The sequence below is a fragment of the Aegilops tauschii genome, chromosome 1, assembly GCF_002575655.3.
Source record: "Aegilops tauschii subsp. strangulata cultivar AL8/78 chromosome 1, Aet v6.0, whole genome shotgun sequence".
NCBI lineage: Eukaryota > Viridiplantae > Streptophyta > Magnoliopsida > Poales > Poaceae > Aegilops > Aegilops tauschii.
Window position 1 is genome coordinate 404,204,688 of NC_053035.3, and position 61,483 is coordinate 404,266,170.

A 61,483-nucleotide genomic window follows, 5' to 3' on the forward strand; every position below is an offset into this window, starting at 1 on the left:
ACCGTGCATTTTTGTGTGTGTAGAAATTCGGCTAATCTACTTCGCGAATTTGGTCTACTTGTTGTAAATCTGTCAGTTCAAGACAAGTGCCTTCTGATGCTAGAAATTAGGTCCTTTGTGAATATTGCTTGTTTCAGAAAGAAATAGACTTTGTAATTGCATCACATGGTGTACTGATCAACATAAACATGGTGTACTGAACAAAACATACACATTCTATCTATTTAGCCGTGAGTAACACTTAAAAACCGTTTGATATGCACAACAACAAATTGAGTCTTTGATACAAGAATACACACACCCAATGCTACTGTGGATAGATAGATGGCCACCTCCTATCTGAATTAATTCAAAGTTCCCAACCCAATGTAAACTGCTCCTCATGCTTAACAAAAAAATCACTTATCTGGACTTAGGAATATACTACTTATTATCATGATCTATTGAAGCCAAGATCCGCTGCAGCATTCAAATCCCTTCAATTCACTTCTATCTCCCTTGATAAGTTTAGGGTGTATAATGGAAAAAACAAAAATATAATAGTTCAGTTCACTTCAACCAGTTGATATTGGATTATATTGGTTGATTGCAAAATACTTTGTTGTTTGCCCATCGCCGTGGCCCTGCTCCCTAACCAACACCGCCGGCCAACAACATGGCCCTACGCCCTGACCATCGCCACGGCCCCTCCTTCTCGCGCTGCCGCATCATGCACTCACCACGCCGTGTGTGGCATCCTCCCGGCAATGCAACCGCGCTGTGTCGCGGGCCAACTTTCCGACGTCACCCTCCACCGCCTCAGCGCATAGGCCGTTCGCCTCCGCCACCCCAGGTCGTACACCACTACGAAGAGAGCCCGTTCAACTACGTGATAGAGAATTTTTGTACTAGACTTAGTATTAGTTCGGTATGTAATCTATCGTCAGTCCATGAAAAATCATAGAATAGTTGGTGTGTGCGTAGAAATATCATCAGTGCAAGTTTCAAAATTCTGTAAGTTTAGATATATCACCTAAATAAGTAATGATTTGCAGCGAGTTTCTGCAAAATTTTGTAAAGTTTAGGTATATCACCTAAAGTATCGTCAGTGCAAGTTTGAAAATTCTATAAGTTTAGATATATCATAAAGAAAAATTGATGAGTCACCATCTCCTTTATATTCATGTTCTCTGTAGCACAGGTAGCAGTGGGACTGACTGGGAGTGGTCCCTGAACCATTTGATTAAACGCCATGGTTTCCAACAATGGTAATGCTACTAGAAAGTGTTAGAGGCCATGAAGCCTCTTGGCTTCTCCAATAAGTAGGTTTCGCTAGTCCTGAAGTGCCTCCTCAAGTTTCTGAGTACGCGATGCATCCTAGGCGGCCAAGTACGATGTGTTTTGTTCTGCACCCAGAAGCTTTGGAGGCGATATGTTGCCCTTAGCACTTTCTTAATAAATCCAGCAGTGCTGGTTCATATTGAACTTGAATTACCCATCTGCCATGGGGATGTACTGCCCTCAGTCCTCTCTCAACAAATCTAGCAGTGCAAGTTCTCTGGTGCACCAAGTATTGTCGACGGCGATGCCTGCTTATATATTCCTGCTTTCATGTATTAAACCTTACAGTCTGGTACTATTTCATGATAATATGTGAACTGAAAGAAAGGTTCAACTATTTGTTATTTTAGCTAAGTTTAATTTCTTATCCTAGTTTAGTTGAAATTCATAGAAAGTTTAGTTGAAATTCGTATTCTACTTCAATTCAATTTCTAAAATTTTGTTTAGTTCAATTCAGTTCGACAAATAGGAGCTCGAGTATTTCATCTGTGTATATCCACTAGCAAATATACATGTTACTACTCACAGAATTTCTGCAAAAATCCTGGAGATGAACTCCCTCACCAGAGTTTTGATGTTTTATATTGCTACATAAAAATCTAGAATTTTCACTGTCTACTAGTAGTTTGTCAGTTTGAATGCAGTAGCTCACTGTCTACTAACCTCTACGATTCTCTACTTAGTAGGTCACCTTTGCTAAGTTCTGCATGTCGAGCCCGTTGTTCCCCCAAGTTCATGAACTTGAATGTTTATCTTTTATTGCACTGTCTAAACTCAGATGAGGTGCATGTCCGCAAGTTTTCGTTTTTGTTATGTGACAGTTGATGCATGGGGATGTTGTAGCAGTTCAACAAAAAAAGGTTTACAAAATAGTTTGGACTCTGAGAGCTAAAATGTTCAAAGGAAAAAAATTAGTGTTATACATACCCAGGACTAGAACTCTTGGATGATTACATTAGATGACTTAATTAATTAACTATGTTTTCCAACCTCAGGTGCAACCTTGCCAGCAGCATGTTGGCGGTTCCTCTATTTCTCTTGTTGCTGCTCCAAGCCGCAACACCTCATGCCGTCATCATCTCTGCAGGGCCACCATTCCAACCTGTCCCCTGTCGCAGCCCCACCACTCATTGCCGATGCACTCCAACCCGAGGGCCTGATGCACTCCAACCCGAGGACCTCCATGATGGAGGCCACCTCACAGCCTAGCGACGAGGTAACTCATCTTCCTTGTGCGTCCTTCGCCCACTGTGCGCCCTGCTGCCCTCGACCTCCTTCCTCACAGGCATGCTATCCCAACTTTTATTTTGATTTTCAATTTAACTTGTGAGTTCTTTTCAGTGCATTATGCCTTAAATGTGCAGAGTCCTGAGGCAAAATGATACATTTTAGTTTGCTTTGCCGCAAGGGCATTGTTGAAACTTAACTTCTGTCTAAACCTATAACCATCCATTTCGAAAACAGATGCTACTTTACTTTGCATGGATCCTGAATCACATTTCACTAAAAATGTACTCCCTCCGTCCCAAAATTCTTGTCTTAGATTTGTCTAAATACGAATGTATCAATTCATGTTTTAGTATTATATACATCTATATCTAGACAAATCTAAGACAAGAATTTTGGGACGGTGTCAGTGTACAAAAGTAGGGGTCCTTTTTGTACCCCTTTACTTGTGCGCGGGCAGTCGCAGCCACACGCTTGCGGCCACGCTTGGCGGAGCAGAGGAAGCGAAGACACAAGACTACCAGAGCAGCGCCAAGCCGAAGGCGCGAGAAGCAGAGGGATAGGGTGGGCTTTCCCCGGTAAGAGCCTTGCCGGGGGAGCTTACATAGCCCCGGCAAGAGTCTTGCCGGGGCAACTTGACCAACACCAGCAGAGCAGCCACCCTTGAGCCTAAGAGTTCCGACACCGTCGACAACATTGGAACCAAGGCTCGGGAGGCGCCTGCATGGTGGCATGCAGATCTTTGTAAAGACCAAGAACATACAAGACTAGATGTGGACCAAAAGACGGAAATCCCTCATCAAGCTCCTTGCCGGGGACGCTCACGAGACCCCCCGGCAAGGCCCTTGCCGGGGACATCTGCGGGGCCGCAGCTAGGCCCCCACCTGCCAAGGCTCCACCGCCGTTTCAACACAGCAGTCAACCCACCAGCGAGGCAGGCACCTGCGTGGCGACGTGCAGCTTCCAGGCCAACTCAGCGAGCACCTGCGTGGTGGCATGCAGATCTTCGTGAAGACTCCGCCACCGCACCAACTCAGTAGTCAGTCAGCTAGCGCGGCGCTGCATGCCTAGTCAGCTTGGACGCGAGTCAGTGCGAAGCGAGGCAGCGATGGGCGAGACGAGCTTCCTTGCCGTCCCCGATAAAGTGAGGGGGGACATCGGCAGTGCATTAAATGCGTTTGTCCTACGGTACCAGGCGATAGACCTGTATACAGTACAAACTTTCCACCTCCTGTGTGCCACTGTGGTGACCCCTTTGGCTATAAAAGGAGGCCCGAGGCATACTAGAGAAGGATTCAGACTTTTTGGACCCTGCACGCTTTGTAGCTAGTCCAAGAACACCAGATAAACACAAACCAGCAGGAGTAGGGTATTACGCATCACTTCCGGCCCGAACCTGGATAAACTCCCCCGTGTTGATCTTCTAAACCCGCTCTTTGCACATCCCCGCGCCCGCCAACCGTAGAAGGGATTCCCTGTGATCCCATAGGCGTTGTTTCCACCGACATCTTTGGCGCGCTAGGTAGGGGGCGCAAGCTGTGAAAATCCGGTTTGTGAAGGAAATATGCCCTATAGGCTATAATAAAGTTATTATTTATTTCCTCATATCATGATAAATGTTTATTATTCATGCTAGAATTGTATTAACCGGAAACATGATACATGTGTGAATACATAGACAAACAGATTGTCACTAGTATGCCTCTACTTGACTAGCTCGTTGATCAAAGATGGTTATGTTTCCTAACCATAGACATGAGTTGTCATTTGATAAACGGGATCACATCATTAGGAGAATGATGTGATTGACTTGACCCATTTCGTCAGCTTAGCACTTGATCGTTTTAGTTTACTGCTATTGCTTTCTTCATGACTTATACATGTTCCTATGACTATGAGATTATGTAACTCCCGATTACCGGAGGAACACTTTGTGTGCTACCAAACATCACAACGTAACTGGGTGATTATAAAGGTCCTCTACAGGTGTCTCCGATGGTAATTGTTGAGTTGACATAGATCAAGATTAGGATTTGTCACTCCTATTGTCGGAGAGGTATCTCTGGCCCCACTCGGTAATGCACATCACTATAAGCCTTGCAAGCACTGTAACTAATGAGTTAGTTGGGACATGATGAATTATAGAACGAGTAAAGAGACTTGCCGGTAACGAGATTGAACTAGGTATTGATATACCGACGATCAAATCTCGGGCAAGTAACATACCTATGACAAAGGGAACAATGTATGCTGTTATGCGGTTTGACCGATAAAGATCTTTGGAGAATATGTGGGAGCCAATATGAACATCCAGGTTCCGCTATTGGTTATTGACCGGAGACGTGTCTCGGTCATGTCTACATAGTTCTGATACGTCCATTTTGCATCATGCTTTTATATTGATATTTATTGCATTATGGGCTGTTATTACACATTATGTCACAATACTTATGCCTATTCTCTCTTATTTTACAAGGTTTACATGAAGAGGGAGATTGCCGGCAGCTGGAATTCTGGGCTGGAAAAGGAGCAAATATTAGAGACCTATTCTGCACAACTCCAAAAGTCCTGAAACTCCACGGAAGTTATTTTGGAAATAATAAAAAATATTGAGCGGAAGAAATACCAGAGGGGGCCCACACCCTGGCCACGAGGGTGGGGGTGCGCCCTACCCCCCTGGGCACGCCCCTCTTCCTCGTGGGCCCCCTGGTGGCCCTCCGGTGCCCATCTTCTGCTATATGAAGTCTTTCGTCCGAAGAAAAATCATAAGCAAGCTTTCGGGACGAGACTCCGCCGCCACGAGGCGGAACCTTGGCGGAACCAATCTAGGGCTCCGACAGAGCTATTCTGCCGGGGACACTTCCCTTCGGGAGGGGGAAATCATCGCCATCACCAACACTCCTCTCATCGGGAGGGGGCCAATCTCCATCAACATCTTCACCAGCACATCTCCTCTCAAACCCTAGTTCATCTCTTGTATCCAATTCTTGTCTCTAAGTCTGGGAACACTAGTAGAAAACACATGAACCGGGACTAATGTGATCATTCGTCCCGGTTCGTGCGGCTAAGGCATTAGTCCCGGTTCACCTGGGCCCTTTAGTCCCGGTTGGTGCCACGAACCGGGACTAAAGGGTGCGATGCCCATTAGTCCCGGTTGGTGGCACCAACCAGGACTAAAGGTTTTAGACCTTTAGTCCCGGTTGGTGCCACCAACCGGTACTAATGGGATTTGAGGCATTAGTACCGGTTCATGGCACGAACCGGTACTAAAGGTCCCATTTTCAAAGTCTACCCCCCCCCCCTTGTGGACCGCCTTTTCAGTTTTAGAAAAAACAAAAGAAAATGATGGAAATGTCACAAAAATAAAATAAAATATGTTTCCCATGTGATATGTGGTCTAGTTGTTGGGAAAATTAACAAATATGAATTTCGACTTTATTTGCAAAATCTTTCTGGAATTTCTTAAAATGGGCATAACTTTTGCATACGAACTCGGATGAAAAAGTTTTTTATATGAAAAATCATCTACTCAAAAAGTTACATCCGAATTTAACCGGGGGACCCCGTTAAACATTTTCAAAATCCTCAAAAACCTAACAGAAAAAAGTTACGGGGCTTTTAAGATTTGGAGAGGCAAAAAATGCAAAAAATTCAAACTGTGGTCAAACAATGGTCAAACTAATTATTCTAGAATATTAGTGTTACTAGATAATTATTTCAGTTTTTTTGAATTTTGGTCAAATCTGGTCAAACTGTGGTCAAACAATGGTCAAACTAATTATTCCAGAAATATTAGTGTTACTAAAGAATTATTGTTTTTTAAAATAATAGTTTCAAACTCAAACAGTGAAATGTGTCACTTCATGCTCAAGCTAAATTCCTGAGGGTTAATAGGATTGACATCTTACTATTGTCAGGAAAACAACATGTGCAGACTTGGAAACGAGGGAGAATAGAACCCGGAAGTTAAGTGTGCTCAGGCTGGAGTAGTGAGAGGATGGGTGACCGTCCGGAGAGTTAGATGATTTGGAATGATGAGGGGTGATTAGAGATTAGAGGATAAATTGAGCAGTGATGAGGGGTGGTGATTAGAGATTAGAGGTTAAAATAATTCAGAAATTTGAAAATCAAAAAAAAATTCAAAAACAATTTCGCAAATCATAAAATTTCCTTTAGTCCCGGTTGGTGTTACCAACCGGGACTAAAGGTGGAGCTCCACATGGCCGCGCCCTTTAGTCGCGGTTCGTGTAAGAACCGGGACTAAAGGGGGGAGGCATTAGTAACGACCCTTTAGTCCCGGTTCAAAAACCGGGACTAAAGGCCCTTACCAACCGGGACAAAAGCCCCCTTTTCTACTAGTGGATTGGTACCTGTAGGTTGCTAGTAGTGTTGATTACTCCTTGTAGTTGATGCTAGTTGGTTTATTTTTTGGAAGATCATATGTTCAGATCCTATATGCATATTAATACTCCTCTGATTATGAACATGAATATGCTTTGTGAGTAGTTACATTTGTTCCTGAGGACATGGGAGAAGTCTTACTATTAGTAGTCATGTGAATTTGGTATTCGTTCGATATTTTGATGAGATGTATGTTGTCTCTCCTCTAGTGGTGTTATGTGAACGTCGACTACATGACACTTCACCATTATTTGGGCCTAGAGGAAGGCATTGGGAAGTAATAAGTAGATGATGGGTTGCTAGAGTGACAGAAGCTTAAACCCTAGTTTATGTGTTGCTTCGTAAGGGGCTGATTTGGATCCATATGTTTCATGCTATGGTTAGGTTTACCTTAATACTTCTTTTGTAGTTGCGGATGCTTGCAATAGGGGTTAATCATAAGTGGGATGCTTGTCCAAGTAAGGACAGCACCCAAGCACCGGTCCACCCACATATCAAATTATCAAAGTACCGAACACGAATCATATGACCGTGATGAAAAATAGCTTGACGATAATTCCCATGTGTCCTCGGGAGCGCTTTGCTCTATATAAGAGTTTGTCCAGGCTTGTCCTTTGCTACAAAAAGGATTGGGCCTAGAGGAAGGCATTGGGAAGTAATAAGTAGATGATGGGTTGCTAGAGTGACAGAAGCTTAAACCCTAGTTTATGTGTTGCTTCGTAAGGGGCTGATTTGGATCCATATGTTTCATGCTATGGTTAGGTTTACCTTAATACTTCTTTTGTAGTTGCGGATGCTTGCAATAGGGGTTAATCATAAGTGGGATGCTTGTCCAAGTAAGGACAGCACCCAAGCACCGGTCCACCCACATATCAAATTATCAAAGTACCGAACACGAATCATATGACCGTGATGAAAAATAGCTTGACGATAATTCCCATGTGTCCTCGGGAGCGCTTTGCTCTATATAAGAGTTTGTCCAGGCTTGTCCTTTGCTACAAAAAGGATTGGGCCACCTTGCTGCACTTTATTTACTTTTGTTACTTGTTGCTCGTTACAAATTATCTTATCACAAAACTATCTGTTACCTATAATTTCAGTGCTTGCAGAGAATACCTTGTTGGAAACCGCTTATCATTTCCTTCTGCTCCTCATTGGGTTCGACACTCTTACTTATTGAAAGGACTACGATAGATCCCCTATACTTGTGGGTCATCAAGACTCTTTTCTCGCGCCGTTGCCGGGGAGTGAAGCGCCTTTGGTAGGTGGAATTTGGTAAGGAAAAATGAATATAGTGTGCTAAAATTTACTGTCACTTGTTACTATGGAAAGTAATCCTCTGAGGGGTTTGTTCGGGGTATCTTCACCCCGACCAGTAGAGCAAAGATTTGCTCCTCAACCTACTGAACCTACTGAAAATGAAAATGTCTACTTTTAAATTCCTTCGGGTATGGTAGAAAAATTGTTATTTAATCCTTTTGCAGGAGATGGAACATTACATCCTGATGAGCAGCTAATCTATGTGGATGAGGTTTGTGGATTATTTAAGCTTGCAGGTATGCCCGATGATGTTATTAAGAAGAAGGTCTTCCCTTTATCTTTGAAGGGAGATGCATTGACGTGGTATAGGCTATGTGATGATATGGGATCATGGAACTACAAACGATTGAAATTGGAATTTCATCAGAAGTTTTATCCGATGCATCTTGTTCATCGTGATCGTAATTATATATATAATTTTTGGCCTCGCGAAGGAGAAAGCATCGCTCAAGCTTGGGGGAGGCTTAAATCAATGTTATATTCATGCCCCAATCATGAGCTCTCAAGAGAAATGATTATTCAAAATTTGTATGCTCGGCTTTCTGATAACAATCGCACCATGCTCGATACTTCTTGTGTTGGCTCTTTTATGATGAAGACTATTGAATTCAAATGGGATTTATTGGAAAGAATTAAACGCAACACTGAAGATTGGGACCTCGACAAAGGTAAAGAGTCAGGTATGACACCTAAGTTTGATTGTGTTAAATCTTTTATGAGTACCGATGTTTTCCGTAAATTTAGCACTAAATATGGACTTGACTCTGAGATAGTAGCTTCTTTCTATGAATCTTTTGCTACTCATGTTGATCTCCCTAAGGAGAAGTGGTTTCAATATCATCCTCCCATAGAAGTAAAAGTAGCTGCACCTATTAAAGTTGAAGAAAATACTATCACTTATAATGATCCTATTGTTCCTACTGCTTATGTTGAGAAACCACCTTTCCCAGTTAGAATAAAGGATCATGCTAAAGCTTCAACTGTGGTTCGTAAAAGCAATATTAGAACTTATACGCCTCCTGAGCAAGTTAAAGTTGAACCTAATATTGCTATTGTTAAAGATCTCTTGGCTGATAATATTGATGGGCATGTTATTTATTTCTATGATGAAACTGCTAGAATTGCTAAACCTTGTGCTAAAGATAAACATAGACCTGTGGTAGGCATGCCTGTTATTTCTGTTAAAATAGGAGATCATTGTTATCATGGCTTATGTGATATGGGTGCTAGTGCTAGTGCAATACCTATTGACTTATACAAAGAAATTATGCATGATATTGCACCTGCTGAGTTAGAAGAAATTGATGTTACAATTAAAATTGCTAATAGAGATACTATTTCACCAATGGGAATTGTTAGAGATGTTGAAGTCTTGTGTGGGAAAACTAAATATCCTGCTGATTTTCTTATTCTTGGTTCCCCACAAGATAGCTTTTGTCCCATTATATTTGGTAGACCCTTCTTGAACACTGTTAATGCTAAGATAGATTGCGAAAAGGATGTTGTTACTATTGGTCTAGGTGATATGTCTCATGAGTTTAATTTCTCTAAATTTCGTAGACAACACCGTGAAGAGGAATTGCCTAGTAAAGATGAAATTATTGGACTTGCTTCTATTGTTGTGCCTCCTAGTGATCCTTTAGAACAATATTTGCTAGACCATGAAAATGAGATGTTTATGAATGAAAGAAGGGAAGTAGATGAAGTGTTCTTTAAACAGGGTCCTATTCTGAAAAATAACTTACCTGTTGAAATCCTAGGGGATCCTCCTCCACCCAAGGGTGATCCCGTGTTTGAGCTTAAACCATTACCTGATACTCTTAAATATGCCTGTCTTGATGAAAAGAAGATATATCCTGTTATTATTAGTGCTAACCTTTCAGAGAAGGAGGAAGAAAAATTATTGAAAACTCTGAAGAAGCAACGTGCTGCTATTGGATATACTCTTGATGATCTTAAGGGCATTAGTCCCACTCTATGCCAACACAAAATAAATTTGGAGAAAGATGCCAAACCAGTTATTGATCACCAACGACGACTGAATCCTAAGATGAAAGAAATGGTGATAAAAGAAATACTAAAGCTCCTTGAGGCAGGTATAATCTATCTCGTTGCCGATAGTCAGTGGGTAAGTCCTGTCCATTGTGTTCCTAAGAAGGGAGGTATTGCTGTCGTTCCTAATGATAAAGATGAATTGAATCCGCAAAGAATTATTACAGGTTATAGGATGGTAATTGATTTCCGCAAATTAAATAAAGCTACTAAAAAATATCATTACCCCTTACCTTTTATTGATCAAATGCTAGAAAGATTATCCAAACATACACATTTTTGCTTTCTAGATGGTTATTCTCGTTTCTCTCAAATACCTGTGTCAGTTGATGATCAAGCTAAGACCACTTTTACTTGCCCATTCGGTACTTTTGCTTATAGACATATGCCTTTTGGTTTATGTAATGCACCTGCTACCTTTCAAAGATGCATGATGGCTATATTCTCTGACTTTTGTGAAAAGATTTGTGAGGTTTTCATGGACGATTTCTCCGTTTATGTATCCTCTTTTGATGATTTCTTGAGCAACCTTGATCGAGTTTTGCAGAGATGTGAAGAAACTAATCTTGTCTTGAATTGGGAAAAGTGCCACTTTATGGTTAATGAAGGTATTGTCTTGGGGCATAAAATTTCTTAAAGAGGTATTGAAGTTGATAAAGCTAAAGTTGATGCTATTGAAAAGATGCCTTGTCCCAAGGACATCAAAGGTATAAGAAGTTTCCTTGGTCATGACGGGTTTTATAGGAGGTTCATTAAGGACTTCTCAAAAATCTCTCAGCCTCTGACTAATCTATTACAAAAAGATATACCATTTGTCTTTGATGATGATTGTGTAGAAGCATTTGAAATACTTAAGAAAGCATTGATCTCTGCACCTATTGTTCATCCACCTAATTGGAATTTACCTTTTGAGATTATGTGTGATGCTAGTGATTATGTTGTAGGTGCTGTTCTAGGGCAAAGAGTTGATAAGAAATTAAATGTTATTCAATATGCTAGTAAAACTCTAGACAATGCCCTGAGAAATTATGCTACTACTGAAAAAGAATTCTTAGCAGTTGTATTTGCTTGTGATAAGTTCAGACCTTATATTGTAGATTCTAAAGTAACTGTTCACACTGATCTTGCTGCTATTAAATACCTTATGGAAAAGAAAGATGCTAAACCTAGACTTATTAGATGGGTTATCTTGCTACAAGAATTTGATTTGCATATTATTGATAGAAAGGGAGCTGAGAACCCCGTTGCAGATAACTTGTCTAGGTTAGAAAATGTTCTTGATGACCCACTACCTATTGATGATAGCTTTCCTGATGAGCAATTAAATGTCATAAATGCTTCTTGTAGTGCTCCATGGTATGCTGATTATGCTAATTACATTGTTGCTAAATTTATACCACCTAGTTTCACATACCAGCAAAAGAAAAAGTTTTTCTATGATTTGAGACATTACTTTTGGAATGACCCACATCTTTATAAAGGAGTAGATGGTGTTATTAGACGTTGTGTACCTGAGCATGAACAGGAACAGATCCTACGCAAGTGTCACTATGAGGCTTATGGAGGACACCACGCTGGAGATAGAACTGCACATAAGGTATTACAATCCGGTTTTTATTGGCCTACTCTCTTCAAGGATGCTTGTAAGTTTGTCTTATCTTGTGATGAATGTCAAAGAATTGGTAATATTAGTAGACGTCAAGAAATGCCTATGAATTATTCACTTGTTATTGAAGATTATATGGGACCGTTTCCTGCCTCTAATGGATATACACATATTTTAGTTGTTGTTGATTATGTTACTAAGTGGGTAGAAGCTATTCCAACTAGTAGAGCTGATCATAACACTTCTATCAAAATGCTTAAAGAAGTTATTTTTCCGAGGTTTGGAGTCCCTAGATATTTAATGACTGATGGTGGTTCACATTTTATTCATGGTGCTTTCCATAAAATAACATCATAGAATTGCATCTCCTTATCACCCTCAGTCTAGTGGTCAAGTAGAATTGAGTAATAGAGAACTCAAATTAATTTTGCAAAAGACTGTTAATAGATCTAGAAAGAATTGCTCCAAGAAACTTGATGATGCATTATGGGCCTATAGAACTGCATATAAAAATCATATGGGTATGTCTCCGTATAAAATGGTTTATGTAAAAGCATGTCACTTACCTCTCGAACTAGAACATAAGGCATATTGGGCTATTAAAGAGCTCAACTATGATTTCAAACTTGCCGGTGAGAAGAGGTTGTTTGACATTAGCTCACTTGATGAATGGAGAACCCAAGCCTATGAAAATGCCAAGTTGTTTAAGAAAAAGTTAAAAGATGGCATGACAAAAGAATACAAAAGCGTGAGTTTAATGTGGGTGATTATGTATGGCTATACAACTCTAGTTTAAGATTTTTTGCAGGAAAACTTCTCTCTAAATGGGAAGGTCCTTACGTTATCGAGGAGGTCTATCATTCTGGTGCCATAAAAATCAACAACTTCGAAGGCACAAATTCGAAGGTGGTGAACGGTTAAAGAATCAAACATTATATCTCAGGTAATCCTATAAATGTTGAAACTAATGTTATTGAAACCGTGACCCCGGAGGAGTACATAAGAGACACTTTCCAGAACGTTTCACACTCCGAAAAAGAATAGGTATGTGGTACAGTAAGTAAACCGACTCCAAAACAGTTCTAATGGCAATTTTTCTCCGTTTTGGAATATTTAGAAAAATAGAAAAATAAGAAGCAGTCCGGGAAGGACACGAGGCCTCCATGAGGGTGGAGGGCGCGCCCTACCCCCTTGGGCGCGCCCCCTGCCTCGTGGGCACCTCGTGCGCTCTCCAGACTCCGTTTTCTTGCACGATACTTCTTTCGGTCGGTAAAAAATCATTATATAATCTCCCGAAGGTTTTGACTCCTGTATCACGCAAATATCCTCTGTTCTCGTTTCGAGCTGTTGCTGTTGCAGATTAGAGCAAGATGTCTTCTCAAGAGTTCGTCGGGGAGAGCCAGGTGTCTCATCCGGCATCGAGACCAAGGACAAACAGCGATGCTGACCACTTTGGGCCGGCAACGGAGGAAGAGATGGAGGCTGATTTGAAGAGGATAGATGCCATGGAGGAGGATCAAGAAGTCACTTCTCGCTTCCGAGCCGGATTCACGATGGGAGAACCATAGAGCTCGGCTATTCCAAACTCGGTTATCCCTTCCAATGTTAGATTTCTTTCTTATGAAAATATGAAGAAAAGTGTCACTTGTTCTCCCGCAGCTATGCAACACCCTTGGGTGCAAGGAGCTTTAGCCGTTACAGGGAAGCTTCGTAAGGAGATAATGGATCTCAAGCAGCAACTCAATAAGCTCGAGGAAGAGTATCATATCCTGAGGGGCATCATCGCCAAGAATATCACATCACCATCCCCGAAGAAGGAGACATAATCACATGGGTATGGGCACCCCCCTTGGCAACTGCCAACCTTGGGGGAGGTGCCCCGGTATCGTATCACCATCACACTCCTATCTTTACCATTTTTCTTAGTTCGATCCTTTTAGTAGTATTTTGATCTAGTAGAATAAAGTTTTTGGTATGATCTAGTTTTGAGTTTTGCTTTATGATCCCTTTATGTAATCGAGTCCGTGAGCTATATAATAAAGATTAGTGTTGAGTCAAGGGCTTGATTATCTTGCTATGATCTTGAGTGAATAAAAGAGAAGAGAAAAGAATAAAAAGAAACAAAGAGATCATATTGACCTTATGGAGAGTAATGACTTCACATAGAAAGAGTATGATGATTAAAAGTTGTTGAGAGTTGACAAACATAGCTTTGGTCATCATTGCAATTAATAGTAAGTAATAAAGAAAGAGAGGTTTCACATATAAATATACTATCTTGGACATCTTTTATGATTGGGAGCACTCATTAAAATATGACAGGCCAAAGAGTTGACGTTGGACAAGGAAGGCAACGTAATGGGTTATGTTTTCTTATATCTGAGATAAAGTATACTGTCACAGATCATCCAACATGTTCAGCTTGCCTTTCCCCCTCATGCTAGCCAAATTCTTTGCACCAAGTAGAGATACTACTTATGCTTCCAAATACCCTTAAACCCAGTTTTGCCATAAGAGTCCACCATATCTACCTATGGATTGAGTAAGATCCTTCAAGTAAGTTGTCATCGGTGCAAGCAATAAAAATTGCTCTCTAAATATGTATGATTGATTAGTGTGGAGGAAATAAGCTTTATACGATCTTGTGATGTAGAAGAAATAAAAGCGACGGACTGCATAATAAAGGTCTATATCACAAGTGGCAATATAAAGTGACGTTCTTTCGCATTAAGATTTTGTGCATCCAACCCTGAAAGCGCATGGCAACCTCTGCTTCCCTCTGCGAAGGGCCCATCTTTTATTATTATCTTCTACCTTATGCAAGAGTCATGGTGATCTTCACCTTTCCTTTTTACATTTTATCCTTTGGCAAGCTTAGTGTGTTGGAAAGATCCTGATATATATATATATATATATATATATATATATATATATATATATATATATATATATATATATATATATATATATATATATATATATATATATATATATCTAATTGGATGTAAGTTAGCATGAGCTATTATTGTTGACATTACCCTTGAGGTAAAAGGTTGGGAGACAAAACTATAAGCCCCTATCTTTCTCTGTGTCCGATTAAAACTCTGTAACCACAAGTATTGCATGAGTGTTAGCAATTGTGAAAGACTAAATGATAGTTGAGTATGTGGACTTGCTGAAAGCTCTGACATAGACTCTTTCTGAAGTTATAATGAATTGCAATTGCCTCAATGACTGAGATTATAGTTTGTTAGTTCTCAATAAAGTTTTTGATTCATACTTTGCATTGTGAATAGATTATTACTTGAGCATAAGAAATCATATGATAATATCCATGTATGTTGTTGTTATAAGAATAATCATGATGCCCTCATGTCCGTATTTTACTTTATCGACACCTCTACCTCTAAACATGTGGACATATTTATCGTTATCGGCATTCGCTTGAGGACAAGTGAGGTCTAAGCTTGGGGGAGTTGATGCGTCCATTTTGCATCATGCTTTTATATTGATATTTATTGCATTATGGGCTGTTATTACACATTATGCCACAATACTTATGCCTATTCTCTCTTATTTTACAAGGTTTACATGAAGAGGGAGAATGCCGGCAGCTGGAATTCTGGGCTGGAAAAGGAGCAAATATTAGAGACCTATTCTGCACAACTCCAAAAGTCCTGAAACTCCACGGAAGTTATTTTTGGAAATAATAAAAAATATTGAGAGAAAGAAATACCAGAGGGGGCCCACACCCTGGCCACGAGGGTGGGGGCGCGCCCTACCCCCCTGGGCGCGCCCCCTGCCTCGTGGGCCCCCTGGTGGCCCTCCGGTGTCCATCTTCTGCTATATGAAGTATTTCGTCCGAAGAAAAATCATAAGCAAGCTTTCGGGACGAGACTCCGCCGCCACGAGGCGGAACCTTGGCGGAACCAATCTAGGGCTCCAGCAGAGCTGTTCTGCCGGGGACACTTCCCTCCGGGAGGGGGAAATCATCGCCATCGTCATCACCAACGCTCCTCTCATCGGGAGAGGGCCAATATCCATCAACATCTTCACCAGCACCATCTCCTCTCAAACCCTAGTTCATCTCTTATATCCAATTCTTGTCTCTAAGTCTGAGATTGGTACATGTAGGTTGCTAGTAGTGTTGATTACTCCTTGTAGTTCATGCTAGTTGGTTAATTTGTTGGAAGATCATATGTTCAGATCCTATATGCATATTAATACTCCTCTGATTATGAAAATGAATATGCTTTGTGAGTAGTTACGTTTGTTCCTGAGGACATGGGAGAAGTCTTGCTATTAGTAGTCATGTGAATTTGGTATTCGTTCGATATTTTGATGAGATGTATGTTGTCTCTCCTCTAGTGGTGTTATGTGAACGTCGACTACATGACACTTCACCATTATTTGGGCCTAGAGGAAGGCATTGGGAAGTAATAAGTAGATGATGGGTTGCTAGAGTGACAGAAGCTTAAACCCTAGTTTATGCGCTGCTTCGTAAGGGGCTGATTTGGATCCATATGTTGCATGCTATGGTTAGGTTTACATTAATACTTCTTTTGTAGTCGTGGATGCTTGCAATAGGGGTTAATCATAAGTGGGATGCTTGTCCAAGTAAGGACAGCACCCAAGCACCGGTCCACCCACATATCAAATTATCAAAGTACCGAACGCGAATCATATGACCGTGATGAAAACTAGTTTGACGATAATTCCTATGTGTCCTCGGGAGCACTTTTCTCTATATAAGAGTTTGTCCAGGCTTGTCCTTTCCTACAAAAAGGATTGGGCCACCTTGCTGCACTTTATTTACTTTTGTTACTTGTTGCTCGTTACAAATCATCTTATCACAAAACTATCTGTTACCTATAATTTCAGTGCTTGCAGAGAATACCTTGCCGAAAACCGCTTATCATTTCCTTCTGCTCCTCATTGGGTTCGACACTCTTACTTATCGAAAGGACTATGATAGATCCCCTATACTTGTGGGTCATCAAGTTCTTGAACCCGTAGGGTCCGCACGCTTAAAGTTCGGTGACGATCGGTATTATGAGTTTTTGTGTTTTGATGTACCGAAGGTAGTTCGGAGTCCCGGATATGATCACGGACATGATAAGGAGTCTCGAAATGCTCGAGACGTAAAGATCGATATATTGGACGACTATATTCGGACACCGGAAGTGTTCCGGGTGATTTCGGAGAAAACCGGAGTGCCGGAGGGTTACCGGAACCCCCCCCCCCCCCGGAGAAATAATGGGCCTTATGGGCCTTAGTGGAGAGAGAGAGGGCTGGCCTAGGGCAGTCTGCGCACCCCTCCCACTCTGGTCCGAATTGGACTAGGAGAGGGGGCGGCGCCCCCCTTTCCTTCTCCCTCTCCCCCTACCTTTCCCCTTCCCCCTTCCTTTCCCACTCCTCCTGGCGCGCAATAGAGGGCCGGCCGGACTCCCCCCTTGCTCCTTTATATACGGGGGAAGGGGCACCTCTAGACACACAAGTTGATCATTGGTCCCTTAGCCGTGTGCGGTGCCCCCCCTCCACCATAATGCACCTCGATCATAGCGTAGCGGTGCTTAGGCGAAGCCCTGCGTCGGTAGCAACATCATCACCGTCAACACGCCGTCGTGCTGACGGAACTCTCCCGTGAAGCTCTGCTGGATCGGAGTTCGTGGGACGTCATCGAGCTGAACGTGTGCTGAACTCGGAGCTGCCGTGCGTTCGGTACTTGGATCCAGCCGGATCGTGAAGACGTTCGACTACATCAACCGCGTTCTCATAATGCTTCCGCTTACGGTCTACGAGGGTACATGGACGATACTCTTCCCTCTTGTTGCTATGCATCACCATGATCTTGCGTGTGCGTAGGAATTTTTTTGAAATTACTACGTTCCCCTACAGTGGCATCCGAGCCAGGTTTATGCGTAGATGTTATATGCACGAGTAGAACACAAGTGAGTTGTGGGCGCAAGTCATACTGCTTATCAGGATGTCATACTTTGGTTTGGCGGTATTGTTGGATGAAGCGGCCCGGACCGACATTACGCGTATGCTTACGCAAGACTGGTTCTACCGACGTGCTTTGCACACAGGTGGCTGGCGGGTGTCAGTTTCTCCAACTTTAGTTGAACCGAGTGTGGCTACGCCCGGTCCTTGAGAAGGTTAAAACAGCACTAACTTGACAAACTATCGTTGTGTTTTGATGCGTAGGTAAGAACGGTTCTTGCTCAGCCCATAGCAGCCACGTAAAACTTGCAACAACAAAGTAGAGGACGTCTAACTTGTTTTTGCAGGGCATGTTGTGATGTGATATGGTCAAGACATGATGCTATATTTTGTTGTGTGAGATGATCATGTTTTGTAACCGAGTTATCGGCAACTGGCATGAGCCATATGGTTGTCGCTTCATTGTATGCAATGCAATCGCCCTGTAATTGCTTTACTTTATCACTAAGCGGTAGCGATAGTCGTAGAAGCAATAGTTGGCGAGATGACAACGATGCTACGATGGAGATCAAGGTGTCGCGCCGGTGACAATGGTGATCATGACGGTGCTTCGGAGATGGAGATCAAAAGCACAAGATGATGATGGCCATATCATATCACTTATATTGATTGCATGTGATGTTTATCTTTTATGCATCTTATTTTGCTTAGATCGACAGTAGCATTATAAGATGATCTCTCACTAAATTTCAAGGTACAAGTATTCTCCCTGAGTATGCACCGTTGCAAAAGTTCGTCGTGCCGAGACACCACGTGATGAGCGGGTGTGATAAGCTCTACGTTGACATACAATGGGTGCAAGCCAGTTTTGCACATGCAGAATACTCGGGTTAAACTTGATGAGCCTAGCATATGCAGATATGGCCTCGGAACACTGGAGACCGAAAGGTCGAGCGTGAATCATATAGAAGATATGATCAACATATTGATGTTCACCATTGAAAACTACTCCATCTCACGTGATGATCGGACATGGTTTAGTTGATATGGATCACGGGATCACTTAGATGATTAGAGGGATGTCTATCTAAGTGGGAGTTCTTTAATAATTTGATTAACTGAACCTTAATTTATCATGAACTTAGTACCTGATAGTATTTTGCATGTCTATGTTGTTGTAGATAGATGGCCCGTGCTGTTGTTCCATTGAATTTTAATACGTTCCTTGAGAAAGCAAAGTTGAAAGATGATGGTAGCAATTACACGGACTGGGTCCATAACTTGAGGATTATCCTCATTGATGCACAGAAGAATTACGTCCTAGAAGCACCGCTAAGTGCCAAACCTGCTGCAGGAGCAACACCAGATGTTACAAACGTCTGGCAGAGCAAAGCTGATGACTACTCGATAGTTTAGTGTGCCATGCTTTACGGCTTAGAACAGGGACTTCAACGACGTTTTGAACGTCATGGATCATATGAGATGTTCCAGGAGTTGAAGTTAATATTTCAAGCAAATGCCCGGATTGAGAGATATGAAGTCTCCAATAAGTTCTACAGCTGCAAGATGGAGGAGAATAGTTCTGTCCGTGAACATATACTCAGAATGTCTGGGTACCATAACCACTTGACTCCACTGGGAGTTAATCTTCCTGTTGATAGTGTCATTGACAGAGTTCTTCAATCACTGCCACCAAGCTACAAGAGCTTCATGATGAACTATAACATGCAAGGGATGAATAAAACAATTCCCGAGCTCTTTGCAATGCTAAAGGCTGCGGAGGTAGAAATCAAGAAGGAGCATCAAGTGTTGATGGTTAACAAGACCACCAGTTTCAAGAAAAAGGGTAAAGGGAAGAAGAAGAAAGGGAACTTCAAGAAGAATAGCAAACAAGTTGCTGCTTAAGAGAACAAACCCAAGTCTGGACCTAAGCCTGAGACTGAGTGCTTCTACTGCAAACAGACTGGTCACTGGAAGCGGAACTGCCCCAAGTATTTGGCGGATAAGAAGGATGGCAAGGTGAACAAAGGTATATGTGATATACATGTTATTGATGTGTACCTTAATAATTCTCGTAGTAGTGCCTGGGTATTTGATACTGGTTTTGTTGCTAATATTTGCAACTCGAAACAGGGACTACGGATTAAGCAAAGATTGGCAAAGGATGAGGTGACGATGCGCGTGGGAAATGGTTCCAAAGTCGATGTGATCGCAGTCGGCACGCTACCTCTACATCTACCTTCGGGATTAGTATTAGACCTGAATAATTGTTATTTGGTGCCAGCGTTAAGCACGAACATTATATCTGGATCTTGTTTGATGCGAGACGGTTATTCATTTAAATTAGAGAATAATTGTTGTTCTATTTATATGAGTAATATCTTTTATGGTCATGCACCCTTAAAGAGTGGTCTATTCTTTTTGAATCTCGATAGTGGAGATACACATATTCATAGTATTGAAGCTAAAAGATGCAGAGTTGATAATGATAGTGCAACTTATTTGTGGCACTGTCGTTTAGGTCATATTTGTATCACCCACGATGCGGCTATATCTCCCACGTGTCGAGGCACGACTTGGAGGCATAACTGCATGGTGGTTTTGTCGCAAGAAGGGTCATCTTCACACAATGCCATGTAATGAACAAGAATGGCATAAAGAGTTGGCTGACAATCGCCACTTCACACAATACATTAATTAAACAAACATCATTCAGAGTACACACATAGACCGACTACAGTCAAATCCAAATGAAAAGAAGATAACCCCAAATGCTAGATCCCCGATCGTCCCAACTGGGCTCCACTACTGATCATCAGGAAACGAAACATAGTAACGACCAAGTTCCTCGTCAAACTCCCACTTGAGCTCGGTTGCGTCACCTGCACTGGTATCGTCGGCACCTGCAGCTGTTTTGGTAGAATCTGTGAGTCACGAGGACTCAGCAATCTCACACCCACGAGATCAAGACTATTTAAGCTTATGGGTAGGAAAGGGGTAATGTGGTGGAGCTACAGCAAGCACTAAGCATATATGGTGGCTAACATATGCAAATGAGAGCGAGAAGAGAAGCAACGCACGGTCGAGAAGCTAGAAATGATCAAGAAGTGATCCTGAAGCTACTTACGTTCAAGCATAACTCAAGACCGTGTTCTCTTCCCGGACTCCGCCGAAAAGAGACCATTACGGATATACACCCGGTTGATGCATTTTAATTGAGTCAAGTGTCAAGTTCTCTACAACCGGACATTAACAAATTCCCATCTGCCACATAACCGCGGGCACGGCTCTCAAAAGTTTATAGCCTGCAGCGGTGTCCCAACTTAGCCACAACACTCCTCCACTTACAAGAGAAGGCGTCTGAAGCGTCGGTCTCGGGGCGTCACAACACTCCTCCACTTACAAGAGATCTCATCCCGAGATCTAGGATGGCACCGGAGGGAAGCGGGAGAGCAAGAGGTAAAACCAAGTTGCTTCTTTGACAAACGAATGAAACCACGAACCTTGAGAGGTTGAAAAGTTCAAAGAAAGAACACAACGGAGTTGAACACAATTGAGAGCACTGCGGTAGACAAAAGAAACAAGGAACACCATGTGAACCTTGGAGGTTGCAAAGCTATGAATGATGAGTACAATGGGCAAGAAGGAATTGAAACCACTCTGGCTGAAACGAGATAAACAAGGACCAAGGAAGAACAAATTCGGACATCACTCCGGTTGAAGAGATGCAAGACTTGATAAGATGAAAGAACTTGAATGAGAGCACAACACTCTGGTTAAATGGGTAAGCATGAAAATGATATGATCTTGGCAAAACGAGATGATGGGTGAAGAGAGCAACATCACAGTGCCTCCGGAACGAAAGAATAGTAGCTAGATTGTTGGGATAAAGGGAGAGAGAAGAAAATGACAACTTCCACCACAATTGAATTTCAAGAGCATCCTTGCAAGGAAGGATTGAACGGAGTTCTTGGGAAACTAGCAACGAGAAGAACAAGCTTGTAGTGGGCTTATGGAAACATCTCAAAATTATGAGGTGACAAACGGCCACTAACGAAAACCATTGATTTGATTGAGAGCACCAAAGAGATGAAAAACTTCTTCCACCAAGATGATAAACAGATAACTTGGATCATTGTTAAGCACCACAATAGCAACATTCCTTAGGAAAGGCTTTAGATGAAATCTCTACCAAGATAACTCCAACGAAGAGATTGATGGATTTAAAATAGCTCATTCTTGACAACATGTGAATCATGGAACATGAATGGAAATTATCAAGAAGGACATAACACCACCTCAAAAGATATTGTAGAAAGAATTGCACTTCGGAATGCAAGAAGAAGAATACTTGAGCTCCTCCAACAAGAATCTTGAAGAACACTTCGAGAATGAATTAAATCATTGATGAACCATCATGTAGAGCCTCCATGAAGAACTCCGATAATAAAAGGATGATAAAAAAAGAGAAGTTGAGAACACAAGGTCAAGCCTTGCGATAATTTAGATGGAGCTTCGCGGCGAGATAATGCGGAAAAAACTTGGAACTCGAGAAGAAGATGAACACATATAACTGAGAAATTGATACCATTACGAACTCCGGAAGAAGGAATTAATCGCTTGGATGAAACAAGAACAAGAATTATGTTATGCGTATCCTTCACCAATTTAGATTGATGACAAGCAACGGATTTGGCATACTACTTATTTTCGTAGAAAGGATTAAGAGAGATATAGCGCAAACTTGAGAAAATTCTTCAACGATCCACCGGTAGGATTGGAAAGAACGAATGGATTGATATGATAACCAAGGAAGAGAACTCTTGAACGAACCCCCGTAAGAATTGAAAACGAACAAAGAAAAGATAAAGAAACACCGGGAAGAATTATAAAAAGAACGAAGATACTTTAGAGAATTTAGATACATGAGAACGAAGAGATCATGAACTGATTAGAGGATATTTGAATGATGTACCGGTAAGATTTGGAGAATGAGATCTGAAAGCTGAGAATGAATAATACTAAGATGATGGGCTCCGGAGAATCAAAATGAAAAGACTCATGAATTGCTCCGGATGGGTGAAAAGAATTCTCGCAATCGAAAACAATTATGAGAGGATGGCATCAAGCTAGAACCATGAATCTTCAAGAGAATGGACAAGATTTAAGGGAAACTCTTCTTCGGTCTTCAAAATCCAAGAATGACGACGAGAAACCACCATGAATTGTTGAGATACTCCGGGATGAAAATTAGAAAGGTTGAACCAACAATGAAAAGAATTTGAAAGCGATCTTGGAGAAGGTATATGACTCATGATACTTCATTCTTACGTCAAACTTCGAAAAGAATTTGGGAATAGCTCCGGGAAAATTAGAAGAGTCAGGTAAGATCCTGGGAAAAGACCTGTGGGTTAGGGCCCACTCAAAAGATACAACGTTGAATGATTAAAAGAAAGATTCCGCCGGTTGAATTAAATGGCTCAAAAGAGATAACAACCTCGAGATAGCTTGAATGGATTGGGAATGGAAATGCGAATCTTCTGAGATATCTAAAGCACTCCAGATAACATGAATAGCAAGAGGTGGATGATTAAGAGATGCACCAACATGAGAAAGCATTTGAAACAAGGAAAAGAATACGATCAACACTGAAAGCTTGACTTGAGTCCACCGGAGAAGAAAAGAACGAAGAATAATAGACATGAAGCTTCCTTAGCATCTTCATGAGAATCACCAGGAAAGAACATGGAGGAAAAGAATGAAGAGACTTCACATCAATAAAAAGGATACTTGATTAAGAAATCTGAGTCCTTGAAGAAAAAGGGTGGGAAAACAAAGGCAACTTGGGTCGGATGAAACGAACACCGTTGAGAAAAAGCTTAGAATTGATCTTGCGAATGTTGGAATGATCGGATTTACTTGAAGAGAAGCACGCCGGTTGGAAAAGAATTGACATGGCAATCACGATGATAAAGAAGGATTAGCACTCCCATAGAAATATGAGAACACCGCTTAGGAAAGGTATGGACTCAACACTTGACATCGAAGCAACTCGAATACGACAAACCAAAACAAAACAAAACAAAGGATTGGCTTGCAAAATAAGCTGGAAACAAACATATGATAGATCCCATATCGTATCATGTGTCTGTTGGAAAGATATCCTACGAGATACTTGAATTCCCACTTATAAACTCCCGAAACTTTCTGGTTATGCAATCTGGTGTTGGGGATGCAGGGGACGCAATATATCTCACCCAAACTAACAATCCCTAGATCCAGCTGTATCCATCCGTCAACACATAACCAAGAAAACTCCGGAAATCGTGTACCTCAACCTTCGAAAAGCATCCGTTATACGAGTTATGGCAATACTCCCGAACTCCCGCCCCAGTACTGGGTGGCGTCGAGGTGATCTCACCAACAACTGCATAAAAGAGATTTTCGATGTCGGCGAAACTCAAGTATTCCAGAACTGCAACGATAAAATTGTGACGACAACACCTCAGAGCTCAACTCCCCGGGACACTGCCACAACCCCTAAATGTCAGGAGGCACCAAGAACAATGTTCTCGTCACAAGACTATCGGAACGATTCCAAGATACCCGCGTGATCCTAAAAAAAATTAGTGAAATTTGAGGAGAGGAAAGTCAAAACATCTACGTCAGGAGACCTCACCAGAGCGACGAAGGGACTGAGGAGTAAAAAGAATCCTACTCTTCGAGATATATAATCCTAAGACTCAAAACATTTTTTTCTAGACTCAATAACGTCAGCGATTCGATCAAGTAGGGGGCTCCTAAGTCGGGGATGGCTCTGATACCAACTTGTAACACCCACGATGCGGCTATATCTCCCACGTGTCGAGGCATGACTTGGAGGCATAACCGCATGGTAGTTTTGTCGCAAGAAGGGTCATCTTCACACAATCCCATGTAATGAACAAGAATAGGATAAAGAGTTGGCTGACAATCGCCACTTCACACAATACATTAATTAAACAAACATCATTCAGAGTACACACATAGACCGACTATTGTCAAATCCAAATGAAAAGAAGATGACCCCAAATGCTAGATCCCCGATCGTCCCAACTGGGCTCCACTACTGATCATCAGGAAACGAAACATAGTAACGACTAAGTTCCTCGTCGAACTCCCACTTGAGCTCGGTTGCGTCACCTGCACTGGTATCGTCGGCACCTGCAACTGTTTTGGTAGAATCTGTGAGTCACGAGGACTCAGCAATCTCACACCCGCGAGATGAAGACTATTTAAGCTTATGGGTAGGAAAGGGGTAATGTGGTGGAGCTACAGCAAGCACTAAGCATATATGGTGGCTAACATATGCAAATGAGAGCGAGAAGAGAAGCAACGCACGGTCGAGAAGCTAGAAATGATCAAGAAGTGATCCTGAAGCTACTTACGTTCAAGCATAACTCAAGGCCGTGTTCTCTTCCCGGACTCCGCCGAAAAGAGACCATCACGGATACACACCTGGTTGATGCATTTTAATTGAGTCAAGTGTCAAGTTCTCTACAACCGGACATTAACAAATTCCCATCTGCCACATAACCGCGGGCACGGCTCTCAAAAGTTTATAGCCTGCAGCGGTGTCCCAACTTAGCCCATCACAAGCTCTCACGGTCAATGAAGGATATTCCTTCTCCCAGGAAGACCCGATCAGACTCGGAATCCCGGTTACAAGACATTTCGACAATGGTAAAACATGACCAGCAAGACCACCCGACTGTGCCGACAAATCCCGATAGGAGCTGCACATATCTCGTTCTAAGCGCACACCGGATGAGACATCCTACGAGTAAAACCAACCCTCAAGTTCCCCAAGGTGGCCCCGCAGTCTGCTCGGTTCGGACCAGCACTCAGAGGAGCACTGGCCCGGGTTTAAATAAAGATGACCCTTGAGTCTGCAGAACCCAAGGGAAAAGGGGATAGGTGGTAGCAAATGGTAAAACCAAGGTTGGGCCTTGCTGGAGGAGTTTTATTCAAAGCGAACTGTCAAGGGGGTCCCATAAATCCCCAACCGCATAAGGAACGCAAAATCAAGGAACGTAACACCGGTATAACGGAAACTAGGGCGGCAAGAGTGGAACAAAACACCAGGCATAAGGCCGAGCCTTCCACCCTTTACCAAGTATATAGATGCATTAATTAAATAAGAGATATTGTGATATCCCAAAATATCCATGTTCCAATATGGAACCAACTTCATCTTCACCTGCAACTAACAACGCTATAAGAGGGGCTGAGCAAAAGCGGTAACATAGCCAAACAACGGTTTGCTAGGAAGGTGGGTTACAGGCTTGACATGGCAATATGGGAGGCATGATAAACAGGTGGTAGGTAGCGCAAGCATAGCGATAGAGCGAACAACTAGCAAGCAAAGATAGAAGTGATATCGAGGGTAATGGTCATCTTGCCAGAGATCCCGCAAGGAAGAAGAACGGGTCCATGAAGTAGACGAACCAACGTAGTCGAACGGATCCTCACAATCGCAACGTAACCGGAACTATCAAGAAGAAGCAACACCGGAAAGAAGCAAACAACATGGTAAACAACCAAGCATAATCATGGCATAATGCACAATCAAGTATCATGCATGTCCGGTTTAATGAGGCATGGCATGGCAAAGTGCACAAACAATACTACAAATTAAGTGAAGCTCAATATGCAACGACTTGCATATTGGCGAAACACCACATGACTCATTTAGTTCTCTCTCGGTTATGTACCCAACAATATTAAATGTTGTTAAACATGGCAAGAGGTGAAGCATAAGTAAACTAACTATTTAGGCAAATTTAAATGAGGCCAGAACAACAAACAACAATTCCGGAAAATCCTCATGTCCATATTTTAGATTTGGTACTGTTCTGCCTAAAACCATATTTTATTGTTGTTAAACAGGAAACTAAAGTGCAACATGTTAATCTATGCATTTTCCTACCCCACTTACATATAAAGTTTATTTAAAATGGAGCTACGGTTATTTAGTTATGAAATAAATCATTTTAACATGGCATTTAAGCAAATTAATGCAAACAGCAATTTAAACATTTTAAACATGGAAAAAAGTTGCATAATATGAAACTAGATGAAATTCTAAGCATTTTTCATATATGAAGTATTTTAATCCGATGCACGGTTAATGAGTTATTATATGCATGAAGACTAGGGACTTTGCTGTAAAAAGCAATGCACTGGAAAATGCTAAAATACACAGTGGGAAAAAAACATGCTTGGGCCGGAAGCAGCACGGTGCAGCGGCCCAGCAGCGAAGGAGGCCCAAGTGGCTGTGGTGTGGGCAAAAGAAAAGAGCAAAAACAGGGGCGCGCCTGGGACTCGAACCCAGGACCTCCTGGTGTGTGCGTTGCGTGCAGACCAGTTGGGGTGGCTGTGTGCGTTTGATTGGAAAGGTGCATAGCTCTAGTTGAAGAGGGCTAAGGCCCGGTCTTGGAACCATGGACGCACAGTAACTGCCGGCGACGACGACGAGCAAAGCAGCGGCTACAGGTGCAACGGAACACCGGCGGGGGTGCGGACATGGAGGAGGGAGCTGCTAGTTGACGAGCGCATGATGTGTGTGATATGCAGGAAGGGTGTGAATGCGTGAAGCTCGTGGACGAGCAGAAACTTGTGGGCATGGCGGCGGCAGGACGAAACAGGGTAACGGGGCTCGCGAGCGAGGTGAGCGAAGCGGCGGTGGGACGCGCATGTGCTGTGCGCGAATGTGCAGGAGGCGCGTGGTTGTGAGGAGCTCGAGCACTCATCCATGGCGGTCACAGAGCTTCAGCTCGTTCGAGGGGGCATTCCAACGCTCGGATAGACGAAGTAAATGAGGTAGGAGGAGCGGGGAAGGGCGGCTGCTCACCAGGCTCTCATGGAACACGAAGAGAGGGCCGGAGATGTGATGCAGAGGCGAGGTGGGACGCTGATCGGGGCAGCGTCCTCGAGTCCGTGAAAAAGTTGAAGCAGGGGAGGGGGCGTCGAGGAGGAAGCTCCCGGGTTCCTTGTGGAAGCGTGCGTAGTCGAGGAAGACGATGGTGATGCTTGTGTCGCTGCCGAGGAATAAGACGGTAGCAGCGGGCTGGATCACGCCGGGGAAAAGCTCGGGCTCCTCTTGGCCATGGCGACGGCTATGGTGTGGAGAGGTCTCACCTGGCGGTGGGAAGGGAAGGAGAGGGGCGGAACGGAGGGAGGAGGAGGACTAGGGCACCGGGGCATGTTATATAGGGGCCTAGGGGGGGCTCTCCGGCCGTCAAATCACTCGGGAGGTCGACGTGGCGTGCGTGGATGTCCTGCCGTACAGGAGGTAGAAGAAGAACAGAAGAGATCGGTTCTGGTGGGCTAGTCGGGCTGAAAGAGGTAAGTGAGGTGGGCTGTGGTGCTGTGGGCTGCAGTCTAGGAGAGGGCCGGGTAAGGAGAATGTAAGTCTCCCTTTACTTATTTTTCTGTTTAATAAATAAACACTCCCCAAAGGAAAATGTCCAGGAGGTTTGGGGAAGAATATGAATGAAGTGGAGATATACTTGGACTGCTGGAACTATGCTCCATCTGATAAAATTGGTTTGGGCATTTTTAGAGTAAGAAAATTATCGCAAGTTTGAATTAAATTCAAACTTGAGGCAATTTTGATTCCAACCAAATCAAGTCCAAAAGAGCTGCAATTTGGCAGAGAGGGTGTAGGCATGGTTTAAGATTAACAGAAAATAAGTGAACATTTACTAGAACAGGAAAATATCACTTGCAATAAATGGATGAGAATTGAAAGGAAGAAGCTTGATGGGATGTTGCACTTGATGATGGTTTAGAAGAAAAGGGCAAGATGAAACAGCAAAGAAGATGAGGAGAAGGAGTACACAAAGATAACAAGCACACAACAAATATGCACACTACAATGATGATCATGATGCAAATGCAACAAAAAATAAATAACACCACTGACACGCAAAACATGGAAGGCGTCTGAAGCGTCGGTCTCGGGGTGTCACAATATTGGTATAAAGCGCATGAAGAAACTCCATTCTGATGGACTTTTGGAATCACTTGATTATGAATCACTTGGTACTTGCGAACCGTGCCTCACGGGCAAGATGACTAAAACGCCGTTCTCCGGAACTATGGAGCGAGCAACAGATTTGTTGGAAATCATACATACTGATGTATGTGGTCCGATGAATATTGAGGCTCACGGCGGGTATCGTTTTTTTCTCACCTTCACAGATGATTTGAGCAGATATGGGTATATCTACTTGATGAAACATAAGCTGAAACATTTGAAAAGTTCAAAGAATTTCAGAGTGAAGTGGAAAATCATCGTAACAAGAAAATAAAGTTTCTACGATCTGATCGTGGAGGAGAATATTTGAGTTACGAGTTTGGTCTTCATTTGAAACAATGCGGAATAGTTTCGCAACTCACGCCACCCGGAACACCACAGCGTAATGGTGTGTCCGAACGTCGTAATCGTATTTTACTAGATATGGTGCGATCTATGATGTCTCTTACTGATTTACCACTATCATTTTGGGGTTATGCTTTAGAGACGGCTGCATTCACGTTAAATAGGGCACCATCTAAATCCGTTGAGAGGACTCCTTATGAACTGTGGTTTGGCAAGAAACCAAAGTTTTCGTTTCTTAAAGTTTGGGGCTGCAATGCTTATGTGAAAAAGCTTCAACCTGATAAGCTCGAACCCAAATCGGAGAAATGTGTCTTCATAGGATACCCAAAAGAGACACTTGGTTACACCTTCTATCACAGATCCGAAGGCAAGACTTTTGTTGCTAAGAATGGATCCTTTCTAGAGAAGGAGTTTCTCTCGAAAGAAGTGAGTGGGAGGAAAGTAGAACTTGATGAGGTAACTATACCTGCTCCCTTATTGGAAAGTAGTTCATCACAGAAACCGGTTTCTATGACACCTACACCAATTAGTGAGGAAGCTAATGATGATGATCATGAAACTTCAGATCAAGTTACTACCGAACCTCATAGGTCAACCAGAGTAAGATCCGCACCAGAGTGGTACGGTAATCCTATTCTGGAAGTCATGTTACTAGACCATGACGAACCTACGAACTATGAGGAAGCAATGATGAGCCCAGATTCCGCAAAATGGCTTGAGGCCATGAAATCTGAGATGGGATCCATGTATGAGAACAAAGTGTGGACTTTGGTTGACTCGCCCGATGATCGGCAAGCCATCGAGAATAAATGGATCTTCAAGAAGAAGACAAACGCTGATGGTAATGTTACTGTCTACAAAGCTCGACTTGTTGCGAAAGGTTTTCGACAAGTTCAAGGAGTTGACTACGATGAGACCTTCTCACCCGTAGCGATGCTTAAGTCCGTCTGAATCATGTTAGCTATTGCCGCATTTTATGATTATGAAATTTGGCAAATGGATGTAAAGACTGCATTCCTGAATGGATTTCTGGAAGAAGAGTTGTATATGATGCAACCTGAAGGTTTTACCGATCCAAAGGGTGCTAACAAAGTGTGCAAGCTCCAGCGATCCATTTATGGACTGGTGCAAGCCTCTCGGAGTTGGAATAAACGTTTTGATAGTGTGATCAAATCATATGGTTTTATACATACTTTTGGAGAAGCCTGTATTTACAAGAAAGTGAGTGGGAGCTCTGTAGCATTTCTAATATTATATGTGGATGACATATTGTTAATTGGAAATGATATAGAATTTTGGGATAGCATAAAAGGATACTTGAATAAGAGTTTTTCAATGAAAGACCTCGGTGAAGCTACTTACATATTGGGCATCAAGATCCATAGAGCTAGATCAAGACGCTTAATTGGACTTTCACAGAGCACATACCTTGACAAAGTTTTGAAGAAGTTCAAAATGGATCAGGCAAAGAAAGGATTCTTGCCTGTGTTACAAGGTGTGAAGTTGAGTAAGACTCAATGCCCGACCACTACAGAAGATAGAGAGAAAATGAAAGATGTTCCCTATGCTTCAGCCATAGGCTCTATCATGTATGCAATGCTGTATACCAGACCTGATGTGTGCCTTGCTATTAGTTTAGCAGGGAGGTACCAAAGTAATCTAGGAGTGGATCACTGGACAGCGGTCAAGAACATCCTGAAATACCTGAAAAGGACTAAGGATATGTTTCTCATTTATGGAGGTGACAAACAGCTCATCGTAAATGGTTACGTTGATGCAAGCTTTGACACTGATCTGGACGATTCTAAATCACAAACCGGATACGTGTTTATATTGAACGGTGGAGCTGTCAGTTGGAGCAGTTCTAAACAAAGCGTCGTGGCGGGATCTACGTGTGAAGCGGAGTACATTGCTGCTTTGGAAGCAGCAAATGAAGGAGTCTGGATGAAGGAGTTCATATCTAATCTAGGTGTCATACCTAGTAAATCGGGTCCAATGAAAATCTTTTGTGACAATACTGGTGCAATTGCCTTGGCAAAGGAATCCAGATTTCACAAGAGAACCAAGCACATCAAGAGACGCTTCAATTCCATCCGCGATCAAGTCCAGGTGGGATACATATAGATTTGCAAGATACATACGGATCTGAATGTTGCAGACCCGTTGACTAAGCCTCTCTCACGAGCAAAACATGATCAGCACCAAGACTCCACGGGTGTTAGAATCATTACTATATAATCTAGATTATTGACTCTAGTGCAAGTGGGAGACTGAAGGAAATATGCCCTAGAGGCAATAATAAAGTTATTATTTATTTCCTCATATCATGATAAATGTTTATTATTCATGCTAGAATTGTATTAACCGGAAACATGATACATGTGTGAATACATAGACAAACAGATTGTCACTAGTATGCCTCTACTTGAATAGCTCGTTGATCAAAGATGGTTATGTTTCCTAACCATAGACATGAGTTGTCATTTGATAAACGGGATCACATCATTAGGAGAATGATGTGATTGACTTGACCCATTTCGTCAGCTTAGCACTTGATCATTTTAGTTTACTGCTATTGCTTTCTTCATGACTTATACATGTTCCTATGACTATGAGATTATGTAACTCCCGATTACCGGAGGAACACTTTGTGTGCTACCAAACGTCACAACGTAACTGGGTGATTAAGGTGTTCTACAGGTGTCTTCGATGGTACTTGTTGAGTTGACATAGATCAAGATTAGGATTTGTCACTCCGATTGTCGAAGAGGTATCTTTGGGCCCACTTGGTAATGCACATCACCATAAGCCTTGCAAGCATTGTAACTAATGAGTTAGTTGCGGTATGATGCATTACAGAACAAGTAAAGAGACTTGCCGGTAATGAGATTGAACTAGGTATTGAGATACCGACGATCGAATCTCGGGCAAGTAACATACCGATGACAAAGGGAACAACGTATACTGTTATGCGGTTTGACCGATAAAGATCTTCGTAGAATATGTGGGAGCCAATATGAATATCCAGGTTCCGCTATTGGTTATTTACCGGAGACATGTCTCGGTCATGTCTACATAGTTCTCGAACCCGTAGGGTCCGCACGCTTAAAGTTCGGTGACGATCGGTATTATGAGTTTTTGTGTTTTGATGTACCGAAGGTAGTTCGGAGTCCCGGATATGATCACGTACATGATGAGGAGTCTCTAAATGCTCGAGACATAAAGATCGATATATTGGACGACTATATTCGGACACCGGAAGTGTTCTGGGCGGTTTCGGAGAAAATCGGAGTGCCGGAGGGTTACCGGAACCCCCCCCCCCCCCGGAGAAATAATGGGCCTTATGGGCCTTAGTGGAGAGAGAGAGGGCTGGCCTAGGGCAGGCTGCGCACCTCTCCCCCTCTGGTCCGAATTGGACTAGGAGAGGGGGGGCGGCGCCCCCCTTTCCTTCTCCCTCTCCCCCTTCCTTTCCCCCTCCTAGTAGGAGTAGGAAAGAGGGGAGTCCTACTCCTACTAGGAGGAGGACTCCTCCTCCTGGCGCGCAATAGAGGGCTGGCCGGCCTCCCCCCCCCCCCATGCTCCTTTATATACGGGGGCAGGGGGCACCTCTAGACACACAAGTTGATCATTGATCCCTTAGTCGTGTGCGGTGCCCCCCCCCCTCCACCATAATCCACCTCGATCATATCGTAGCGGTGCTTAGGCGAAGCCCTGCGTCGGTAGCAACATCATCACCGTCAACACGCCGTCGTGCTGACGGAACTCTCCCGTGAAGCTCTGCTGGATCGGAGTTCGTGGGACGTCATCGAGCTGAACGTGTGCTGAACTCGGAGGTGCCGTGCGTTCGGTACTTGGATCGGTCGGATCGTGAAGACGTTCGACTACATCAACCGCGTTCTCATAATGCTTCCGCTTACGGTCTACGAGGGTACGTGGATGATACTCTTCCCTCTCATTGCTATGCATCACCATGATCTTGCGTGTGCATAGGAAATTTTTTGAAATTACTAAGTTCCCCAACAGTTTGGAAGTTAGCGCATCGACTTCAACATCACCATGGCCCCCAAGAAAAAGGGGATCACAGCAATCTGGTAGTCCGGAGCCGGCCCGTCCGCGCCAGCGCGAGCAGGCGACCGGATGGCCACAGATGGTGTCGGGGACGTGGCCCGCGAGAATCCACGACACTCTGGCAACCGGAGCCAAGCGAGCGGCGTCGTTCGAGTCTGAGACGACGAGCCGCACGCCGCTGGGTCCGGGGGCGGGGCCGTGCTGCCCACGAGCGGCGCGGCAAACTCTACGGTGCCCGAGCTGGCACCCGTGCCGCAGCCTTCCCAGGCCGTGCACGATGAGCGACACTGCGACGCCGGAACTCTCGGGCACCGCTGCGGGAAGAGCCCTGTGCACCACTCTCAGAACGCACCAGGCCGGCGTATGCGCCCGGATGCCGGCGAAAGCGGCGTGCGACCATGAGACCGTGACAGAGCTCCTTCTAACTTGGTTAGAAGTCAGAGCGCATCGCGGTCCACGTGGCTTTCGCCACCGCCCACGCCAGCAGAAGTGCTGGCGCACGTGCAACTGCTCCTCGACTTCCCCCTGCTGCGGAGAAGCTCAACGAGTGGAGGGCCACCATCCGAAGCCTCATCAGCTTCGCCAATAAAGACGAGCCGCTCCCAGCGGGACCCTGATGCCGGCGTACTGTCGAGCCAGAGCATGCCAGCGGTGGGAGGACCAGAGATGTTGCGACCACGGTGCACTCCCTCCCCCACGGCCGCGATAACAGCCACCAGCTCGTCGGGCCGATGCCTGTGACAACGTTTCCACAGCGTCGTCCGACCCGCGAACTAGCTGTGACCAACGTCGAGTTCTTCAAGAGCAAGCTCAGGAAGACACTCGAACTACCATCGAGCGACAGCGAGAGGCGCGCCATCAGTCGGATCGGCGTGCGGGGCCTGCTATGGACCACCCAGCACCGGGGGGGCTCTGGCGACCTGCCTTACGAGGTAGGTTGTCCGGCCTTTACCCGAGAGTTGCGGCAGTTCCAGTGGCCCTCCCACCGCACGTTAAAGCCTGATGTTGGGGAAAAGTACAATGGCAAGACTCACCCGTCGGAGTTCCTCGGCATCTACACCATCGCGATGCAAGCCGTCGGGGCTCGCGATGACAAGGTGCTGGCCAACTACTTTCCATTGGCGCTTAAGCCCAACGTCATGTCGTGGTTGATGCACCTGCCGGTAGATTCCATCTCTTCCTGGTCGGATATGTGCCACGAGTTTGTTGGCACCTTTACCGGAGGTCACCAAGCTCCTGGCCAGGCAAGTGACTTGCATGTCATCCCCCAGAAGGATGGCGAGTCCATGCGTAAGTACATACAAAGATTCAGCCGTGTGCAGTACACCATCCCCGACATTCATCCCGCCGCTATCATCAGTGCGTTCCATCAGAACGTACACAACCGCAAGATGCGTGAAGAGCTGGCAATGAACAAGGTCAAGGATGTAGCCGAACTTTATATTCTAGCTGATAGATGTGCTCGGGCTGAGGAAGGAAGGAAGTACCCCGGCAAGGACACCGGCGCAGAGACCGACTCCATGGACAAAGACGCCGCCGCCCCGGCGAAGAAGGGTCGGCGCTGCAACAGGAAGCGTAAGGGCAAGACTATGCTTGCCGTTGAGGGATCCGGCAACCCCGGCGCCGCCAACAAGGCCAAGGCTGACGACCCTAGCAAGGACGTTGCCGGGTGTGCCGCCTGCCGGGCCTTCGCGGCCGCCGACAAGCCAGGAGGCTCCGACAAGCAGTACTGCAAGATCCACCGCACCAAGGGGCATGACCTCCAGAACTGCCGACAGGTTGAGCTGCTTGCAGGAAAGCAGAAAGCTGAATATGAAAGGCGGGACAAGAAGAAGGGTCGGGATGGCGCCGAGGGGTCCGACAAGAAGCGTGGCGGCCAAGGAGGTCGCCGCAGCAAAGATAATCAACAAGAGAGGCCCGCTCGGGGCCGCAACAAGAAGGAAGAAGATGATGATCATGACGAGGACGACGAGTCCGGCGAGCACGAATTCCAGAAAGCTACAGAGGCTATGTGCGTCGACGGTGGCGCCTTGCTGCACACCTCTCACTACCAACTGAAGTAGTGGGCGCGTGAGGTCACTGCGGCGGAGCCATCGTTCGATGCCCAGAAGCCACTGAAGTGGTCCCGCACGCCCATCATTTTTGACACCGAGGATCACCCTGATCGCACAACTGCGGCCGGGTGTTTGCCGTTGTTGGTTTCACCAACAATACGCAACCTCAAGGTGACAAAAGTGTTGGTTGACTGTGGGGCGGTCTGAATTTGATCCCGCCCGCTGTGATCAAGAAGCTGCAGATTCCTGGTGGAGATGTCGAGGAGACGGGAATGTTTCAAGGGGTCAACCCGGGAAGGAGTCGGCCGAAAGGTAAGATCACGCTACCCGTTACGTTTGGGGGCGAGCTGAACTATAGGACGGAGAAGATCGTTTTTTATGTCGCCGAGATCCCCTTGCCGTACAACGGGATCCTTGGCCGCCCAGCACTGGCCAAGTTCATGGCGGCATCACACTACGCCTACAACACGATGAAGATGCCGGGGCCGCTGACCATCATCACCGTCCCCTCTGACAAGAAAGACGCGCTCATTTGCGCCGACCAACTCTACCGAGAGGCAGTTGCAGCAACTGCTGCCAAGGCACTTGCTCCTGCTGCTGAAGCCCCGGGAAGGAAGAAGGCCGGCAACACCCCTTCTGGCGAAACCTCTTCTGGCAAGACCTCTTGCACCCACTCCGGCTAGCGCGCCTCTTTGAAGTGTTGCACTCCCGTTGAGGACGTGCCAGAGAGCTCCATCAGGAAGGGAAAGAAGTCCAAGGCTGCACCACCAGAAACCAAGAAGGTGTCCGTCAATGATGACGGCACGGGCGGGGCTTTCACTATAAGCTCCACCCTCGATAGCAAATAGGTAAGCGCGCTCGTTGCCTTCCTGTGGGCGAATGTTGATGTGTTTGCGTGGCAAGCATCCGACATCCCCGGCGTTCCCAGGGAGGTGATTGAGCACCATCTTGCTCTCTGTCCTCAGGCGCGGCCCGTCAAGCAGAAGGTTAGGAAGCAAGCTTTGGAGCGACAAGAGTTCATCATCGAGGAGATCAGGAAGTTGGAGGCAGCAGGCCTGGTTAGAGGAGTGCTCCACCCTACGTGGTTGGCCAATCCAGTGGTGGTGCGTAAGGAAAATGGGAAATGGAGGCTGTGTATTGACTACACAGATGTCAATAAAGCCTTTCCAAAGGATCCTTTCCCTCTGCCATGCATCGACCAGATTGTGGACTCCACTGCCGGGTGTGACCTGCTGTCATTCCTTGACGCTTATTCAGGATACCACCAGATCTTCATGATGAAGGAAGACGAAGAAAAAACCGCGTTCATCACCCCATGTGGTACATACTGTTTTGTACGAATGCCTTTCGGGTTGAAGAGCGTTGGGTCAAAGTTTGCCCAAGCGGTCCAGATTAGTTTTGAGCCCCAGCTACATAGAAATATGGAAGCTTATATGGACGACATAGTGGTCAAAACCAAGGACAGGGCCACGCTCGTGCAAGATTTAGAAGAAACGTTTGCAAATCTGCGCAAGATCAACCTCAAACTCAACCCAGAGAAGTGTGTGTTCGGTGTTCGGTGTCCCATCTGGCAAACTCCTTCGGTTCTTTGTGCCTCAACGTGGGATCGAAGCAAATCCCGACAAGATCAAAGCAATTGAGCAGATTGAGGCACCAAAACGGGTCAAAGACGTCCGTAGGCTCGTCGGCTGCGTTGCTGCCCTGAGTAGGTTCGTCTCCAAATCTGCTGAGTGCGCCCTCCCTTTTTTCAAAGTTTTGCAAAAGGTAGGTCCAGTAAAGTGGACTTCGGAGGCAGAGGCTGCGCTGCAAGATTTGAAGAGGTACCTCTCCTCCACGCCAACACTAGTCGCGCCTAAACCGCAAGAACCGTTGCTGATGTACTTAGCAGCAACGAATCAAGTGGTTAGCGTCGCGCTGGTGGCGCGGAGGGAACTTGGGGAAGAAGCAGCAGTAGAAGCAGAGCCGTCGGATGATGGGCCGGAGCCCTCCCCGGCAAGGCCCGGTTCCGGCAAGATAGAGTCTGAGCAGATGGGCGAAGTGGGACAGAAGGAGAAGGTGGTGCAGCACCCCGTTTATTTTGTTTGTTCCCTCTTACAGGTGGCTAGGTCCAGATATTCTAGTATGCAGAAGCTACTTTTCGGCCTCCTTATGGCCTCGAGAAAGCTGCGTCACTATTTCCAGGCGCATAAGATCACCGTTGTCACCCGCCTCCCCTTGCAACAGATTTTGCACAACCCAGATGCGACGGGGAGGATTGTGGAGTGGGCATTGGACCTGTCGAGCTTTGGCCTCAAGTTTGAAAGTACTTCAACGATCAAGAGCCGAGCCTTGGCAGAATTCATAGCGGAATGGACCGCAACGCCCGACGAAGAGGTTCAAGAAACCACCCTTCCCGGCATGGAGACCTGCCGCGATTGGGTTATGTACTTTGATGGTGCTTTCTCACTACAAGGTGCTGGTGCCGGCGTGCTACTCATCGCGCTCACCGGAGAGCACCTCAAGTACGTAGTCCAAATGCAATTTCCCCGAGAAAAATCAATGAACAACACGGCGGAGTACGAGGGATTGCTTGCCAGTCTCAGGATCGCGGCAGACCTCGGAATCAAGAAGCTCATCATCAGAGGCGATTCACAGCTCGTTGTTAAGCAAGTTAACAAGGATTACCAGAGCCCGTTGATGGAGGCCCACGTGGATGAAGTGAGGAAGTTGGAAGAGCGTTTTGACAGATTGCAAGCGGAGCATGTTCCCCGAGCGGAGAACGGCATTGCTGACAACCTGTCGAAGCGCGCTGCCCTGAAGTTGCATGTGGAACCAGGTACCTTTGTGCTTCAATTAACTCAACCGTCCATCGAGCCATCAGCAGGACAGAACAAGCGAAGGAAGGCATGCCCTAGCAAGTACTTTCCCGCTGAGCTCCCAGGAGCTGCCGGCAAGGACGTTGCCGGGTGCCCCAAGCTTGCCGGAGAGCAGAAACCCCCGGCGGAGCCCCGAGCTTTGACCATAGAGGCAGCTGCCCTTGCGGCCGAAGATGTTCCTTTAGTCCTAGCCGTCGAGCCTCAGGCTCCGGCATGGGCACAGCACACCGTCCGTTTCCTCCAAACAGGGGAGCTTCCTGAGGAACAAGCAGAAGTAGAGAAAGTAGCACGTCGGTCCAGCATGTACCAGTTTGTGGATGATGCCCTATACAGAAGGAGACCGTACGACGTGAAGTTGAAGTGCATTCCTCGGGAAGATGTACTGAGGCTGTTGGCAGAGATACATGGAGGCATGTGTGGCTCCCACGTAGGGTCGAGAGCCCTTGCCGACAAAGCATTCTGGCAAGCCTTCTTCTGGCCCACCGCCCTCTAGGATGCAACTACCCTAGTAACCAAGTGTGAAGCGTGCCAGTTCCATTCAAAGAAGCTTCATCAACCAGCCCAAGCTCTTCAGACAATCCCTCTTTCCTGGCCATTTTCGGTCTGGGGGCTCGACATACTGGGCCCTTTTCCCCGCGCTGTCGGGGGCTTTGAGTACTTGTACGTCACGATCGACAAGTTCACAAAGTGGCCAGAAGTGGAACCAGTGAGAAAGGTGACAGCATAGTCAGCCGTCAAGTTCATGAAGGGGCTAGTCTGCCGTTTTGGTGTGCCCAACAGTGTCATCACCGACAACGGCACGCAGTTCATGAGCCACACCTTCATGCAGTACATTCAAGACCTCGGCACCAAGGTCTGCTTTTCTTCTGTTGCTCATCCCAGAAGTAACGGCCAGGCCGAGAGGGCGAATGCAGAAGTGCTGCGAGGCCTCAAGACTAGGACTTTTGACAAGATGCACGAGTGCGGAAGGCGCTGGGTTGACGAGTTGCCAACAGTTCTTTGGTCGATCAGAACGACACCAAATCGAGCTACTGGCCAGACACCCTTTGCCCTGGTTTACAGGGCAGAAGCAGTTCTCCCCACGGAAATCATATACGGGTCACCTTGAGTGCTCGCTTATGATGAGCTTGAGCAAGAGCAGCTGCGCCAAGAGGATGTGACGCTCCTTGAGGAAGATCGTCTTCGAGCTGCTGTGCAAGCTGCTCGCTACCAGCAGGCCTTGCGTCGCTATCATAGCCGCAAGGTTCACACCCAAAGCCTTGAGGAAGGCGACCTTGTTCTTCGGCGGATTCAATCCGCCAAGAATTCAAACAAGTTGACGCCAAAGTGGGAAGGCCCTTATCGGGTAATACGGGTCACCAGGCCCGGCGTAGTCCGCCTGGAGACCGAAGATGGCATTTTGGTGAGCAATCCCTGGAATATCGAACATCTTCGCAAGTTTTACCCCTAAGGCGCGGTTGCCGGGAGCCCCGGCAACCCCCATTTTGTACTAGCCTTGCCAGCAAGGCATGTAACTCTATGTACAAAGCCGGGCCCAGACACTGTGCACAGTCAGGGAAAGGAATCCCTTAGTGTGTATAGTTTCCTCTCGATTCCCATGTTTTTGTATATACATATATGCATGCTTGTCCAGGGTACTGTACTGCTTTTTTATTCCAATAAATGTTAGTGGACCACCGTGGTTCCATGCTCTTGCCCTCTCTTCTTTCCAGCCACGGCAAGGGCACGCGATCCCGCCAAGGACCCAGCTCCGGCAAGAAGTCGAGAAGACCGCCCGGCACGGCGATCCCCGGCAAACCAAATAGATAAAGTTTACCTCTTGCCCATTCGTGTTCGTAACCTATGACTTGTGCATTATAAAACCTCACCACTCTTCTTTAAATACTCGGGTGCTCCCATTTTCGGCCCGAACGCTGCTTCAGTCGGAGTGGTCGTATTAGCCCTTGCTAAAAGGAGGTGGACGGGGGGCTGGACCCTTTGTATGTAACCCGGTAGATATGATTCTCCGGCAGGCGCAAAGGGCGCCGGCAGGGCAGCTTGCCGGGGGGACTCGTTTACTTACATTAAGGAGGCGTTTCGCCTCTGCACGAGCATAACGCGTGCACGGGTTCCCGGCAAGGCTAGAATTTTTCATTGACATGCTGATGCAAGAACAGAGGTTACAGGACACAAGCATGGACTCGAGAGATTACATTATCTAGAAATTAAGATTTGGCAAGTTCCTACAATTTAAAAGAAAGATAGGTGCCCCGTGATCTCCGTTCTTGCCCCTTTCCTCCCAGTGCGGCAGGTGAAGGCAAAAAGGAAGCGGCAGGGAACGCGCCGATGGAGAGCTTGACGAGGAAGACCCTCGGCAGGGTGCGTGGCCGAGGGAGGAGGGCAGCGCGGTTAGTTTGAGTCGGAGTCAGCGTCCTCTCGCTTGACGCCCTCGTCGTCGTTGTCGTTGTCCTCCTCGTCACTCCCGCTCGAGGAGGAGGTTTCGTTGTCAGTGGAGCTCTCCACGCAACACCTTAGGCGAGTTCCCAAGTGCCCAAAAACATTGACGGAGAGCAAGCCGTTCTCCATCAATTTGAAGTGGAGGACGAGCCCCTCCGACAGGCTATGGGCACGGGCAAAGGTTTTCCACCCGCGGCGGAGATACATGACATGAGCGGCGGGGAAGTCGACATCGACCCGCATGCTGCCATTCCCGCAGCCCCTCATATGCAGCCTCAAGGCTTGTGGCGGGTCGAGCTCCATCTCTCGAGCGAACGGAGTGGGGAGACGGAGGCGACCGCGCACTCGCTTGTGCAGCCTGATGAAGAATTCATGGGGCTGGTCTCTCCATTGGGGGAGGAGCCGCTGGCGGAGGCGCGGCCGGTGCGCCACCCCGTCCTCCATGGTGGGCTCGGCCTGGCCCCCTCCCTCTTCCTCTCGCGGTCGGCTCCGCCGCCACGAGCTCTTGGGGAGGGGGGCACGCTGTCGAGCAAAGACCCTCGTCGCTGCCATCGGAGCGCCGGCGCGCCCTCTCGCCATTGCGAAGGGAAGGAAGGAGTCAAGATGGAAGGGGATGAATATTGAAGGATTGAAGGATGCTATCCCCCTCCCCTTCTTATAAAGGGGCGGGGTCGGGGCTCGACCGCCCCGCTTAACCAATCCAGCCACCAGGGGCGCAGGGAATCGGGACCGACCCGCTGCTCCAATCAGCGACAACCCGGTTTCCCGCCTTGCCATTAAGGCCCGTGCCCTCCGTGTCCGCCGCCTACCCTCCTTGTGGCATGGAGGACACGTGGCGAGTAGGCCAGAATCGAGAAGACAAGTGAAGCGACTGTTTTCCACCCCGTGGTTGTGGGGCGCGGGCGCCTTGAAGACCACGACCCGAGTCCACTTAGTAAATGAGCCGCGCCCTGCGTTTTCGTCTTTTTATGGGGAAGGCGCGAGCCGCCTCTTTACTATCTGCCACGATGTGATGCAAGCAGGCCGCAACCGCCCCACGCACGACCCCCACGTCACGCATTCAACACGAGTCATGGGGAAGCGCAACTGGCGAGGGAGTTACTGCGGTAAAACTCTGCCATGCATACCCGCGCACCGTTCTGGGCCTGGCCCAATAACGCTCTGCGCTTATATGTGGCCCAGGCCCGAGGGCTCCTGTCGGTGTATAAAAGTAGGGGTCCTTTTTGTACCCCTTTACTTGTGCACGGGCAGTCGCAGCCACACGCCTGCGGCCACGCTTGGCGGAGCTGAGGAAGCGAAGACACAAGACTACCAGAGCGGCGCCAAGCTGAAGGCGCGAGAAGCAGAGGGACGGGGTGGGCTTTCCTCGGCAAGAGCCTTGCCGGGGGAGCTTACGTAGCCCCAGCAAGAGTCTTGTCGGGGCAACTTTCCCAACACCAGCAGAGATGCCACCCTTGAGCCTAAGAGTTCCGACACCGTCGGCAACATTGGAACCAAGGCTCGGGAGGCGCCTGTGGCATGTGGATCTTTGTAAAGACCAAGAACATACAAGACTAGATGAGGACCAGAAGACTGAAATCCCCCGGCAAGATCCTTGCCGGGGACGCTCATGAGACCCCCGGCAAGGCCCTTGCCGGGGACATCTACGAGGCCGCAGCCAGGCCCCCACCTGCCAAGGCTCCACCATCGTTCCAACACAGTAGTCAACCCGCCAGCGAGGCAGGCACCTGCGTGGCGACGTGCAGCTTCTGGGCCAACTCAACGAGCACCTGCGTGGTGGCATGCAGATCTTCGTGAAGACTCCGCCACCGCACCAACTCAACAGTCAGCCAGCCAGCGCGGCGCTGCACGCCTAGTCAGCTTGGACGCGCGTCAGTGCGAGGCGAGGTGGCGACGAGCGAGACGAGCTTCCTTGTCATCCCCGATAAAGTGAGGGAGGACATCGGCAGTGCATTAAATGCGTTTGTCCTACGGTACCAGGCGATAGACTTGTATACAGTACAAGCTTTCCACCTCCTGTGTGCCACTATGGCGACCCCTTTGGCTATAAAAGGAGGCTCGAGGCATACTAGAGAAGGATTCAGACTTTTTGGACCCTGCATGCTTTGTAGCTAGTCCAAGAACACCAGATAAACACAAACCAGCAGGAGTAGGGTATTACGCATCACTTGCAGCCCGAACCTGGAAAAACTCCCCCATGTTGATCTTCTAAACCCGCTCTTTCCACAGCCCCGTGCCCGCCAACCATAGAAGGGATTCCCTGTGATTCCATAGGTGTCCTTTCCACCGAAAGATGGAGGGAGTAGTAGTGAAATTACACCGAATAACTAAATTAAATTGCAGTGACAAAAACACCAACAGTCCAAGCAGGGTGAGTGATGTGACGAAATATTATTCTGTAAACTTCCCTCTCCTGTTGCATATAAAAATATTAAAAGTTTCCAAGTGGTCGTAATCACTGCTTACATGATGTTGGAAGACACGAAAGAAAAACTGCTCTTAGACTTGACTTGTAGTTCACTATGCAAAAGAAATATATGTGTCGACAGGGGTCTCGGTTCAGTTTCTTAGTTCAGTTTCAGTTTCTATTTTTCATTCAGTTCAGTTTTGAAATTTAGTTCATCTTAATTCTTATTCTTAGTTCAGTCCATTTCCATGTCTTAGTTCCGTTCAATTTCTAATTCTAGTTCAGTCCAATTTCTAAATTTAGCTCAATCCAAATCTTATTCTAGATCCATTTTAGATCAATTCTTACTTTAGTCTATATATCTTCTTGTGCGTCCATACAATCTGTAGGAGTACTACCTGGTTGAAGATTGTATCAGATGTTTCTCTTACTATTTTGTTGTTGATTCTTGGACACGGTATACTTTCTTGTATGTTTCATGAAATAGAGCACGTCAAATCTAACTCAATACTCAATAGTGTCAATTTTGTGATGCATATTCTTTCCGTTGAGGAACTGCAGGAGTTTCGGCCAAGGAATAGGAAAATAGGTTTACTTCGAGTGGGTTTTACAATTAGAACCGTTCGGATTTCACTTGAACTTATAGCATCATTGTTTATATTGTATGTTTTTAGCATTCTTGCAACCCTATTAACAACATCTTTTTGTGCAGTGTTTGTTGGTTTCTCTTTCATTTACGGACATCTTGTGCTTGCTGGGTGCAGAATCAAGAAGCCCAATCATCATCAGGGATGAAAAAAGGAGAGAAGCACTGGAAGAGGTACTAGTAGAAGAGGAAGAAGTAATGTGAAAAATGAGATAAATGTGAGAATAGCAAGTAGTAAAGCATGAGAGGGATTCAGATTTTGTCTTCACATTCTTGTTGTACACGTACCTTTGGTCTATAGATGCACCGTAATGGATCTAGGAAGTATGAATGGTTAATACCTCAATGGTGCACTATGCATCTATGGCAGGTTTTTATGCATTTTTAAATGGTTGTGGAGCAATTTAATGGTGCGATATGTACTGAAGTATACATTGTTTAAATGTTTTGTACATCGGCTCATCAAGGTTGTACCATACTGAAATCTGGAGCAGCAAAAAGTATTTATATCCGTTCAAACTCGAGGATACGACAAGTTCAGAGAAAACAAAAGTTCGCAGTTGAGAAGTAGGGGATGATCATTCATATGTCTGAAAATAATTGAGCTTATATACAAAAAGTATTTACATCTGTTCAAACTTAAGGGTACCACAAGTTCACAGAAAAAAAAAGTTGTAAGCAAATCATTAACAAAAAAAGTAGAGTAAAGTTCGAACTGTGAAAAATACATCATTAGAAACAAACGCAACGCTCAGTTCAAAACCTCTGTTTTCGGGACTCGAAAAAAGCTCAAACAAAAAGAAACCCCATGGAATTTCAAATGGTAATAGTTCAAGTCGTAAAATGAGAGAAGTCCAAAACATCGTTGCAAACAATATTTTCTTTTTGAAAAAAATGTCATTCAGTTCAACTATATAAATCATGCAGGTTCGGGGACGATGATACCGTAGATCGTTGAAAAGTTACGAGGAAAATCGTACGAAAAAAACAGAATAAAGTTCAGTCTATGAAAACCCGCTCAGTACAAACCCAAAAAATGGAGATCGGTTCGAGTCCTCCATTTTCAGAAGAATTCAAAATTAATCTATGAAAAATAGCTCAGTACGATCGCACACATATACATCAGCAGGAGTACTCTGTTTTTTCGAAGAGAAAAACAACACAATGGATCTTACCGTATTCAAAATTACTTTTAAACGGTTGCGAATTTGAGAAAACGTTCAACATGACTGACTTTCGTATTTTTGATAGCTTTCCAACGGTATATTATTTATCCCATTTCGACAAATTTAAAAAAACGTGTTTAAAATCAAATTTGACCGTATTCAAATTCGAGTTTAAACCGTAAGAAATTAGAAAAACATTTCTATACCAAAAAGTTACACATTTCCAATAGCTTTCCAACGACGTATCATTTGCGTCAATCCGACAAACTGTTTGAAAAAAAAAACGCGAAAATACTTTGGAGTATTGCATCGCTGCCTGGTGCCGCAAGGCATCCCACCGGCCGCTCCTGCGAGGGCCAAATAGTGAAGTGGAAAATGGTGGTTGTGTGATCTCGCTGGCAGAAGAAAGGAGCGAGCGGTTCGCCTAGATACTAGGGATAAGGCAGCAGCGTGGTGGGCCACGAGGATGCGTGGCACGCGGGCGAGACGGCTTATTTCCTGTAGAAATCATCCGGTAGGTTTTAAACATTTTCCTTTTCGAATTCAAATCTTCCGTAAGACAGGGCATAAAACGAAAGCCAGCGTACTGTCTATTTCGAGTCTGGGATTCTCAAACACCTGAAGCTAAAATATATTCAGAGAAAAACAGCTGAACAGTCGCAAGTTGAATATATTTACAAAAGCTACACCACCAGGACCAAAGAAGTGGCCCCGCAAAAAAGACCAAAAAGTGGGGCCGGCTGCATAGAGGGACCGACGGCTGGGCCTACAACATAACCTTTCCACTAACCTACGCCGAGGACATCAACACAGGCCGTTGCAGCTCATCCACGTTCATGGGAGTTGTGAGATCATGGCTTGGTGGATCACCAGCGGGCCGGTTCTGAGATTCTCGGGGCCCGGGGCGAAACTAAAACTCGGGACCCTTTAACATAACATCAATAGTTACTAATACCGATAATTTTTTAATGCTTTCAAAATGAATATTTATATCAGATAACTTCTACGTATTACCTTCAAATTTTCTTCTAATTATCGATGCAAAGTATATTTTGAGGGGGTTAATGCCAATTTCAAACATTAATTTATTTTCAAATTACCAATATTACTCTTGAAACTTCTGTAAATAGCTTATCTCCGTGATTTTATAACACTTAGTGGCAAAGCTAGAAACAGAGCAGGACTAACTTAATGCATGCAAAAAGTTCTCCAATTGGAACAAAAAATGTTATAGTAGAAATTATATATCTGACACTAACATACTTATTATATAGTCTACTGGAGAACCAAAAATAGACAAGGTTGAAGGTATGAAGGCAAATTCATAAATAAATAGCATAACCAGATCTAGCTAAGTTCTCTCAATGTTTTTAGGTGATTTGAATATGCAAGTATTATAACCGTAAGAGCACGGCAAAATGATGCTCCCTTCATTCTTGAGTGCACGGCCGAGACCGTGTCGCTTCGTACTGCCGAGACCGTGTGTAGAGAGCTGGGAGTTGTTGGGGGGGGGGGGGGGGGGGGGGGGGGGTAACAGAATTACGCCAAACAGAGTAGCCCATACACACACACACACACAAATGAAGCAAAAAATAAGAACATAAAACAGAAAAAAAAGACAGTTTATGGCTCCCGTGTTGCTGGGCCGGCGCGTCATGGGCTGGCCTACGAGGTGTGACGCCCCTGTTTTTTTTATTTGTCTTTTCTATTCTTATTTCTGTTTTAGTTTTTTCTTATTTAAATTAATTTGGGAATTCCAAATTATAAAAAAATTCCAGTTATAAAAAATGTTAGAGAAATTATAAAATGTGAGTCAATTCAAAAAATCTTTGGGAAATCATAAAATTTTCGCTGTTTCAAAAAATGTTGGTGATTTTATGAAACTGTTTGCAAATTATAAAAAATCACAATCTGGAAAAACATGTGGCGGAGTAAAATCATGTTCATTATTTTGAAAAAAAATGATTGTGTATTCAAAACATATTTTAGAATCTGGAAAAAATGTCCATGAAATTTTAGAAAATATTCAAAAATCAAATGTTTTTTGCAAAATTCAAAATTTATCCCCCAATTAAAAAAGTCATCAATTCAAAAAATGTTAGCTGACTCAGAAAATATTCATGAATTCAAAAACTATTGATGCATTTCAATAATTGTTTGTCTAAACAAAACAAATGTTCGTGATTTTTTAAAGATGTCCTAATTTAAAAAAGATGTTTGTCGATTCAAAAAACTGTTCGCCGATTCAGAAGTATTTTATGTCTAGGATTTGATTAGTTTTTGGGAAGTCTTTATATGTGTAGGCATTGGGAGTAGTATGTGGTCGATGAGATTTGTTTTTAAAGATTTAAAATATTCCCTTGCGCAAGACAATGGCAAGTGTGTCGTCCAGTGTCAAGTCATTGCCTAGGGATTTACCACGTCGAATGCATTGCAATCACGTGGACATTGTGTCCATCATCAACGAGAGTGAGAAGAAAGATATGTGGCAACATGATGAGCCACCATGTTAAAATAGAGGACACTCATATGTCTGAATATTGAGTCATACTTATTTGGTTAGCATGTATTTTTTATGTCTCCCGTTGTAACACACGGGCACGTTTGCTAGTAATGCTAAAGGGACAATAGATAGTTTTTTAGCATATATATTATACATAGGTTAATAATCTTCAACCCTGATCTCTACATCACAAGATATATGTGACGACCACAGATAGACATGAAACTAATTCCGTCACAAGATAAAAGGGGCAACACAAAAGCATCTTCAGTTTTTCAGCCCCCAAGTCGTTGCTGAATGCATTGAACACTTTATCCGCCGTTCCTGCCAAAGTTCTGCTGACAGTCCATCGTCCAGTAGCATACCTGTATTGGTGATAAAAATGTGATTACAAGCTGCCCCAAAGTTATGAATATGAAATAAAAACAGAATTTCCAGAGAGGAAACTCAAGAACATACAATGATTTAAGATTACGTGCTAAAAGTCTTACAACACAAGTCATCCGGGTCACAAAGAAAGCAACGGCAGGAAATACCAAAAGCAACACAAATGCATATCAACTCAAACCTGGCCAAAGGGCATCCGACTGACTCTAGAACACACAGCCGCTAAACGCATGTTACCTAATAAAAAAATCTTGTTTTCACAACATATGGTCTGAAATTGTGTGGGCTTCTATATTAAAATGCCCCTGTACTCCTTCACGGTATATTCTTTGTAACTACGAAGTACAAGTCGCCAAAGACTATTGAGGAGCTATGTGTTTCCTCATTAGGAAACTCTATCAGATTTATGGAACAATATCGAAGTTAAGTTTCAAGCACTATGAAATACTGTGTTTTTTTTGACAGAGAGAGAGAATGCTGCAATTTATTAATTAGTATACATCAGTACATAGAGTTTGCCTGATACACTCTGGAGTAGAATAGTACACAGCTTTTGAACTGACAAACTCACAGGACCTAGCTAGTATATGAGCAACAGCATTCAACGACCGCTTGACATGGCAGAAGGAAACTGAAGAAAAACAAGCAACCAAACGCTTAATATCTGACACCACTACACCCACTTCAGACCTGTCCATGGATGAAGAGTTCATTCTTTGTACTAAGGAGAGGCAGTCTGAAGCGAAAATGACAGAGGTCAGCCTCTCATCACGGGCGAGAATCACGGCATGACGGAGCGCCCAGCTTTCAACAAGTTCTGGCTGTACCATCCCTTTAAGTGGCTCAGTGCAAGCGACCAAGCATTCGCCTTTGTGGTTCCGAATCAGGATGCCAATTCCCAGTTTGTGCAGGTTTGAGAAGATAGCTGCATCGACGTTAATTAGGACTGATCCGGGTGGCGGCGGAGACCATCTAACCGATGAACTTGATGGTGTCTCACGACTGTGTCCCGCAACAATCTTAAAAAGATGCAGCAGAACCAAATCAATATAAGCATGGATCTTTGAGGCAACACGGTGTGGATGGATATTATACTTTCACCATTTCTTACCGCATTCCTTGCTTCCCAAATATGCCATATGGTGATTTCCAAGAAATGGTGAAAGTATAATATCCATCCATGGCAATCACCGTATGGCATATTTGGGAAGCAAGCAAGGTATTATGTCATGAACAATTTTTTGAAACATGATTTTTTTAGTGTAGCATACATTTTTAGTGGTGCTAAACTTTTCTAAAAATCATACGAACATTTTTTACATTTTATAAACATTTTAAAAGATATCATGTACATTCTTTTGACACGCGTGAAAATTATTTTAAGATAAAGTATGCTTTTCATGCATCAACTCTTCGTGGAGTCTAGATTTCGTCCCTCAACTACTATAACGAACAACTTGCACCCCCAACTATTGAACCGGACAAGTTTCAAGCCTTCTCTCGGTTTTGACCGATTGGTGTTGACTCGCGCTGGTTTTGAACGCTTCATGCTGACATGGCAAAAAAGGCCCCCAAATTGACCTCTCGATCCCTCTCCCCCTCCCCTCTCTCTCGTACTCCCCCCTCTTTCCCCCCTCCCCCCCCCCCCATGACATTTGGGGCAAGAAACACATGGAAGAGCAAGTTGGCAGCGTTGGTGGTCTCGGTGACGCGAGGGAGGCGCTAGGAGATGTGGGATCAACGCGCACTACTAGGAAATACCTTATAGGTAGAGGGTTAACAGTAGCGCGGGGATAATGGGCCGCGTTACTACTATTTAGCAGTAGCGCGGGCCTCGAACCGGCGCTGCGGGTGCAATTTAGCAGTAGCGCGGGACGCCGGTTCCAGCGCTACTACTATGTTGGCCCCGTTGTGTCCGCACGGGCTGGCCAAAGTAGCAGCGCGTGTCGTGGACTAGCGCTACTGCTAAACCCACTGCGTTGGTCTAAATGGAAATGAACTTCTAAATGGTCCCCATACATTTTTTTTAAGTTCTAGCATTTCTTCGAGTTGTAGGTCTAAATGGAAATGAATTTCTAAATGGTCCTGCTATATGCATGTTTTTATAGGTTTTCATAGATGCAGTAGTAGTAGATAAGTAGCTTTGAAAATGTGAAGTTATTATTTTTTGAAATAAAAATGTGAAGCTAGTATTCTTTTGACATGAAAATGTGAAGCTAGTATTTTTTTAAATGAAAAATTGAAGCTAGTATTTTTGACATTAGAAAGGAGCAACAATAGTTGACTATAGTAGGTCCTTTCAATGATTTTGAAACATGGGAGAATAGGCATTACAATTTCTCGCTCTCTTGTGATACGATATAGAAGTTGAAAAAATGGTGGGAAGGAAATTAAAACAAAATAACAATTTTGAGTTGGAATCACATTTTCGCATTTGCTAGTTCTACATGGAGAGGAATGTTGAGTGCTCATGTGGTGCAGGGTAGATCACGCTGAGCCGCTCGACGACGCCGAGAAGATGACTGACGACACCCGCATCCTCGACAGACATCTAGTGAGTAAAGGTTGTCTATTTGGACATGTGATACATGGAATAGTGTTGTGTAGTACTAGTGTTGTCACACATTGATATTTTGGAAATATGATATGATGGATATGTCTACTACAAGTGTATGTGTTATCTTCGCTTTTATTGTTTGCAGGGAACACCTCCGAATGGCCTATGTTTTACCGGAATGTTGATTCATTTTTGTTCCGGCAAATTTCAGGCGCTCGATATATATGTCCTTAGCAAAGGCCATGCCGGATTTTTCGTGAATTTTAGCATCACTTGTGCTAGAATGTAGGAAATATTGAGTGCCTTGGATTTGTCGGAAGGAGAATTAAACGACATTTTGGGTTGACTTTAAGTCTGTCGAGGCTCCTTACATGACAGTCAAAATATCAGTGAGGGACAGTGTCCACCATATATGAAAGAAGAAGAATGACGACTATTGTCGTGGGGGTCGCTCTTCCTCTTCCTTCTCGTGATAGACCTTTTGGTAATGCACGGAAGGAAGAGAAGAGCGACCATCACCGATGGTCAAAAAATCAGTGAGGGAGTGTCCACCATATATGAGAGAGGACAAATAATCCCGACTGTTGTAGTGGGGTAGCTTCTTCTTCATTCCAAGGTGCTAGACATTTTGGTGTAATGCACGTTGGAATGAAAGGATGATCTACCACCACCGAGGGTCGCAAATGTCAGAGAGGAAGAATCCCGACTGTTATCGGGGGTCGCTTCTCCTTCGTTCCCGTGTGCTAGACATTTTCGTGTAATGCACTTGGGGACGAAAGGAGGAGCGACCATCATCGATGGTCGAATATATCAGAGAGGGAGTGCCCACCATATACACCACGTGAGATAAGAGTTTTCAACAAAAGTCTCGACAGACCGACAGTCAACCCGTGATGAATATTAATGATCTGTGTGTTGAGTTCATGTTGTTTGCCATTGATTTGTAATCTTTGACTTGTGAACACAGGAAATGTCTGATGACAATATGATCCCTGAGTACGACTACTATGAAGACGCATGGGGTATGTGCGATAGGATGCCTCATCTGCAAAATGGTAGGTGCTTCACCATCGTGCTGAAGGAGACTTTCGACGTTTTTACGGTACGTAACAACGACAAGTATTTTTCCGTAATTAAGCAAGACTTGTGATTTTTGGCTTCAACGTGTAATTTCCATTTTTTACAATTCGAATAGTTCATCTCATGTCATGCAAGACCGTATGTCTTGGAAAAGCTGGGTTTTGAAGATAGGGAGAGAACAGAGACGAAGAGAGCTCACCTTAGGACAAAGCATGGTTTCACTTTTCTGGTTAAGCTACTTGTAGAGGACTTTGCAAGGCCTTGAATTTAAGGAGGATATGAAAATAACCTTCGATATTCGACTCGAAGATGAAATTGACAATAATATCGACATTTGAGTGGATGTGGCGCTTCCAGTTCCACCTCTTTGTGAGCTTGTCAAATAAATGTGTTAAGTAATTTATATTTATTTAAAAACCATTGACGGCAAATTTTCATTGACATCTTATTTCCATTCTTCAAGAAATGTGCGAAAGATAGTATACAAAACCTACTACACTGATGGCTTTGAACTAACTTACGAGGAGAAAGATCATCTTGTCTTATTTATTATTGATGTTGAGACTTTCAATAATAATTATGAAATTCCTCCACATTATGGTCAATACGTGCCACTAGTCCACGTGTTGAACTACGGAAACATCCATGGAAATGGCATGGTAAGATTTTTTTATTATTACGACACTAGTGCATCCTTCTAATTAAAGATAAACTATGCTTACTACGTTATTATTATGCTCTTCAGCAGAAAATCCTGAAGGATTATGTGCCTGATATGATGCATACAAAAGGTCACATTGATATTATGAGTTTATGGCCAAGTCTGCCTACGGTTCTTCGTTGTGCATACACGATTTCTAAAAGGGATGAAGACCTCACAATCAAAGAATGGAAAAAAGTTATGAATAATCACAAGGAGCTACTTGGAGGCAACATGGTGTGAAGCCCACGAATTGGAGACAGGATAATGTCCATTCTCCATAATGGAGAGTCAGGAGCTATCCTGTTTTATGCTATTTTACCTTAGAGAGGGTAGCAGGTCCTAGCTAGCTAGTACTCACGATCATCTGAGGAGGAGTTGTTATTATGATTATGCTGATGAGTGATGTGTTATAATGATGAGTATGACTTGTTCTTATGATAATGATGATGAGTTATTATTATGATGATGATGCTGAGTTGTTATATCATTATGAGCATGATGAGTTATTATATCAGTGGGTGAAAGAGACGTGGTTAGATCCAAGTGGAGGCAACATGGTGCAAATCCAAAGTACTCCCAATCATGATCATAAAATCATAGGATGAGACTACTTGATCTAACCACGTCTCTTTCACCCACTGATATAATAACTCATCATGATCATAAAATCATATGATGAGACTACTGTATAAAACCTATAAAAATACAATGCCAATGCGCAAAAGAAAATAAAAATACAGGAATTTTTAGCAGTAGTGCTGGTTGAACACACGCTACTGCTAGGTAGGTGTGGCACCCGAGGTGGGCACAACCCACCTGGGCGCGCCTGGGCCTCCAGGCGCACCCTGGTGGGTTGAGCTCCCCTCAGAGCACCCCCAGGTGCTTCCGCGGCCCACTGGATGTCTTCTGGTCCAAAAAAAATCCACAAAAAGTTTCACTGCGTTTGGGCTCCGTTTGGTATTGATTTCCTGCGATGTAAAAACATGCAGAAAACAGCAACTGGCACTTGGCACTATGTCAATAGGTTAGTACCAAAAGATGATATAAGATGACTATAAAATGATTATAAAACATCCAAGAATGATAATATAACAGCATGGAACAATCAAAAATTATAGACACATTGGAGACGTATCAGGCATGTATTGTTGTCATCAAGGGTAAAAAGATGGGGTTTTTATCATATTGCTTGAGTTTATCCCTCTAAATCATGTCATCTTGCTTAAGGCGTTACTCTGTTCTTATGAACTTAATATTCTAGCTGCATGCTGTTGGGAACGTAGTAATTTCAAAAAAAATCCTACGCACACGCAAGATCATGGTGATGCATAGCAACGAGTGGGGAGAGTGTCGTCCACGTACCCTCGTAGACCGTAAGCAGAAGCGTTATGACAAAGCGGTTGATGTAGTTGTACGTCTTCATGATCGACCGATCCTAGTACCGAACGTACGGCACCTCCGCGATCTGCACATGTTCAGCTGGGTTACGTCCCGCGAACTCACGATCCAGTAGAGCTTCAAGGGAGAGTTCTGTCAGCACGACGGCGTGATGACGGTGATGATGAAGTTACCGACGCAGGGCTTCGCCTAAGCACCGCTACGATATGACTGAGGTGGATTATGGTGGAGGGGGCACCGCACACGGCTTGCAACAATCAACTTGTGTGTCCTAGGGTGCCCCCCGCCCCCGTATAAAAAGGAGCAAGGGGGGGGGTCCGGCCGGCCTTGGTGCGCCCCAAGGAGAGGAGGAATCCTCCTCCTAGTAGGAGTAGGATTCATCCTTTCCTAGTCCTACAGGAAATTTTAGCAGTAGTGCTGGTTGAACACACGCTACTGCTAGGTAGGTGTGGCACCCGAGGTGGGCACAACCCACCTGGGCGCGCCCTGGTGGGTTGTGCTCCCCTCAGAGCACCCCCCAGGTGCTTCTCCGGCCCACTGGATGTCTTCTGGTCCAAAAAAATCCATAAAAGTTTCGCTGCGTTTGAACTCCGTTTGGTATTGATTTCCTGCGATGTAAAAAACATGCAGAAAACAGCAACTGGCACTTGGCACTATGTCAATAGGTTTGTACGAAAAAATGATATAAAATGATTATAAAACATCCAAGAATGATAATATAACAACATGGAATAATCAAAAATTATAGATACGTTGGAAACGTATCAGGCACTGTATTGTTGCCCTCAAGGGTAAAAAGATGGGGTTTTCATGCACATCCCGCAAATAACTCATTAGTTGCATTGCTTGCAAGGCTTATAGTAATGTGCATTACCGAGAGGGCCGAGAGATACCTCTCCGACAATCGGAGTGACAAATCCTAATCTCGATCTATGCCAACTCAACAAGTACCAGCTAAAATTCAGGAACACCTCCGAATGGCCTATGTTTTTCCAGAATGTTGATTCATTTTTGTTTCGGCAAATTTCAGGCGCTCGATATGTCCTTAGCAAAGGTCATGCCGGATTTTTCCGTGAATTTTAGCATCACTTGTGCTAGAATGTAGGAAATATTGAGTGCCTTGGATTTGTCGGAAAGAGAACTAAACGACATTTTGGGTTGACTTTAAGTCTGTCGGGGCTCCTTACATGACAGTCAAAATATCAGTGAGGGAGAGTGTCCACCATATATGAAAGAAGAAGAATGACGACTATTGTCATGGGGGTCGCTCTTCCTCTTCCTTCTCATGATAGACGACCTTTTGGTAATGCACGGGAAGGAAGAGAAGAGCGACCATCACCGATGGTCAAAAAATCAGTGAGGAGGTGTCCACCATATATGAGAGAGGACAAATAATCCCGACTGTTGTAGTGGGGTAGCTTCTTCTTCATTCCAAGGTGCTAGACATTTTGGTGTAATGCAAGTTGGAATGAAAGGATGATCTACCACCACCGACGGTCGCAAATGTCAGAGAGGAAGAATCCCGACTGTTATCATGGGGGTCGCTTCTCCTTCGTTCCCGTGTGCTAGACATTTTCGTCTAATGCACTTGGGGACGAACGGAGGAGCGGCCATCATCGATGCTCGAATATATCAGAGAGGGAGTGCCCACCATATACACCACGTGAGATAAGAGTTTTCAACAAAAGTCTCGACAGACCGACAGTCAACCCGTGATGAATATTAATGATCTGTGTGTTGAGTTCATGTTGTTTGCCGTTGATTTGTAATCTTTGACTTGTGAACACAGGAAATGTCTGATGACGATATGATCCCTGAGTACGACTACTACAAAGACGCATGGGGTATGTGCGATAGGATGCCTCATCTGCAAAATGGTAGGTGCTTCACCATCATGCTGAAGGAGACTCTCGACGTTTTTACGGTACGTAACAACGACAAGTATTTTTCCGTAATTAAGCAAGACTTGTGATTTTTGGCTTCGACGTGTAATTTCCATTTTTTACAATTCGAATAGTTCATCCCATGTCATGCAAGACCGTATGTCTTGGAAAAGCTGGGTTTCGAAGATAGGGAGAGAACATAGACGAAGAGAGCTCACCTTAGGACAAAGCATGGTTTCACTTTTCTAGTTAAGCTACTTGTAGAGGACTTTGCAAGGCCTTGAATTTAAGGAGGATATGAAAATAACCTTCAATATTCGACTCGAAGATGAAATTGACGATAATATCAACATTTGGGTGGATGTGGACACACTTCCAATTCCACCTCTTTGTGAGCTTGTCAAATAAATGTGTTAAGTAATTTATATTGTTTATTTAAAAAATCATTGACGGCACATTTTCATTGACAACTTATTTCCATTCTTCAAGAAATGTGCAGAAGATAGTATACAAAACCTACTACACTGATGGCTTTGAACTAACTTATGACGAGAAAGATCATCTTGTCTTATTTATTATTGATGTTGAGACTTTCAATAATAATTATGAAATTCCTCCACATTATGGTCAATACGTGCCACTAGTCCACGTGTTGAACTACGGAAACATCCATGGAAATGGCATGGTAAGATTTTTTTTTTACTATTATGACACTAGTGCATCCTTCTAATTAAAGATAAACTATGCTTACTACGTTATTATTATGCTCTTCAACAGAAAATCCCGAAGGATTATGTGCCTCATATGATGCATACGAAAGGTCACATTGATATTATGAGTTTACGGCCAAGTCTGCCTACGGTTCTCCATTGTGCATACATGATTTCTAAAAGAGATGAAGACCTTGTTGGGGAACGTAGTAATTTCAAAAAAATTCCTACGCACACGCAAGATCATGGTGATGCATAGCAACGAGAGGGGAGAGTGTTGTCCACGTACCCTTGTAGACCAACAGCGGAAGCGTTTTCACAACGCGGTTGATGTAGTCGTACATCTTCATGATCCGACCGATCAAGTACCGAACGCACGGCACCTCAGAGTTCTACACACGTTCAGCTCGATGACGTCCCTCGAACTCCGATGCAGCCGAGTGTTGAGGAAGAGTTTCATCAGCACGATGGCGTGGTGACGATGATGATGTTCCACCGACGCAGGGCTTCGCCTAAACTCTGCAACGGTATTATCGAGGTGTAATATGGTGGAGGGGGGCACCGCACACGGCTAAGAGATCTCAAGGATCAATTGTTGTGTCCATGGGGTGCCCCCTGCCCCCGTATATAAAGGAGCAAGGGAGGAGGAGGCCGGCCCTAGGAGGGGGCGCACCAAGTGTGGAGTCCTACTAGGACTCCCTAGTCCTAGTAGGATTCCACCTCCCATATGGAATAGGAAAAGAGGAAGGGAAAAAGAGAAGGAAGGAAGGGGGCGCCCCCCTTCCCTAGTCCAATTCGGACCAGACCAAGGGGAGGGGTGCGGCCACCCTTGATGCCCTTTTCCTTCTTTCCCGTATGGCCCAATAAGGCCCAATACGTATTCCCGTAACTCTTCGGTACTCCGAAAAATACCCGAATCACTCGGAATCTTTCCGAAGTCCGAATATAGTCTTCCAATATATCGATCTTTACGTCTCGGCCATTTCGAGACTCCTCGTCATATCCCCGATCTCATCCGGGACTCCGAACTCCTTCGGTACATCAACATACATAAACTCATAATAAAACTGTCATCGTAACTTTAAGCGTGCGGACCCTACGGGTTCGAGAACTATGTAGACATGACCGAGACACGTCTCCGGTCAATAACCAATAGCGGGACCTGGATGCCCATATTGGCTCCCACATATTCTACGAAGATCTTTATCGGTCAGACCGCATAACAACATACGTTGTTCCCTTTGTCATCGGTATGTTACTTGCCCAAGATTCGATCGTCGGTATCTCGATACCTAGTTCAATCTCGTTACCGGCAAGTCTCTTTACTCGTTCCGTAACACATCATCCCGCAACTAACTCATTAGTCACAATGCTTGCAAGGCTTATAGTGATGTGCATTACCGAGTGGGCCCAGAGATACCTCTCCGACAATCGGAGTGACAAATCCTAATCTCGAAATACGCCAACCCAACAAGTACCTTTGGAGACACCTGTAGAGCACCTTTATAATCACCCATTTACGTTGTGACGTTTGGTAGCACACAAAGTGTTCCTCCGGTAAACGGGAGTTGCATAATCTCATAGTCATAGGAACATGTATAAGTCATGAAGAAAGCAATAGCAACATACTAAACGATCGGGTGCTAAGCTAACGGAATGGGTCAAGTCAATCACGTCATTTTCCTTATGAGGTGATCCCGTTAATCAAATGACAACTCATGTCTATGGCTAGGAAACATAACCATCTTTGATTAACGAGCTAGTCAAGTAGAGGCATACTAGTGACACTCTGTTTGTCTATGTATTCACACATGTATTATGTTTCCGGTTAATACAATTCTAGCATGAATAATAAACATTTATCATGATATAAGGAAATAAATAATAACTTTATTATTGCCTTTAGGGCATATTTCCTTCAGACCTCACAATCAAAGAATGGAAAAAAGTTATGAATAATCACAGGGAGCTACTTGGAGGCAAGATGGTGTGAAGCCCACGAATTGGAGACAGGATAATGTCCATTCTCCATAATGGAGAGTCGGGAGCTATCCTGCTTTATGCTATTTTACCTTAGAGAGGGTAGCAGATCCTAGCTAGCTAGTACTCATGATCATGTGAGAAGGAGTTGTTATTATGATTATGCTGATGAGTGATGTGCTATAATGATGAGTTGTTAGATGCCTATGATGATGATGAGTATGACTTGTTCTTATGATAATGATGATGAGTTATTATTATTATTATGATGCTGAGTTGTTATATCATTATGAGTATGATGAGTTATTATATCAGTGGATGAAAGCGACGTGGTTAGATCCAAGTGGAGGCAACATGGTGCAGATCCAAAGTACTACCAATCATGATCATAAAATCATATGATGAGACTACTTGATCTAACCACGTCTCTTTCACCCACTGATATAATAACTCATCATGATCATAAAATCATATGATGAGACTAATGTATAAAACCTATACAAATACAACGCCAATACGCAAAAGAAAATAAAAATACAGGAAATTTTAGCAGTAGTGCTGGTTGAACACATGCTACTGCTAAGTAGGTGTGGCACCCGAGGTGGGCACAACCCACCTGGGCGCGCCCTGGTGGGTTGTGCTCCCCTCGGAGCACCCCCCAGGTGCTTCTCCGGCACACTGGATGTCTTCTGGTCCAAAAAAATCCACAAAAGTTTCGCTGCGTTTGGACTCCGTTTGATATTGATTTCCTGCGATGTAAAAAACATGCAGAAAATAGCAACTGGCACTTGGCACTATGTCAATAGGTTTGTACCAAAAAAGATATAAAATGATTATAAAACATCCAAAAATGATAATATAACAGCATGGAATAATTAAAAATTATAGATACGTTGGAGACGTATCAGGCACTGTATTGTTGCCCTCAAGGGTAAAAAGATGGGGTTTTCATCATATTGCTTGAGTTTATCCCTCTACATCATGTCATCTTGCTTAAGGCGTTACTCTATTTTTATGAACTTAATACTCTAGGTGCATGATGGATAGCGGTCGATGTGTGGAGTAATAGTAGTAGATGCAGAATCGTTTCAGTCTACGGATACCAACAACGATCCAACTGCGTTTGCGCGAATCTCAAAGCAGAACGAGATCCAGTGGCTCTAGGCTTAAATGTGAGATAGCGATGCGAAATAGCAAAACTTAAAGACAAATAGAACAAAAAAAAGAGAAAGCCCCAAACAAAGAAAAAAGGTTTGGAAGCTTCTCCCAAAACCGGTAGAAAGAGCCCTTCACAGATCACCTCATTCACACATGTGGGAGACAAAAAAAATTAAACAATTGGCACGAAGCATGGAAGCAGGAAATTTACATGGACATGCAACGACTAGACACACTTTTCTCAATAAAAAAAACAATTCGCCTTTTCCCCTGGCTAAAAGCCCACAAAGCACAAAAACGGGGGACAAACACAAAACGGAAAAGCCCACAACGAGTGACAAGAGCCCAGAACTGCCCGACACAGAACAAGGGCTGGAGACTGGCCGCCCCACCTCGCACGGGACACGGACAAACGCGACTCCAGCGAGCACCTCAACAAGCCGAATAAGCTGCGGGAATCTTAAAGACAAACAAGATCCAACGATTTTAGACTTAGATGTGAGATAACTATTTCACATCTAGATGTGAAATAGCAAACCTGATACTAGTATAGATAATAGAAGCCTCCGGATTGCCTGTGGTCGTCCTCTCTTCGATCCTGAAACCGACCGGAACACTGCAAATCGTAACCAATCAGCCTAGCCGACCGGCCGGACTATATCAAGCGTATACGTACGGCCGGAGATATGTACGCAAGCACGCACGTAGACACGGACACACGGTCACATCCCACACGGCACGTTAACAACATATATACAGGAATATCATCGACCAGGCGGCGATATCTCCAGCTCGATGGTCGACGTCGAGAACCCTGACGTCGGGGAGGCGGAGCCCAACGAGTGTAGCAGGCGTATGTTGACTTCCCTGATGGGTTTTGCCTCCGTCGCGTTCATGTTGGTCTTCGCGCACACTGCGGCGCTGCTGGAAGAGTCCCATCCGGCGTCGACGAGCGCCGCCCTGATCGCCCTGTCGCTGCTGGGCCTCTGCTTCGGGTGCTGGTTTGGCGGCATCTTCGTGATCCTCGTGGCGGAGTGGCACCACGGCGGGGTAGAGGGACATTCTAGGTTTGCTGATGATTTGGTCCAGTCCGATAGATTTATTCTTCCTGAATCAATCCATCAGTTTCTAATTCGCGTCGATCAGCATGTAGATGCATAGTCTTCTCTTCTTATCGATTTTTTACTATACCGTCTTCCAGTTCCACCGCCGCCGGTTCCCCTGGCCTCCCGCATGGCAGGGGAACCACAGTTTGGGGTGGTTGTGTTGTGTAATCCCCGATTGCTGGATGGCCTCATCGGCAACAAGAAATAATATGTTTCCGTCTTGTTGACATTGGTAGACGGCGTCTCTGGAGCTTCACTTAGAGTCAGATCTTGAGACTCACTTTGTCTTTATTTCGTCTACATGACTGGCGGCGTCCTATGATGGGGATGGCGCCGCGGTATGTTTTTGTTCTTCTGTTTGGCCAGAGATGGATTATATATCTTTTGTCGCTTCAGTTCGCTTGCTTCAATCGCTACTGACTCTCATCCACACCACACCGGCGAGGGGCGACAACGGCCTTCGCACGCGTGCAGGGGCAGCAGCGCCGCCTGTTTGGGGGAGCTCGCCAACTCCTACGGCCTTCGCCGTGCCTTGAACTTTGACCTCGCCGACCATCAATAGTCACCCATCTCTCCTTCCCCTTAACCCGAGCCCGTCTCCTCCATGCATGGGAATACAAATCTTCCTGGTACCGTACCCAAGGAGACGGACATGGTGTCGCTGGAGCCAACGGCCTTCCGTCCTCTCGCCGTCGCCGGTCGCCCAAGCCCCAAGTCCACGTCGCACGCGGATGGATCTCTCTTTTAGTATATATAGAGATGGAGATGGTCTTTTGGTCTGGACTTGGGAGTAAGAAATAGGCGGGTGGGTGTGTCGCAGATCAGTGAGCTGGAACAAGCCAGTCCGCTTGATGATGATGATGGCATGTAGGCACGAATCCTTTAACATTCAACAAAGGGAATCAAGTCCTTTAACATTCAAGAAAGGGAATCAAGTCACAAAGGCTTCACGTTTTTTTCAATGACATGGGAAGAAGGTTGGTTCTTTTTACATTCATTGACGGTGTCTCTTAGTTTACTTTTTAGCCAGTCGAAACATTCCATTGTTTTTTCGTTGAGGATGTCAAACGTCAATAGTTCCAGAGTTTATAA

The 61,483-nt window shown here is 44.8% G+C and overlaps 1 long non-coding RNA gene across 1 annotated transcript; it reads left to right on the plus strand.

Annotated features, from left to right (window-relative positions):
- The first annotated feature begins 2,478 nt into the window (after nt 1–2,478).
- LOC141041466 (uncharacterized) lies at nt 2,479–44,141 on the plus strand. The gene is made up of 2 exons (XR_012201566.1): nt 2,479–2,536; nt 43,827–44,141. It is a non-coding gene; the product is annotated as an uncharacterized lncRNA (long non-coding RNA).
- The last annotated feature ends 17,342 nt before the right edge of the window (nt 44,142–61,483 follow it).